Raw genomic sequence first — 60,948 nt, 5'->3', positions numbered from 1 at the left:
CAAAGAAATCCGGACATGACCAGGTAGAGGAGTTGGGGGTTTAGTTCAGTGGTAGATCGTTAAGTGTAAGGTCCTCGGTTAGGTCCCCAGCTTCGAATGGATGAGGAGGGCTGCCAGAGAAATAAGGTCAGGTAAAGGAGGCAGGAACTCTAGCGACTAGGAAAATGGAGTCTGAGCACGAACGCAGCTTGCTCATCTTGTTTCCTTGGCTGGAAGATGGCATCCTGGGCACCACGTGGACAAAGGGGCATTTTCTCCATTTCGGGGCAGTGTCAAAGTCTCCAGGGCTAGACTGCTGTTTCTCCAAGTGAAAGACGCCGACAGCCCAGGCGGTTCAGAGAGTCTACGGCTCGGCGGGCGCAGACGCGCGGGGCGGAGTTAGCGCCTGGCCCCGGCTTGCCCTCCGCCTGGCCCGGAGGCCCCGCCCCCTAGCCCGGGAAGCCGCGCCGCCCTCGGCGCCCGGGCCTAGGCGTGTCTCCGCGGGCGCACGGCATGCTGGGAAGGTGCCCGGGCGGCGGCCATTTTGTCTTCTCGGCTCCTCTTTGGAAGAGGCTTTTCGGCTTGAGAGTGGGCCGAGGGGTTTGGCGACCGAGCGGCTGGTGTTTTTCGTTGGTGGGTGCTAGGGCTGGTGGGAGCAGCCGCCCCAAGGAAGCACCATGATTTCGGCCGCGCAGTTGTTGGATGAGTTAATGGGCCGGGACCGAAACCTCGCCCCGGATGAGAAGCGCAGCAACGTGCGGTGGGACCACGAGAGCGTAAGTCCCGTGGGCCTTGGGCCTGTGCCCAAGCGCCTGGGGGAGGGGAGGGAGGAGAGGGCGCGGGCCGGGCCGGGGTGGGTCTCGGCGCGATTTGGGGTCCCGGTCGGACCGACTGAAGCACCTGACGGCTGAGGGAGGCGGGAGGGTGGCCCAGGAGGGAGGGTTCCGCGCGAGCCCCGGGGATAGGGTGAATTGTTGTTCTGTGGAGGAAGTCCGGGGTTGCGCTTGGCGGGGCCAAAAGAAGCACCTTGGTGAGGCCCGGAAACGCGGGAAAAAGAGCTCCGGGTTTTTACCGTATGAAAAGGAAAGGGCCAATCCGTCCGTTATTTGGGTGCAGCCATCGTATTTAGCCTGATTTCTGACCAGTGTTCTTGGGGGACAAATACGGCAATGCCTCCTTTAGAAGTGGTTCCATTTCGACACTTCCTTGGGAGAGTAGACATTTGATACAGGTAATAACTTGGTACAGTTTATCGTAAACTGTTTGTGTTTACTAATACTGTTAGATGGCAGTTGTGTTTTAAGTCCTTCAGGTAGGCGCTTGTCAAGGTTTTTGCTTTCACATAAACTCATTGGGTCCTTTTACCTACTTAGAAGGGTTGAATATAACTCCAGGTTCGCAGGTGAGAACTGGACAAGCTCACTTGAGGTCTTCTGGTAGTCCGCAAAGCTAAGTAATTTTTGTAGCCCTGTTCAGGTTGCACGGTTCTGTGCAGCTGGTTCCTTGCAAATATTGTACTTCAAGTATTTTTATCTAGTTTTGTATATGGAACACACTGTTGGAGATCTTTTTGTTGTTGTTGTTTACTTATTTATCAGGGTTTCTGGAACCCACTCTGTAGCCCAGGCTGGCCTCGAACTCACAGAGTTCTGCCTGGCAATGCTTCCCAAGTGCTGGGATTAAAGGCGTGCGCCACCACCGCCCGGCCACTGTTGGAGATCTTAATCGGGGAATAGACGGACTTGATTTCACTTTGCCGTTACAGTCAAACAGCAGTTAAAATCACTTGCTAATAAAAATATGAGGAAATGGTTCAACAAAGGCTTTGTTGAGACAGTGTTTTACTTTGTAGGTCAGGTTGTTCTCGAACTTGAAATCCTTGCTTGGCTTCCAGAGTGCTGGGATCACAGGCATCTCCTCGCTTGGCTAACAGATGGGCTTTTCAGGATAGTAAATTATGCATTGTTTTAAACACAGGGGTTGAGTAAAGTAGAAATTTCTCGTTGGCAGTTCAGAAAAATAAGGAGGGGTATATGATTTACGTTAAGAAAGTGTTTGGCTAAGTTGTATGGAGGTGGTACCTGACTCCAGAGTAGTATAAAAGTGTTCTGAGGGTGTAATTTTATGTTATTGGTTATTATTCATAGTGATTCATGTATTTGTGATTGATTTCAACATGTGAATCTTGTGTGGGGTTTTAAATGTCTGTTGTCGCCTTCATTTGTCACAGCATTAGTCTAGACTTTTGGTTATATCCTGACCCTCCTTGCCTTTTTTGGCCTCTGTCACAGTGAATTTTCTTTCTCTCTGGGTCCCCTAACCCCATTTAACTCTTCTACCTAAGCTTTTTTTGTTTTGTTTTCGAGACAGTTTTTCTGTGTAGGCCTGGCTGTTATGGAACTTGACTCTTGTAGACCTGGAAAAGATCCGCCTGCCTCTGCCTCCCGAGTGCTGGGATTAAAGATGTGTGTCACCACTGCCCAGCTCAGTCTAAGCTTTGAAAGGTTAGGAAAAATTAGCTGGGTTTGGTAGCACACACCTTTTATCCCAGCACTGGGGAGGCAGAGGCAAGTGGATCTTGGTGTATTCAAGGCCAGCCAGAGACTCAGCAGCAACCAAGGTAAGAATTATGGTTTTCCCTGATACACACAGGACACTTGTAGTTTGGATTAAAGTGAAAGTGATTTCATTCCTTGCATCTCTTGTTTTTTTGTTTGTTTGTTTTGGTTTTTTTCGAGACAGGGTTTCTCTGTGTAGCTTTGCGTCTTTCCTGGAACTCACTTGGTAGACCAGGCTGGCCTCGAACTCACAGAGATCTGCCATCTCTTGGTTTTGAACAGGTTGTGAAGCCTGGCATATGGTGTATGTGGATAAGTTTATGACTTTGCAGAGGCGAAAGTAACAATGGAGGCTGGAGTGTTGTCATCTCAGCCATAGATGACATAGTGCTTTCTTTTCCGTTTTAATGCTTTTTTATTGATAAACATTTAGTGATTGTCATCAAAATACCTCATGCCTTTAATGATGTGGTTGCATTGTATTCTAATTTCAAAGATTTTATTTATAAGTGTCACTTATTGACACTTCAGACTCATGTCTGCAGAATTAAGGAGGTGGTCATTACCAGGAACAAAGCTTGTGGTCAGACTGTCTTTGTTTTCCTTCCTCCCTCCTCCCCCTCCCTCTCATTTTTTCAAGTAGGGTTTCTCTAGCCCTGGCTATCCTGGAACTCACTTTGTAGACTCACAGAGATCCGCCTGCCTTTGCTTCCAAATTCTGGGATTAATGGTGTGCACCACCACTGCCTGGCTCTGGCCTTTCTAAATAGTGCAGATACTATAGGGTATAGTAAACATGAGGAAGGACTCTCTTGGTGCTACTTCCATGTCAGTCAGGTGCTGTGCTTTTGGTTGCTAATAAAAACTCTAAAGGGATGTACAAGCCCAGCATCTAAATGTATAGGATTCACCATCACATTACCATGGCCTAACATAGCAACGTAGTTTTGCATTTTTATTCCATTTGGAAATTTTAAAAGTATTTTATTTATTATGTATACAATGTTCTGCCTGCATGTGTGCCTGCAGGCCAGAAGAGGGCACCAGATCTCATTATAGATGGTTGTGAGCCACCATGTGGTTTCTGGGAATTGAACTCAGAACCTTTGGAAAATCAGCCAGTGCTCTTAACCGCTGAACCATCTCTCCAGCCCCTTAGAAACTTTTTATTGCATTTAGAAATTTATTTGGTGGGTGTGGGTAGATGGGGAGTTTGGACATAGGTCCTCAGGCTTTGTAGCACAGGTATCTTTACCTGAGAGAGAGCCATCTCTCTGGCTTGTATTTGAAGATTTTTTTTTTCTTTGCCATATTTGGATTAGATGGAGAAAAGCCACATAATTGGGCAGGCCATTTTATTTTTACTTCTTTGAAATAAGGATGAGAAAAAAGGAGACAAATGGAAATCAAGCCTGATTGAGTGCATGCCTGTAAATTAGCACTCTGGCTGCTAAGGCAAGACTAAACAGTTCCAGGCTAGCCTAGGCTAACCCAGCCTCAAACAAAGAAAAAAAAGGAGATTAAACATCTATAGATATTTAGCAGTCAAAACGGAAACTTGCATGGTTGTATTAATTTTGTGTGTTTAATCTCGGCACTCTTAAATTCCAGACCAGTCTTGTATATATAGTAAGGTCCAGGCTAGCCAGAGCTACATAGTGAGACCCTGCCTTTTTTAATCTTTTTTTTTTTTTTTTTTTTTTTTTTTTAGTTGAGCATGGAACCCAGGGCCTTGCACTTGCTAGGCAAGCCCTCTACCACTGAGCTAAATCCCCAACCCGAATGTTTAATCTTTTTGTTTTGTTTTGTTTGCTTTTTTTAAATGTTTACTTTTTTATTATGTTTTGCATGTATGTATGTGTGTGCCTCATAACTCCTGGAACTAGAATTAAAGACAATTGTGATTTGTCTCATGGGATGCTGAGGAAAGCATTGGATTGTAACTGCCTAGGGTGAATACCTTTCAGTTAGGATCCGAGTGGAAGATTTCAGTGTTTTCAGAGAAGCCATTAGAAGCTGTATTACAGAAGATTGAAGGGAATTACAAAGTCTAATTTGGAGCTTTTAGTATTTTATTTTTTTTAATGTGGGAGGAATTTTGTAGTTCAAATTGAAGTTTTACATTCAGAACCTCCTTCCAAAAGTGAATTTAACTGTGGATGATGTAACTTGACTTACAATGTCTGCAATGAGTTGAATGCAGTTTTTTTATTTGCTGGGACTAGGGTCTTCATATTTTTCCAGACTGACCTTGAGTGATCCTACTGAGACTACAGTTGTTTTTGTCACTTACCTTAATTGGAGCATAACCAATAATTTATGAAGAGTATTGAACTAAATGTACATTTCTAAAATTTTTGAGATGTTAGCAAATACTGTCATGACAATATCAAACAACTTAAAAAAAAAAAAAAAAAAAAAGATTGAATGTATATAATTTGCCATGCTGTGTGCAGGTGCAGGTGGAGGCCAGAAGAGGGCTTTGAATTTGTAGCAGCTCTAATTACCTGCCATTGTAACTGCCTGACATGGGTACTGGAAACCAAACTTGGGTCTTTTGGAAGAGCAAGAAGTACTCTTAACTCCTGAACCATTTCTTCAGCCCCAAACTTATTACTTAAAATTTCTGTTCATGTTCTTGCTTGTGAAAAAATTTCTCCTAATGCCTGAGGTGGGGAAAAGGTTCAAAATTTGGGAGGGAAAATTAAAGGTATAAAATTAGTAGTCACGGGTTCAGCGCATCTCAGATGGATCAGCAACTAAGACACCTGCTGCCAAGTCTAACAGCCTGAGTTCAGTCATTAGGACCCACTTTTGGAAGAGAACCAATTCTCACAAGTTGCTTTGAGATGCATGCTATAATAGCATATGCATGTCTACATGTCTACAAAAATAAACAAGCGAACTCTTAAAATTAGTCCATGATACCTACTATTCGATATTAAATGCCTGCAGGCACCTTAACAGGTTGGAGAATGGTCTAAACCTCTTCTGGGCAGCTCTGCTGGTTTTTGCTTTTTTTCTGGGTGCTCGCCTCTTTGTTGCTTGTCTTGTCTGAGAATCTGAAGCTCAGTTCTGGTAGTCCGAAGGGCACTGTGAACTTTCGTTGTCGGTTTGTGTGTGTGTGTGTGTGGAGGGTGTCTGGTAGTGAATCTGGTGGGTTTCAGGGACTTCCTGAAGCTATTTTGAGTTGTTTACCTCTGCTTAAAGAGCTTCTCTGCTGGATGGAATGTTTCAAATACCCTGCCCCCATACAGAATTGTTTTGAGACAGTTCTATAATATCAGTCTTAAGGATATCTTGTATCTCTAAAAATCCAAAGATATAAGGAAGAAGACCCCTGAACAGTGGGTCTGGATTAGGCACAAACCACACACAAACATCTCTTTTCACAAAGAGATTTTTATTAAGCAGGGAAGAAAAGTTAAAGTGGCCGCTTTCTGACTCCAGCAGAAAACAGCAGCAGATGACCTTGCAGGGGTGATTTGGTTTTTTGAGACAGGGTTTCTCAGTCGCTTTGGAGGCTGTCCTGGAACTCATTTGTAGACCAGGCTGGCCTTGAACTCACAGAGATCCACCTGCCTCTGCCTCCCGAGTGTTGGGATTACAGGCATGTGCCATCACTGCTCGGCATAGGGATGATTTTTTAAGATGAGGAAAAGGGGGGCTGGAGAGATGGCTTAGCGGTTAAGAGCACTGGCTGCTCTTCCTGAGGTCCTGAGTTCAATTCCTAGCAACCACATGGTGGCTCACAGCCTTCTGTAATGAGATCTGGTGCCCTCTTCTGGAATGCAGGCAGAACATTGTATACATAATAAATATTTAAAAAAAAAAAAAAGATGAGGAAAAGGGGCGGTCTGTGTTAGAATGGGCTAGGATGCATTAGTAAAAGAGATGTGGAATGAGGGAAAGGGGGAAAGAGTATTTGTCCCAAAGGGACAAAGAAAGGGCAGTCTGGATAGAGAGGAGACAGACATGGGACATAGGCAAAATGGTTTATAAAGGTAAGATGAGAAACCCCATGTTAGGGTGAGGTGCTTAATTTAATTGGGCATGTTAATTAGGTGTGAACCAAAGGGGGCTTTTGATTGCTGCACTTTACTACTTCAATAGCTGGATCTTGGTAGTCCGCCTCAAGAGGAGGAAGTGGCCAAATAGGGAATAGACCTTGGTGGCTAGCTTTTGGAATGTAATCTGTTTTTAGCAAGGCAGAGGGAGTGGGAAAAAAGGGCAAGACCACAGTTTGAGTGGGCTAGTGTCTCTTCATATAATAAATTGAATAAAACTGAAAACATATTTCCTTACTATTGCTTGATTTCTATCTTGTGATAAAATACCACAGCAGAAGCAATTAAGGAAAGAGGGGTTTATTTTGACTTACAGTTGCAGAAGGGGATACAATCTTCCATGGTAGAAAGAGCATGAGGCTGGCCAGCCACTTCTTACCGGCCATACAGGAGAAGAGAAAGAATAGGAAATGGACCCAGCCTGCCTCCAGCAGCATACTTCCTAAAGTTTTCATACACTCCCTAGACAGTGCCAACAGCAGGAGAGCAAGTGTTTACACACATGAGCCATGAGGGATATTTCACATTCAAGCCTCAACAGTTGACTTCAGAAAAGTATGTGTACACACACACACACACACACACACACACACACCTCAGATTTGATTTTCACCAAAGGAGATGGCTACTTAGGTTCCTTTCAATGAGATGCTCTTAAGAGAAATAGCAGAATTGTGTAGGCAGAACACTCAGCCCTGAGAACCATCAGTGTAGTGACAAATAGGAATTGGTAAATGTACTTTAACGACACAATATGAATACTACAATGAAAACCAGAGGGTGCAAGAGCCTGTGGTATCCAATCCAGACTCAGGAACGGTTTCTCATACAAAGTGGCCTTTAAATACTGGCAGCTAAAGGATTGGTAAGCCTTTCTTTGGTAACTTGGGAGGGGAATGAGTAGGGAGACGGTGAGAATGAAGTTTGGACTTCGCTATATTGGGAAGTGAGTGAAGATGTTCACTGCCTAGCTGCTGTGGGGATTGATTGGAGTTTTATCATTGAAAATATGTAACAATAAGAAGTGTGTGAGCAATGACTGCAAAGAGTATGTAATACAAGGAGAGACGCAAAGACTAATGATTGGAAGTGTGATCACAGTATAGCTGGAGCAAAACCATAGCTCTCAGACCGACTCTTTACACCTTCTGTTTAAAACTGTCTTTGAACATTTCTTAGGCTTTTTTTCTTTCTCTTCCATTTTATAAACTAGATGTTGAATTCCTTTAGCTAAAAAAAAAATTAACTAGGCATGGTGTCACAGCCCCCAGATCCCAGCTGAGGCAGGAGGAACTCATTCTAGTCCCCTGGGCTGTTGGATGAGACTGTTCTTAGAACAAAACCCATTTGGTTTTATGCTGCATGTAGCCAGAATTAAAATAATAATGATGAACAAGAAACTACAGTAAAATTTCCCTATGTTCCTGGATTTTAAATTAATACATGTATGACAGTTGAAGTCTTTTTTTTTTTAAAGATTTATTTATTATGTACACAGAAGAGGGCGCCAGATCTCATTACAGATGGTTGCCACCATGTGGTTGCTGGGAATTGAACTCAGGACCTCTGGAAGAGCAGTCGGTGCTCTTAACCTCTGAGCCATCTCTCCAGCCCCGATAGTTGAAGTCTTAATATATAAAGTAATCAGGGTTTTCTATTAAGGTGTTTTTTGTTTTTTGGATTGTTTTGTTGTGGGAGAAGGTTGAGGTAAAGAGCTCACTACTGTGCTGTTTAGGTTTATCCCAGACTCAAAATCTACCTAAGCTAAGTAGCTGGGATTATTGTTCCTGGCTGTAGTGCAGACTTTAATTAGCATCCTTGTTCTCAAATATCAGATTGACCATTGCCAACAGGAGTTGTCCACATAACAGCAATATCTACATGATCAAAGATAAATGTTGAGCCTGCTGGTGGTGGTGCACATTTTTAATTCCAGCAGAGGCAGGCAGATCTCTGAGTTTGAGGCCAGACTGGTCTACAGAGTGAGTTCCAGGACAGCCAGGACTACACAGAGAAACCCTGTCTCAAACAAACAAACAAACAAACAAACAAAAAAGGTAATGTTGAATTAATTTAGTTCCTATGTAATTTGCTTATAAAATGGGACTTGGTGTGTATTGTTTCCTGGCCTTTTCTAATAATTTAGACAATATCAGCATATATGGACCTGCTTTAATTATGTTCACGATTTGATTCCTGTTTGGTATGTAAATTACATCTTTTGCCTTTCTAGCCATGCTGGAGGGAGAGGGAGAAAGGGGTATGTGTGGGGGTGGGATATAGGTGAGATTGATTATATAAACTACTGGTAGGTACCTCAAAAAATAGTGTGACTAAGTGAAAAAAAAAATCTGCTGGGCGGTGGTAGCACTCACTGTTCACTCCAGCACTCCCGAGGCAGAGGTAGGTGGAATGGTTGAGAACAGCCAAGGCCACAGAGAGACCCTCTTTTGAAAATAAATAAACAAACAAACAACAAGCAAAAGGAAAATCTACATTTTAGATCTGGCAAATAGTGCCAAATTGTTTCTCAATCCTGTAGTATTGTTTAGAGCGTTACTTTTTCATCACTTTTTTATTTTTTGGACAATTTGATTTGAAGGTGGTGGAAATTTACCATTTTAAAGTTTTCTGACTAATATTAAATGACAAAAGACTAATATCTTACATTTATAGCAATTAGCACAATTATATATCCTAAAGAAAGATAACCAGGTATGTAGCTGCGCACCACAGTGCCTCTCTTACCCCAGTGCTGGGCAGCCAGAGACAGGTTGGATCCCTGGGGCCTCCTGACCAGCCAGACCAGTCAGTCAGTCAGTCAGTCAGTCAGCAAAGAACACTGTCCCCAAAACTAAGGTGGAGAGCATTCTTTACACAAATACATGTGCTGAGCAGTGATGGAGGAAGGCACCCCATGGCCATGGCGGTTTTATCATGCATTTGCACACACACAAATTGTATGTGTATTTAGCACACAATAAAAGGTATTATGTGGATTAATATATATTATTGGCACATATATATATATATATATATATATATATATATATATATAAAATATTGGCATCAATAACTTCATTTGAAATACCCAAATATGTACTATTAGTTATTCCATGTTCTAAGTTTGGTTTTAAAATCTACAATTCCTGGGGAAAATCAGAATTAGCCTAGAAGTATAGCTCAATGATTAGAACTTGGCAGCTACATGGCAGGCTCTGGGTTTTATCCCAGCATAGGGGAGAACAGGAGGGACGAGTCTTAAGTAAGGAGAGCATGCAGAATAGAGTAACATAGTTTTGGTGTACTGTTAAATGGTGTGTAAAGTGTTTATCTTTTGGTTTGGTTTGGTGTCGTTTGATTTTTTTTTAATTTATGATTAAAGAAATTATATTTTTTGTGTATGTGTGTAGGTTGGTGGACAACTAGTGGAAGTTGGCTCTCGTTCCACTGTATGAGTTATGGGAATCAAACTTAGGTCTTCAGTCTTGGTGACAAGCACCTTTACTTGCTGAGCCATCCTGTTAGCCCTGGATTGATCTTTTGGGACAGGCTTTTCTCTGCAGTAGCCCTGGCCTCAAACTCCCAGTGACCTGCCTTAGCCTCCCAGGTGCTTGATTACCGACACAAGCTACCATGACTGGCTGTTTTTTCATTTTGCAAGGCGAGATCACTATCTGCCTCTGGTCTTGAACTCGGAGCTTCTGCCTTGGTTTCCTAGTACTGTGATTACAGAAATGTGCTACTATATCCAGCCGAGAGATTCAGAAATAATTTGAAGAAATATTAAATATCTAAAGCATGGGAACTGGAGAGATGGCTTATCACTCAAGAACACCTGTTGCTCTTGCAGAGGCATTGGGTTCTGTTCCCAGTAACCACCTGGTGGCTCACAACAATCTGTAATTCCAGTTCTAAGGGATCTGATTTCCACTTCTGACCTGTGAGTGCCAGGTGTGTATATGGTGTACATATACACATCAGACAAATACTCATCCATAAAAACAAATATTAAAAATAAATTTCTGAAGTCTAAAGCACATAGTCTTAGTTAAAAATAGACAACCTATGAGAATAATGTTGGGCTGGAGAGATGGCTTAGTGGTTAAGAGTACTGACTGCTCTTCCAAAGGTCCTGAGTTCAATACCCAGTAACCACATGGTGGCTCACAACCATCTGTAATGAGATCTGGTGCCCTCTTCTGGCCTGCAGCCATATATGCAGGCAGGACATTGTATACATAATAAATTCATCTTTTAAAAAAATAATAACGTTTAGGTTTAGAAGCTAGATGTTGTGGCTCATGCCTATAATTAGTACTTAGGGTACTAAGACAGGAGGATTGCTATAAGTTAAATCTTTGTTTTTTACTCTTTTGGCGGCCTGCCACCCAGCTCCCCAAAAAATGATAAACACAGAGACTTACTCTTACTTATAAATGCCTGACCTTAGCTTGGCTTGTTTCTTGACAGCTTTTCTTAACTTTAAATTATCCCATTTATCTTTTGCCTCTGGACTTTTACCTTTCTCTATTTTTGTATGCCTTTCTTTCTTACTCTGTTGCTGGTTGTGTAGCTGAGTGTCTGGCCTTTGATGTCCTCCTCCTCTGGCTACTTCTCCTTTCTTCTTCCCAGATTTCTCCTATATATTCTCTCTGCCTGACAGCTCCTCTATCCTTTCTCCTGTCTCACCATTGGCCGTTCAGCTCTTTATTAGACCATCAGGTGTTTTAGACAAAGCACAGTAACACAGCTTCAAAGAGTTATTTAACAAGTGCAACATAAACAAAAATACCACACCTTAAAATAACATTCTACAACAGTTCAAAGCCACATGTACTATATAATGAGTTCCAGGCTGCCCTGGGTTACAAAAAGAAGTTGTCTGAAAAAAAGAAGGTGGTTTAAGTTGCAGAGAATGATCTTAAAAGTCAAGTGTTTCTAATGAGATGGTACAGAGCAAGGCAGGAGGTTAAGACTAACACTCTCAGACCCACACAAGTACACACACAAAGACATTAAGTTATATCAGGTTAATGTTATAAACCCAATCTGTTGTTTAGACTTGATACACGAATATTAAATTTTCACTATATGTGTATCTATGGTCAGGGTGTGGGGTCAGAGTCACTTCTCTTCTTCCAACACGTGGGGCCCGGGGATGAGCTCAGGTTGTCAGCCTCAGCGCTAGCTGATTTTGCAAGATGGCCCACCTCCCCGTCCTCTTTAAATTTATTATTATAATTTTGTGTGTGTGAGTGCAGTGTGTGTGTAGGGAAGTACGCCATGTGGAGGCCGGAGGACAACTTTGTAGAGTCCATTCTCTCTCCTTCCTCCTTTACATGGGTTCCAAGATATTGCCAGACTTGCCAGGCAGGTGTCTTGACTGAATGAGCCATCTCATCCCATTGGCCACTTTTTTGTTGTTGTTGTTGCTAGTGGATGTGGATTTGGATGTGGTTTTGGTTATAAGCAGGGTATTTCTGTTGCTTTTTGTTTGTGTTTTCTTGAGATAGCATGACACTATGTAGCCTTGGTTGGCTTGGAACTCTGTGTAGACCAGACTACAGAGATCTGCCTGCCTTTGCCTCCTAAGTTCTGGGACTAAAGACATATACTACTATAACATCAAGCCTTTGCCAATCTCCTCTTCAATATTGTTTCTTGAGACTTGCTTTTGCTATGTTGCCCATGCTGGCCTCACTTGTCACTTTCTTCAGATAGCTAGGATTACAACTATGTACTTAACCTTACCTGGCTTGGACCTTGTATGATTCATCCATCAGGTGGTTTGTTCTATTGTGTTCCCATCCTCATTATTAGAGCTTGAACCCGGGGCCTTGTACTCACCACTGAGCTGTATCTTTGGCCTTTCTTTACTTTTTTTGGAGGCAGATTCTCATTAAGTCACCCAGCTGACCTTGAACTCAACTTTGTAAGCTAGGCAGGCTTTGAACTTGAGCTCCTCCTGCCTCAATTTTCTGAGTATCTAGGATTAAAAGCTAGTGCCACCAGGCTTGGCCAGATAGGTTTGACTTCAATTTTTATGAGCAGAACTATGAATCCATACTGCTTTGATAAAGAAAAACCTTACATATTTAGCATCAAATCCTAATTGTCTAGAAAGAATAATTTCTCAAAATTTTTTACTCAGTTTATTTTGTGCTAGCTATAGACCTCAGTCCTGTTGAATGTCAGGCATGCACCCTAAAGGGAGCTACATTCCTACCTTCTCATTGTAGTTTAAATTTAATCTTTTATAGGTTATAGTTATGCATTGATAATCAAAGTTAACAGTGAAATTTTGTATGAGAGGTGATATTTTGGAATTTTGATTGATGTGCTTTGGTTTACCAAAAATGGAATCTGGAGGAGTTAAAAAAAAGGGGGACAGGGCTTGGTGTGGTGGAACAAACTTGATACCAGCACATAGGAGGCTGAAGCAGAATTGTTTTGAGTTCAAGGCGAATTAGGGTTAAATAATGAGACACTGTCTCAATTAAAAATACATCAACAGGAGAGAATTACGTTCATTTCATGTTCATAATGTTTTCCTCTTAGGGATCTACCAAGAGTCACTCAGTGAAAGTATTGGTGTGTATGAAATGTGTAATAATACATTTTATGGACAGTTAGAGGAACTTTAGCAAAACCATAAAACTAATTTACTTTAAATGAGTGTTAAGTACTTAAGAAAGACACCTAAGTACCACAAGAAGAGAAAAATAAGTTAGGCTGGGAAAGAAAAAGTTAGAATGAGATTATTACACTTTATATTCAGGTATATTACTGAAATATCCCAATGTACCTCATATCAATGACAAAAAGGGATTTACAAGAATGGGAATTACAAGTTGTTGTTGTTTTTTTTTTTTTTTTTTTTGATTTGTTTATTTATTATGTATACAGAAGAGGGTGCCAGATCTCATTACAGATGGTTGTAAGCTACCATGTGGGTGCTGGGAATTGAACTCAGGACCTCTGGAAGAGCAGTCAGTGCTCTTAACCTCTAAGCCAACTCTCCAGCCCACAAGCTTTTTTTTTTTAAGATTATATTTTTAATTATGTGAGTGGGAGGCCTGTGTGGGTATGTGCATAAACACGGGATTGTGTGCACATGAATGCATGCCAGAAGAGAGCTAGAGTTATGGGTAGTTGAGAGGCTCTCAACTTGGTTTCTGGAAATTGGTCTCAGGTCCTCTACAAGAGCAGTACCTCCTCTCAAGTGCTGAGCAATCTCTCTAGCCTCTGTTAGGGGTTATTTTGTTGTTGTTTTTAGATGATAAAAATTTCTTGGCAGATGTGGTAGTACACAGTTTTAATCCCAGTACTAGGGGGGCAGAGGCAAGTAGATTTCTGGGTTCAAGGCTAGCCTGGTCTACAGAACAAGTTCCAGGACAGCCTGGGCTATATAGAGAAACCCTGTCATGGGACACCACTTCCCTCATTTTGTTTTTCTTTATTTTGAGATTCACCTGCCTCTGCCTCCTAAGTACCATGCTCAGCTTACAGCCAGTTCTTAAAACACAAGATGGTGTTTACTGGGAAACATCATATTTGAAAAGACATAATTAGTATATTTTTAGAAAATAACTGATAATTCTATAAGTTGTGTTCATTTTTATTATTTAAGAATATAAGCCTGGCAGTGGTAGTGCAGACCAGCACTTGGGAGGCAGATGCAGAAGCTGGCGGATCTCTTGATTGAGTTCGAGGACAGCCAGAGCTATAACACAGAGAAACCCTGTCTTGAAAAACTAGAAGGAGAAGAAAATAAACTTCAGGGTTAAGCAGATGAAGTTGTACTGGTCAGAAGATGAATACATCAAGACATAACTATTATTTGGCTCCTTTTCTAATGGAAGTTTTAGAACTAAGCGGCTTTTGAAAGTTACTTTTTTTTTCTCTTAATAGGTTTGTAAATATTATCTCTGTGGTTTTTGTCCTGCGGAATTGTTTACAAATACTCGTTCTGATCTTGGTAAGTTATTTTTCTGTTTACCTTCTTATCACACTTAGAATTAACTTTCTTCACCAGGCATGATAACACAGGCCTATAATCTCAGCAGGAGACAAAGGGATCTTGAGTTGAAGGCCAGCCCAGGTTATGTAGTTAAAGCCTTCCTTGTATCCAAGCAGAACTCAAAACTTTCTTTGTAATGCTGGAGATTTTTTTTCTCTTGAAAATTTATTGCTAAGTAATTTCTTACTTGGTTTAATTATGAACATGTTGATAAATGTTAGTTTGATTAAACATACTGGCATAATTAAAAGTTTATACCTACACTTGTAAAACACTAAAGTCAAAATTCTTCACATACACACTCACTCTACTCTAGCGCAGACTAGCCTGAAACGTACTTATGTGGCCCAAGCTGGCCTGAAGCATAGAACAGTCCTGTCTTCTGAATGCTAGGATCACAGGTAGAAGTGGCCATGCCTGGGCAAAGTGGAAACTATTCTAAAGGTGTGGAATAGGCAGTGACATCAGGTGTCAGCACAATTTTGGAAGATCAATCTCAACAGAGCAGAGACACCTTGTTTAAAGTCTGCAGAGGGGACTGAGAAAACAAGCATTGGATCCTAGAATCTTGGCTAGTGCTGTATTTGGGGCAATTAGGATTCTATAAAAGTCAGGGCTGAGTCATAATACTAAAAATGTAGAAGATTTCCAGTTGAGATTTTTTTTCAGCCGTGACACTGTTAACATTTTGAAGCAGTATATTTGAAGGTGTTGGTAGCATTCCAAGTCCGTACCTGGTATTTCCAGTAGCATATGCCACTGTGACAACCAAAACTGTCACCAGACGTTGACAAATAGCTCCCAGTAAAGAGCCACTAATTTAGGTATTCTTACACATTTCTTGATGCTAACTTTTCTACCACAGTGCCCCAGGAAGATAAGGGTTATATATATATATATATATATTTTTTTTTTTTTTTTTGAGAAATTGACCAAAGAGACCTGAAACATAAACTACAAACATAATTGGCTGAGTTGTGAGTTCTCTGACATGACTGATATCAGTGTTTGCCTTGGGATATATTACGGCTGGAAGAGTCTGGATCTTGACATTTTAAGCACAGCAAAGGGCAATTCTGAGCAAAAATGAGATTGTAAAAAAGTTTTAAGTAAGTGTTTAATAGTGATGTTCTCTTAGAGGCATCTGGAAAGGTATAGCTAGATATTTCCTCCGGGTACAGGGAGCAGGTGAACATCTCAGAGAAATGATCTGTTGTCTGCATCCTGACCCTCTGAGAATCTCACTTAAACAAATTAGTTCTTGATTTCCCTTTGGTAAAGGCCCTTGCCCACAAATCTTGCCCATTTGTTCTAATTTCCAGTCAGAATTTGGAAGTGTCCTTTATAGTTGCCGGGGATAAAGAGATGGTTCAGTGTTTTAAAGCACTTGCTCAGTTCCTAGCATCCTCATGGTAGCTCACAACCATATGCAACTCTAGTTCTAGAGGCTCCAGTGTCCTCTTGTGACCAGGCATGTCAATGGTGTATGTGTATGACATACTGGCATAACTGTCTTTAAAAAATAAGTTGCCTGTCAGGGAACACTAACCAGGCAGACATTTGAAGAATACCTTCAACTTAGGTTAACAAAATGGTCAAGGGATGAGGGATAATGGTATAAAAAAAAAAATGATGGGGAATACAGGAAAAAAAGGTTTGAAATTGGTTAGAAATCTTACCTAACTTTAATATCTTCAGAAGAATGATATGTGCATATTAGAAGGAATAGATTGCGGGCTGGAGAGATGGCTCAGAGGTTAAGAGCACCGACTGCTCTTCCAGAGGTCCTGAGTTCAATTCCCAGCAACCACATGGTGGCTCACAATCACCTGTAATGAGATCTGGTGCCCTCTTCTGTATACATAATACATAAACAACAAAAAAAGAATAGATTGCAATTAAGCTAAACTTCTTAAAAATAAAGCTTTTAGAAGTTAAAACTAGAGAAATGCAAAATAAAAGCATTTACATATTAAGCAAGTGCTCTATTACTGATCTATAGCCTCAGTTGTCACTCCCCTGCCCCCAAATAGTAGCATAGCTTTGTTCTGAACAGAGTGATACTACTTATTAGAGAAGGATGCACTGTCCAGCTTGACTGCAGGTCACATGAGGCCTTCTACCTTTTTAAAAAGAAAAGGGGGAAAAACCTGGTGTAGGGATCTACTTTTATTACCCTATTACTTAGGAAGCTGAGACAGGAAGGTCCTAAGTTCTAGATCTAGACCAGCCTAGGCTAATGAGGAAGATGCTGTTTCAAGAGAGGGGAAAAAAACCTTTTTATAGCTAATGACAGGTTATTAATGCCACAAATAATTTATACATGCTCTTCTCTCTCTCTCTTCCAGGTCCATGTGAAAAAATTCATGATGAAAATCTAAGAAAACAGTGAGTTTACTTTTTTTTTTTTGGTCATTCTCCCCTCTATAAAGACTACACCAGTTATTTAGAGACAAGTGTTGAAGAAATAATTGGAATTAATATAAAATAAGGATGCATGGAAATGTAGTCGCTGACTGGGCACGATGAGGTTTAATAGCTTCAATAATGGTATTAGTTGCCATATGCCCAACTTTTAAATTTTATTATTATTTGAGACACTGTCTTACTATGTAGCCTAGCTGGCCTCGAAATCACATATATTCGTCTGTCTCTAGTACTGTAATTAGAGACTATACCATCATGGTAAGCTATTTTAATTTTTAAATCACATTTTATTTCTTTGATTTGTGTATCGTACATGTGTGGGTGCACTAGGCTGTAGTACATTTGTGGAGCTAAGAGGACTGTTCCGTCCTGTGGGTCCCTGGGATCAAAATTAGGTTGTCAGACTTAGCAGTAGATTACCTGCTGAACCATTTCACTGGTTTATAGATAAGATTTGTCCTGGGTTTGGGATCATGGATAGATCCAATGTAGTAGTAGAGCTGGTGCTTAAACCTGTGTTTAAAGCTTGTGTTTTTACCTGGACTTGGTAGTATAGGCCTATAAAACCTGTTAAAAGGCCAGTCTGGGCAACTTAAGGGGCCCTTTCTCAAAAAACAAAGGGTAAGTAAGGGATTCTGGCTCAGTGATACTTTGGTAATATGTGTAAGGCCCTGGGTTCAATGCATAATAAAAGCAAATAAACAGCAAACTGATTCTTTCGTTTTGTGTGCATTGGTACCTTGCCACGGGTGTCGGTTCCCCTGAAACTGGAGCTACAGACAGCTGTGATCAGCCACGTGGGTGCTGGGCATTGAACCCAGGTCCTCTGGGAGAACAGTCAGTGCTCTAGCTGCTGAACCATCTCTCCAGCCCTGCAAACTAATTCTTAACCAACAGTGTAATGCCTTTTCCTTTGATAGGAAACGATAAAGCTGGACATTTACTTCATATAATGCTTTGTTCATTCTTCAGTCTAAATGCAACTGTCCTAGAGATGGGGTGATAGAGAACATATAACTTGTATTGGTTAAAAGTTATTTATTTTCATTTTATCAGGTATGAGAAGAGTTCTCGTTTTATGAAAGTTGGCTATGAGAGAGATTTTTTGCGATACTTACAGAGTTTGCTTGCCGAGGTAGAGCGTAGAATTAGACGAGGTCATGCTCGTCTGGCATTATCTCAAAATCAGCAGTCCTCTGGGGTAAGTATAAAATGAACTTTGTAAAGAGCCTTTGTTCTCTGGAGATCCAGGCATCTCATATTTTTTAAAACTTGTATTCCATTGATTACTTTGTCTTTTAAAATGACATGACATTTTTTTTTCTGTTGACGTTTAGGAAAGCATTTTCCCCTCTTGTTCTTTGTTTGTTGGTTGTTTTGGCGGTGCTGCTGCGGCTGGAGCTCAAACCTCAGACTTTGCGCATGCTATCAAGTGCTCCACCACTAAACTACATAGTAGCTCTCTAGCCACTTCCTTAATCCTAGGAAAACTCGGAAAAGTGGTCATCTTGGAACTAGCCCTGACCCAGTGACTCATTCCACCTCTGAGAAAATGGGATGAGCCGGTTATCTAGGGGAATTGCTTTTCCAAGGAGGGAATGACTAGAAGAAAAGAGTGTTCTAAAAGTGACCTTTGTAGAAGGCAAACAAGGGACTAGCCAGCAGAATCCAAAGTGAGGGTGGGGAGTAAACATAAAGACAAAGAAGGAAGGGGTTATTTCTTCATCCAGAGCCACCACAAAGTTAGGGTGCAGCGTGTGCACAGATCTGAAGTACCCTTAAAGGCTCACTCTTGTTATAGAATGGAAAATGGTCTGAAGGATGTACGGTGGAAGCAGCAAGTCATCTGGAGGCTTGTGTAATATTATGGTGGGTTGGGTGAGGATGCTTGAAAAAACTTAACAGTTTGCAGGGGAAAGGATTTGGGTGAGCAGGGAAAGGATAGACCATTCATTCGATCTGCATAGTTCTTGATTTGAGCAACCAGGTGACTAACAGAATTTATGTAGACAGGAACTGGAGGAAATTCTGTCCTTATTCTATCTTAGAAATGTCAATCAAATTTGAAATGCCTTTAAATTTACCAGGTGGAGACATCAAGTAGGAGGCGAGAAGTGACATGAGCTTGCAGTAGCAAGTCAGGCTATCTAGGCATGAATCCAAAACCTCCAACTGTATTTCAGCCCAGGACTAACCTTAGCCTCATACCTTGGTTTTGTCTCTGTTAAGTGGAGGTAATAAAGGAGCTATTGTACAAGTCAAATTTTGGGACCAGTGGTAACACATATGGTTAAGTGCCAGCAGATATTAGCTATTTTAGCCTGGAGCTCATGGAGGTGCTCAGAAATAGATATACAGGGCCTTGATCCTCAGTCCCTTCTCCTTTCTCTTTTTCTGCCATTGAAACTACTGAGATACCTTGTAGTTCTTAGACAATGTTTATTAGTAAATGTAATGTTGGCTTTGCTCACAGTCTTCTTTTTTGAGCCCTAGGTGGCCTCTAACTCAGAAATTCTCCTGCTTCAACTTCCTAAGTACTGGGATGGCAGGCATGCACCACCATGCTCATTTGAGGATTTTTTGAAGGTTTTTTTTTTTTCTTCAGATGTCAGTAACTATGTATGTAATAATTGGCTAAAGATCAAATATAGTTGGACTAGTATTTATTAGCAAAACACTTTTTTTTTTTAAGGGGAAGACTGGAGCTGGATCTTTTTTTTAAAATTTATTTATTTATTATGTATACAGTGCACACATATCCCTGTAGGCCAGAAGAGAGCACCAGATCTCATTACAGATGGTTGTGAGCCACCATGTGGTTGCTGGGAATTGAACTCAGGACCTTTGGAAGAGCAAGCAGTGCTCTTAACCTCTGAGCCATCTCTCCGTCTCCTAGCTAAACATTTTTTTTTTTTTTTTTTTTTTTTTTTTTTGCCAAGACGGTCTCCTGTGGTCAAGACTGACCTTAAATTAGGGTAGCTGAGAATGACCTAGAAATTTTTGTTTTAATTTTTTGAGACAGGGCTTCTCTGTGTACCCTGGAACTCATTCTGTAGATCAGGCTGGCCTCAAACTCATGCATACTGCTGGCTCTGACTTGAAGTCTTGATCCTCCTTGCCTCCATTTTCCAAGAGATTATAGGCATGTGTTGTGATGCTCAACCTCCTCCTTCCCTTTAATAAATAGAAATACTGATGGGCATGGTGGCATCAAAGGCCTTTTTAAAAAATTTATTTATTGATTTATTTATTGGTTTTTCGAGACAGGGTTTCTCAGTGTAGCTTTATGCCTTTCCTGGAACTCACTTGATAGCCCAGGCTGGTCTCGAACTCACAGAGATCCACCTGGCTCTGCCTCCGAAGTGCTGGGATTAAAGGCGTGAGCCACCACCGCCCAGCTATCAAAAGCCTCTTGAGTTCAAGGCCACTGGAGCTACATAGAAGCCCCCTGATTTTTCCTTTCTTTTTTAAAGGGAGAGGGGAAGAAATATGCTATCTCTATTCATGAGAACTTGAATGTTTTATTACTTTAGGGGGTTTAGCTGGGATTAAACCCAAGACCTAGTGCATACTGCCACTAGCTCCATCCCTGGACCTAAGAGTTAGAAATATTTTCTTTGGTATTTTACTTATCAATGCCAGTATTAACACACATTACTGTTTTTAATAGGCTGCTGGTCCAACAGGCAAAAATGAAGAAAAAATTCAGGTTCTGACAGACAAAATTGATGTGCTTCTACAGCAGGTAAGACTTGTTGGCAGAAGTGTGAGAAAGTAATTGGAGCCATGTCAAATGTTTTTAACCCCAGCATGTAGAAATTGGTGGGGATAGTATCGTGATCTTGACCTGTCTTTTAAAAAAAAAACAAAAAAAACAAAAAAACACATGACTGATAAGGTTAGAAAATAAACATGAAAAGGTTTTGTTTTTTTTTTAATTTGGTTTTTCAAGACAGGGTTTCTCTATAGCTTTGGAGCCTGTCCTGGACTAGCTCTATAGACCAGGCTGGCCTCGAATTCACAGAGATCCACTTGCCTCTGCTTCCTGAGTGCTGGGATTACAGGTGTGCGCCATCACCACCGCCAGGCGAAAAGATTTTTGATTGATTATATGGGAAATACAAACTGAAATCTCACAGGGAGATATTTAACAGTATTTGAATTGCCCCAATTAAAAAGAATAACTGTAATAAAGTACTTGAGTGTTGTGAAGGATTTGGACTCATTAGAATTATCAGACATTGATAGTGGGTGTGTAAAATGATTCACATACAGGTATTCCAGAAGAGTTTAATCTGCTCTGTGTGTGTTTAGTTTGCTTCTTAAAAGGTTAAAAATGTACTGTGAGCCATTCCTTTACTCAAGAGAAATTAAAACATGTCTATACAACTTGTATATTACTGTTCACATTTTTACTTAAAATCACTCCACCTCACCCCAGTAAAATCAATACTTGTACTAGTTCAAATGTTCAACAAGTGTGTGAGAAAGCCAGCTGTGGTCATAATCTCAGGACTGAGGCAGGAGGAATGCCTTGAGTTCAAGGCCAGTTTTTGGCTATATGGTGAGTAGCAGGCCAGCCACAGCTACAGAGATAGCCTACTGTCTTAAGAAAACCAAGATTAAATTGTGATTATAGCCATATAGTGAAGTAATATTCTGAAGTCTAAAGAGACTTATTATTTGCAATAATATGAATAAACATTTAACTGTTTCGCTCTGTCTGTCTTAGATTGAAGAGTTAGGATCTGAAGGAAAAGTAGAAGAAGCCCAGGGGATGATGAAATTGGTTGAACAGTTAAAAGAAGAGAGAGAATTGCTAAGATCTACAACCTCGGTGAGTTTAACTTTCTATGTTCTCAAGCCTGTTAGTAATTAGGAATTACTTGGAGTCTGTTCATGTTGGAGAACCTTTGAGTACTTTTTCTACTGTCCTAAATTCAGTCTTTTTTGTTGTTGTTGTTGTTTTGAGACAGGGTTTCTCTGTGTAGCTTTGCACCTTTCCTGGAACTCACTTGGTAGCCCAGGCTGGCCTTGAACTCACAGAGATCCTCCTGGCTCTGCCTCCCAAGTGCTGGGATTAAAGGCGTGCGCCACCACCGCCCGACACTAAATTCAGTCTTGATCAAGCATTTTCTTAAAAGGCCATGTGTGTTGGGTTGGTTGGTCACAAGGTTAGGTTCTGCCTTACATCAGGAGTCTGTCCTCAGACCACATGAAGATATAACAAAAACCCTCAAAATTAGCCTGCTTTGGTGTGTTTGTTCCTTTTGTCCTTCCCTACCCCCCCCCCCCCCCCCCCCCCACGCATAAGCACACACAGTGCTGAGGATCAAACCTAGGGTATAGTGCTTGTCGGACAAATGCTCTGCCTCTGAGCTATTTCCCCAGCTAGTGATTTCACTCCAGTAGCAAGCAAGAAATGAAATGTTCAACAGCAGGCACTGGCCAAGTGTCTTCTTACTCAGTACAGACCGTCTATCTGGAGATGGCATTAGATTCCACAAGTTGGGAGCTCAGTCCTGAAGCTTGTGTGTGTGCTCTGTCCATTTGTCCCTCCCTTCCCCGCTTCTTTCCCCTTTCCATTCCCTCTTCCCCTCTTATGCATGTGCGTTCACACATACACACACAGCCCCAGGCACATGTATGTCAGATGTCACTCAGATGCCCCAGGTTTTGCCTGTGCTTCTGACTAACGTTAAAAATTCAGAGCTTTCACAAACCCTCACCTCGGGTTCAATTAATTTGCTCCCGTACCTCACAGATCTCTGAAACACCTTTACCAGCTTATTATAAAGGATATTACAAAGGATGCAGATGAAGAAGAGATGCATAGGTATGGGAGAAGGGTTGCGAAGCTTCCATCTCCTCTTCAGGTTCACCACCTTCTAGGAACCTCCATGTGTTCAGGTATCTGGAAGTTCCCAGGCCCTTTTCTGGGTCATATTGTAGACTTGATTCTGTAAGCAGTATGGAAACATGGACAACTGGGTAGAAACGTGATTAGACAAAAGAATGTGATACAATGCAATAGACCAAGTGGGGGACCCAGCAGCCTGCCTGCAGATCTTTTTTTTTTTTTTACTTTATTTTGTATGCATTGATGTGAAGGTGTCAAATCCCCTGAAACTGGAATTACAGACAGTTGTTAGCCATGTGGATGCTGGGAATTGAACCTGGGTCCTCTGGAAGAGCAGCCAGTGCTCTAAACCACTGAGGCCATCTCTCCAGCCCCCAGATCTTTTTGTGACCTCCCTGCAACATCCCTTCCCCTGACTGTTGTGCAGAATCCCTTTAAACTAGGGGTCTGGTGATCAGGCAAGTAGGTCTTGATGGTCTACTTGAAGTCTCAAAAGTGAGAGAAGGTTGGCATTTCTGTGGCTTGCTTTAGGGGAGGAGTTATGAGCTAAGGAACATGGATAGAAAGTACAAAAGTATATGTTTACATTTACTTTATTTAGTGTGTTTATGTGGTTCTGTCACAGCACGCGTGTTAAGATCAAAGGACACATTATAGGCATTGGTTCTCTCCTCCTGCCATGTGGACTTCGTGTTAGCCAGCTTAGTGGCAAGAACCCCTCCTGCTGAGCCAGTCTCCCAGTAAAACTGTTAAAACAGTTCTTCAGTCACTCTCTTGCTAAGCCTTGCCTTAAATTGTAAACGCTCATTTGAGCCTGAATTACATTTTCATTTTTGTTAAATCACCACTCAGTACTTCTATTTACCTTAGTTTAAAATTTGAGCTGAGGATCAAACCCAGGGCCTTGCGCTTGCTAGGCAGGCACTCTACCACTGAGCTACATCCCCAACCCCAGTTTAATTTCTTAATTTCTGAGTTACTGAATCTGTGTGAAAGGAATTTAGATTAAAGTAGCTTTCTGAAAGTTTGAGGTTTTCAGTGTGATGCGGGTGTTCAGCAGTGAAGTCAGGTGAACAAGCAGTTCCTGTTCTTTTTGTTAGAAGAGGCAAGTTGGTTGCTCTTTGCCAGCCTTCCCTCTCTAGAACTTCAGCTTGTTGTATTCAACTTCTGGCTGGAGAGATGGAGAATAGATGCTAAATTCATTTAGGAATTTATTCTGTCTTCCTCAGATACTCTCATGGCAACTGACTTCTCATTTCAGACTATTGAAAGTTTTGCTGCCCAAGAAAAACAGATGGAAGTTTGTGAAGTGTGTGGAGCCTTTTTGATAGTAGGAGATGCCCAGTCCCGGGTAGATGACCATTTGATGGGCAAACAACACATGGGCTATGCCAAAATTAAAGCCACCGTGGAAGAGTTAAAAGTAAGTTTCTTGTAAATATAATCTGTTATTTGTTTGTTTGTTTATTTTTGGTTTTTCGAGACAGGTTTCTCTGTGTAACAGTCCTGGCTGTCCTGGAACTCACTTTGTAGATCAGTCTGTCCCCGAACTCACAGAGATCCACCTGCCTCTGCCTCCCAAGTGCTGGGATTAAAGGAGTGCACCACCACTGACTGGTTTTATGATCTGTAATCTCTAACAATAACTATCACTGGAAAATCTGCATTTTGTTTATTATAGCTAAGAATTGGTCAGACAACGATGGAAACCTTGAGTGGCGTTTTGTTGCTATCTGTATTTCTTTAGAGCAGTTGAGCATGCTAGTTTAATGTGCCCACAGCTCGGGGCTGATCCCTTCTTTCCTTTATGTTCAAGTCAGAAATTGAGACTTTACCTAAACAATTAGTAAAATAATGATATTTTATGTATACATATGGTGCTGAAATTTCTACATTTCCCTGAGGGTATGGGATTCCATAAACAACATAGTCTACCAATTGTTCAGAATGTCTTCCTATAATGCTTCAGAACAGCTAAAGTTGTATAGACTCTGTCTTGAGCTGGGGAGGTGGCGCATTGATAGATCACTTGCCTAGGACTCTTGGCCTTCTGGCTGGTGCCAGCACTACAACAAACAGCTCCAACTTGGTTTCCTTAGGAAAAGTTAAGAAAAAGAACAGAAGAACCTGATCGGGATGAACGTCTCAAAAAAGAGAAGCAAGAAAGAGAGGAAAGAGAAAAAGAGCGGGAGAGAGAAAGGGAAGAACGGGAAAGGAAAAGACGAAGAGAAGAGGAAGAAAGAGAGAAAGAACGAGCTCGTGATAGAGAAAGGAGAAAGAGAAGTCGTTCACGAAGTAGACACTCAAGCCGAACTTCTGACCGGAGATGCAGCAGGTCCCGGGACCATAAAAGATCACGGAGTAGAGACAGAAGGCGAAGCAGGTTTGTAAACCCTCTGACTGTCTGGCTCATGGTGAAGCCAAACTACACAGTCATGAGCAAAAATATTAAGTGGCCTTTCATCATGGTGGGGCTCCCAGATAATGTCATAAATTGAAACTGTTTTCAGTTAAAATGCATTAAGTTGCTACTGAATCCATAGTGACACAGTACCCTGCAGAGTGGGTTGCTTGTCCGTTTTGGTTAATGTGGCTGATGGAGAACTGTGAGTGATTGCTGACACCCAGGATTAGGATGTGTGTCTAGCATGTGTTGCTATGCTGGCTTGGGTGATGATTAAAATCCTAAATTTGACCGCGCCGTGGTGGCGCACGCCATTAATCCCAGCACTCAGGAGGTAGAGCCAGGCGGATCTCTGAGTTTGAGGCCAGCCTGGGCTACCAAGTGGGTCCCACGAAAGGCGCAAAGCTACACAGAGAAACCCTGTCTTGAAAGAAAAAAAAAAAAAATTCCTAAATTTGAAATAGAATGACTGACTGGTGAATTCACGTTACTTTTATGTTGGACTGTGAATAGAAGACTGTATCCTCATGTGCTAAGTAGATTTATGAGTGTTGAAAAGTGACTTTCCATCTTCTTGGTTAGTTTTTTTCTGTTACGGGGTTTGAGATGATCTTTCCAGAGACTATACCAGATGATATATCTCCGGGTTTTGTTTTGTTTTGTTTCATTTCAAAACAGGGTCTCTATGTAGCCATGACTGGCCTGGAGTTCACTGTGTAGACCAGGCTGGTCTCAAACTCACTGGGGTCCAACTACCTCTGCCTCTAGAATGCTGGGTTTGGTTTTGTTTGAGACACGGTTTCTCTGTGTAGTTTTGGTGCCTGTCCTCTGGATCTCACTCTGTAGACCAGGCTGGCCTCAAACTCAGAGATGTGCATGCCTCTGCCTCCCAAGTGCTGGGATTAAAGGTGTGCTTCACCGCTGCCCAGCTTGAGAATGCTGGAATTTAATAGAAAGATTTTCAGTGATTGTCATCCTTGAGATTTCTAATGTAAAATGTTCTATTACATTTGTTTGTGTGATTTTTCAAAATAGAGTTTCTCAGTGTATCCCTAGCTGTCTTGGAACTTAACTCTGTAGATCAGGATAGCCATTTATTTTGTTTCTTAAGGGAAAGTTTTACTTTAATCTTTTTAATTATTGAATAGTAGTATATGCTTCTCTGAGGAGCCCTTTTAGTAATGTCAGCTGAAGTTGTTTGCTTTCTCTTTAAATTATTAAGAAGTCGAGATCGAAGAAGAAGCAGAAGCCATGACAGATCAGAAAGAAAACATAGGTCTCGAAGTCGGGATCGAAGAAGGTCAAAAAGTCGAGATCGAAAATCGTATAAACACAGGAGCAAAAGTCGGGACAGAGAACAAGATAGAAAGTCCAAGGAGAAAGGTTGGTTTATTATGGGAGGTGCCATCTATAGCCCAGATCTCCATTTTACCGTGTGCCAGAACAGTCAGTTTGATTTCAAGCTGTATTTCCTTCCTTTCCTGCCCTGATTTGTGAATGGAACTCACCTGAGGTTTTGAGATCATATCAAAGCCTCATTATTCAGCTGGTAACCTGAAGGTTCCTCCTATAGATTCTTCTGAGTTTGTGTCACCTTCGAGAATGCTTATGCTGTAGAGTTTTTAACCATACTTATTTGGCTACATTTTTTTAAAAACGGCAGTCTTCCATAATACCTCACAAAATAGATGTGCACTGTTCATTGGTCCTACCTATGTGCAGCATTCACCTAACTTAGGACCTTACCATGTCTTAATTGTTTTATGTAGCGTCTATCTTGCTATCCCCTCGGCTTTCTTTTGGTGTTCTGTAGCTCCAGGTAGCTGGTTTATATTAGTGATATTAAAGGACTGTAAATTTTGTCTTTGGCCTGTTTTCACAAAAATAATTCTCTTTTAGTCTTTACTTCAAGATTATGTTTTTAATCATCAAAATAAGTTTTAAAACTTATTTTTGTTTTTGGATTATTTTAGCATCTTTGATTTTTGTATTAGTTGGGCTGTTTAGCTCTGTGTGGTTTTAAGGATGAGAGAAAGGGCATGTTTCTGATTTCCTCAGTCCTGGTCCCATCCTGTCCTGTTCTGCATGTTTGTTCTGTGGTGCTTTTTTTGTTTTGTTTTTTGAGACAGGGTTTCTCTGTGTAGCTTTGTGCCTTTCCTGGAACTCACTTGGTAGACCAGGCTGGCCGCGAACTCACAGAGATCCGCCTGGCCCTGCCTTCGGAGTGCTGGGATTAAAGGTGTGCGCCACCACCGCCCAGCGTTCTGTGGTACTTTAAGTGACACTGGTGATGTATGTGGCTCTCATGTTTTCTTTTGATAGCTATTTTGTTAGACTTAGGAGTTTTTCGTAGATTGAGTTAGACTCAGTGTATAGCAGTATACAAGGACTGCTTTCTCTCTCTTTTTTTTTTTTTTGGCCTTTGGTCATTTGCGGTAAGGGGCACATGTGCACCTCTCAGCTTTAGCGTTTACCGTTTTTAATTCAGAAATGGCTTCTGGGATTCAAAAGGCATTTAGGGTAAAGGGTTACTGTTTTGTTTGAGAGGGTCTCCTCTTGCCCTCTCTTAGCAAGGCTTTGGCATATTCTCAGAGTGAGATAGCAGTTTTAAGAGTCACCTAGTGTCAAGCGTCATCTTGTGACTCTTGCATCAGATCAGATTAATCACCTATGTTTTGTGAGGCTTTCAACCCTATAGTTCTGCTGTTGCATTGTTGCTCTTGTCCAGTCATGCCACTTAAATAGACACATTTGTGCAATTTCTAGGGAAAGCAAAAATATGTCCTGAATTATTGACCTGTGAATTTAGTAAAACTCTTTTAAGTTTTCTGTTGAGACTTGGGAAAAGAAGGAAGACTGGATACTGAGAAAACTACCAGGCCTATCTTGGTTGGGCATGCTGTCAATAGAGTTTAACTTTCAAAGTGGTGAGTCCATTGACTTTGGAAAGTTCTAGACACTTCTGAGTACAAATAATAGTATTCTGGCCTCTGGGGTCAGGTGTCTGCAATAGCAAGCATTTGATAATGGCAGGTGTGTAAGGCTGTGCACTGCCTCATGCACTGTAATCATAACAGAAGCAGTTTAACTTGACAAATGAGAAGTCATTTCCCTCACATAGCTACCTAGGTGCTCTCTTTGTTCAGAGAGTTTCCATTTAATCCGTAACTCTAAAATGCACCACACATTATGGGTATCCCTAGGACTATTAAGATCTGCCATATTTATATAGGCCAGAAGATAAGATTTTTGGACTACTAGTCCTCTACGGGGCAACAAGACGACTCTTCCTTCTTGAAGCTTCCTGTGCACCGGAGAAGCCCATAAGGCACAAAGGGAGGACTTTCCCTCAAGGTCAGTTAGAGCACAGTTCCCACAAGTGGACAGAAGGACATGAAGCAGGTCTCAGGGTTAACTGCAGACATCGCTCTGCTTGTTTCACAGATAGATGTTGGACCGAATCACACTCCTTTACATAAAAGGGCGAGTTTCTAACACTGTGTTTGCATTTCCGTCCTTGGTGCTGCGTCTGTAATGGCGGTCCATGTAGAGTTCCTCTCTTTAGACATCTTCCCATCATGATCTACTAGACTAGTTATTCCTAGTTTTAAGGGGGAAAACAGCTTTTATGGAAGGTGTCTAATTTAACATTTTCTGTAGAGTCTGATTCTTAGGGGAGTACTTAGAACTGGAAGGCAGCTTGTGCTACCTCACCTTAGCCTGGGGCTCACCTTTCCAACACAACAGTAGGGGAAGTCGCAAACTACTTTTTTGTAACTGAATTGGTTTTAATTTTTCCTTAAGGGGAAAAAAAAAAAAACTTAGTTATCTTTACATCTAGTGAAAACAGAAGTCTGGAATCTTGGATTTTTAAGATCCCATTTTCTTATTGGGTAATGCCCCTCTTGGATATTTAAATAATCATATATTTTTTAAAATAAAACATATCGTTGAATAAACATGTCAATTCAGTGTTAATTTTTTTCTGATTACCATTTTGCCCTTGCAGCTTAATTAACTTCATGCTAACAGCTTTGTGAACTGTCTTTTATGCCTTCCCTGTTGCCTTTGTGTATTCTTTATCTAGAATGAAGTGTCCTGAAGTTTTCGGTTCTGAGGTGAACTTAGCAGCTGTTCACAAGTTTGAGAAAATTTGCTGTTTTACCTTGTTCCCTTTCAGTCCTCTTCTCGGCCTTTCCTGTAAACCACAAACAACATCCTGGTGATTCCGAAAACTTTCTTACAGGCTGTGGGAAATGGATCTGTTCTTCTCTGTTGTTTCCCTTTTTAAAGAGTAATGCATTTGTTGTATTTTACTCTAAACTCCATGGTCAATGTCTTCTTTTATGGCAGAAAAGAGGGGATCTGATGATAAAAAAAGTAGTGTGAAGTCCAGTAGTCGAGAAAAACAGAGCGAAGACCCAAACGCTGATTCGAAGGAAAGTGAGACTAAGAATGAGGTCAATGGGACCAGTGAAGACATTAAATCTGAAGGTGACACTCAGTCCAATTAAAACTGATCTGATAAGACCTCAGATCAGACAGAGGTAAGTGTAGTGTTTCTCTCTTTGATTAGGGCTTTTTGTTACTGTTTGACAGTGCAGCGTAAGTATGCACAGATGAAGATGGATCTAAGCCGAGTAAGAAGACTTACAAAAGCCTCTTCTGAAGGAAAAGACAGTGTAGTCCTGCAAAACATTTTGAGGTACATTGTTTTGTCTCAGCTATTTTGTAGCAGACTCGTGCCCCCATTAGTGTGCCTCTTTGGAAATTATTGTCCACGTATGTAATATAGTCGCCATTGAAAGTTAATTATCCTTTTTTTTTTAGGGATTTTGCTGTCATTTCTTTTTTTTTTTTTTTTTTTTAAATAAAAAGGTTGAACTGTTTTTGTTTTTGTTTTTTTCTTTTTGGTATTAAGTCCATCTTGTGTTGGTACATTGGCAGAGACATATGCTGTAAAAATTTAACTATTTCTGAGGCACATGTTGGACTACTTTGTTTTAATTAAACTGCTAGTATTTCTTTGTCAAGGATGTTTCTAGTTTTTTGCTTTATTGCCTTGCATTCTAATGCAGTTTGTTCTGTAACTCGAGAGCCAGTAGCATTGGATTGATGGAAGTGTAGGGTTTATGAATTATTGCAGCTGACTACCATACCTCACACAGCGTTGGTGTTGTGAGCGGCCCATGAAAAGCCAAATTAGAAATCAAGGATTCAGTCAAACTAAGCAGGTACTCATGCCAGGTACTCCTTTCTCTACCCACATCCGTGTTTGAATGCTATTGCCTGTGACCTTTACGCTTAACTGTTGTGTATCCTTTTGTTCTTTACAAGAAGCACAGAGGGGTTTTTTTGTGTATTGCGTGAAATCTTACAAATCATATGTTAACAGAATGGAATTTTTTTTCAACTGTGTGTAGGGATGCAGTGGTGCCCAGAATTAGATATCTTTAAAGAATTTTAAATACAATAAACACCTCATATTATCCGCCTTGTTACATTCAGTGCAATTCTCAAGTCTTTAAGAGGTATGTGTTTAACATTTCCTACTGTGTAGGAGAATTTGCAGTCAGCCATAGTATAGCGGAGTAGTCACTGGCTGAGACATTGAAAGCAACAGCATCTAGCAAGGACAGACTTTGGATCAGTGACATGAAGATCTGATTGATTATCAGATGAGGTTGGGTTCGTAAAGAACTGTTTAAAAGCTAGGTTTTATAGGTGTTCTTAAAACCTCTAACTATAATCTTCGGGCTAGTGGCGTGGGATGAAATAATCCTAATGAAAGGAAGTACCAATTAGTTGATCTGTTGGTGGCATTCCTGTTTTAGAAAAGCAGCGTAGTTATGTCTGTGTGAACCATTCACACATAGGCAGCATACATGGGCACATGGCTCTAAGAACCACATTGATGCCTTGATGTAAAAACAATACAGACATTTCAAATACACACGTGTCATGATTAGCAGTTAGCGACCGGGCCAACACTTAGTAATAAAATTTTACCTTTTATATGCTGTCTAATTATCAATTTTCCCCACATTTTGCATTGTAGGACTACTGTTGAAGATTTTTTGAAGAATACTGAAAACGGCATAAAGTGAAGATCGACATTAAAATGAGGTGAAAGAAAGCTCTAGTGGCATAGAAAAGTATAAAGCTCAGTTAGTTATTTGTTTTTTTTATTATTATTATTATTAAAAATTAATTCAGGACTGTTGTGACCTACCAGATTTCAGAAAATGTGTTATTAGCACATATGCCACTTTGAAAACTTAGGTCCTGTATCATATTTTTTTCTTTAAGACTTTTTAAGAAATATTACCTAAACATGTGGCTTGCTCAGTGTTTAATTGCAAGTTTTCAGTCTGGGACTTTGAAAACAGGCTTAAACGTTAGTATTCGTGTGAAGCAGACTGAGTGGGATTCCATTTTTACACTTCTGCTATAATACTTAGCCTTTGGATTTAGAAGTGACAATAAAGTATCTCTGACTTTCTGTTACAGAGTTGATTGTCTGTGTCATTGAAAGGTTTAGTACTGCTCTTTTTCTAATAAAGCTGTTGACTCCAGTCTAGTCCCTTGTTTTCAAATACGAGGCACACTATTCCTGCAAGTGTCAGGGAACAGTTTTTCTAACTCGTCCTGTTGAAGGGTAATTTTTATAGAATTTCCCATTTGATGTTTTAATGGTGCTTCAATTTTGGGTGGTTATGAATAAATCTGGATTTGCTTTTAATAGCAAAGGTGTACAGTGAACTAGAATATATTTTTACACCATGAGAGGTTTCTTTAGCAGCGAAAGGTTCTGAATAACCTTACAAACTGTCTTCCTCTGTCAAACTATGAAACAATGTAGGCAAACATTCAGAAACTTCAGCTAGGTTTTTCCCTTTAAATCCTATACCAAAAATTTCTTTTAACCCAGTCTTACCATTTATAAATGTATATATTTCTGTGTAGTATATATAACAAGGATATTTGAAAAACAAAGCAGGTGATAATTTCACATGGAAGTAGCAGCCTGTTTATACTAGCTCCATCGACTGTATAAAGTCTTATCCCCAAGTACATATGTTTATATATATCATAGCAGTGCCTGTGACCTACAGCTTTTCAATACTAACATCAGTTTATAGGTAAAGAAAGAGCAGAAGGCTCATCTGGGAAATGGCGTCATGTTGACCAGTGTTAGAGCATGGAGACTGGGTCTTGGCCTTTCCTCACTGTTGTACTACTGTGCTCCTCCTAGTGTGTATTATGGGTCATTACAGAATTGATTAAGTAAAATTAACTCTACCAAACTTGGACAAATCATGAAGCCATCACTTCTAGAGACACTATATGAGAAATGTTCATGAGGACAGAGCCCTCTTGGCTTCCCCAGCTGATCTAGAGATATAACAGTTGGTGGGGAGGCTGTTTCTGAATTTGTGGGAGGTTACGGCAGGTGTAATGAAGGCAGTTGTCAACAACAGTCTGGCAGATGGAAAGTCACCAGACTCTAAGCTCTGCTTTGTGTAGCATGTAGTTTGATGACATTGTTGTATTAAGAACACAATGTAAGAAATCTGCTCAACACTGACTGCTCTTCCAGAGGTCCTGAGTTCAATTCCCAGCAACCACATGGTGGCTCACAACCATCTGTAATGAGATCTGGCGCCCTCTTCTGGCCTGCAGGCATACGTGCTGTATACATAATAAATAAATAAATCAAAAAAAAAAAAAAAGAAATCTGCTCAAGTACTTAAATGCCAGATTGCTTTCTCCTGCCTCATCTAGACTAACAGTAAATTGAAATGAGTACAGCAATGGGCTCCTGTGAATACTTAGATCTATTGATGCAGATCTAAGATTGGAGAAGACTCGATCATTGGTGTCTGGTGTAGAAACTAGGAATTAACTTACTAGAAGAAACAGTTCTGTTGTGTAGACCAAATAGCTGTCTCTGTCATTTGGTGTGTGTGAGAGAGTATTGTGAATGTGTCATGTCTTTTTTGGAGAGCTAATTTTAATCCAATTACTGTGTAATTTTGAAATCAGAGCAAGCAGTTGTTAATCTTTTAAAAGTGCTTTTTATTTTGGAATTTTTTACCTCATGAAAGTATAAGAGTATAATCAATCTCCTTTAAGTCTCGTAGCTATAGCTAGTTCCTGTATGTGTGCATGTGTCTTTGTGTGGGGGGTAGGGTGGGGTGCACAAGTGTGTGTGCGTGTGTGCGCGTGCATGTCTACTTCTGTGTATTCTTAAGCGAGTCTCAGTTATGCTGTTAACTTGTCTCTGAAGGAGGAGGTTCCCCAAATAGCTCATTGTAAAATCTGATGAGCTTTTCCTCTGTAGTTCTCAGACTGATAGCCCTTTACCTTGTAAATCTCCAGAGGGCAGAGGACGAGCGTCTCCTAGAGTGTAGACAGACTAGACGGACGGCCTCTGCAGCAGATCCCAGCTACCACTGTTGTACCTATGTAATCATGAGCTGTTAAGTTGTTGATGCTGTTCAGCTGAGACAGTTTCTTCTAGAGCTTTTCATGCCTTGAATGCAGCTGGTGTCACAGGAGGACCAAAGGTCATTCCAGAGTCTAAGAACATACATGGCTCATATAACCTTTAAGCTGAGCCATCTAATTGAAGACTTTAGGGATGTATAAACTGAACATTTTGTAGTGAAGTTTTTTGAGTTAACATCTGTTACTTTTTTAAAGATGCATAGATGCATTGTAGATGAGTGTTATGAGTATGCCTAACTTGTTATGTGCACGAAACCGTCTATGGGTGACACTTCATTCAGGGTTGAGTTTTAAGCTTGTGTTTTCGACTGGTTTTTATTTGCTTGTGAAAGGACCCAGGATGACTATGCATTTTAACTTGTTTGATAACTGCAATTGTAATGCTTATTCTTGGTTTAAAAGCTACAGTCGAAGTGTTCAGTAATCTGTGTCTTCCTTTGCTCCTGCCTGTCTGCTCCCCTTAAGAGTTCCCAATGTTGCCTATTTTAAGCACTTGGGTGGGGCAAGAAGTAGGAGATGGGGAATACACAATATATATATCTTTTTATATATGATGGTGTCCATCATATGTTCTGAATTTGCCATTTTCAGTTACTATATTTGGAAACATTTATTTGAGATGTAGGATACAGCACTTTGAAGTTAATCATGTTGCTTTTAAAGAGTGTTTTAAGTTAGTTAAAACAGGGTAAATGGCATTTTCATTGTGTCAGAATTATGGATTTTCTATTAAATGCATTTCCAGAGTTTCATAGTTGATCTATTTCTTCCCCTTAGCCATACCAAGTAGATCAGTTGTCTATCAACAGGTTGTTTAGGAGCAACTTTGCAAACAGTGTGGCACAGCTAAGTGCTATATTCAGCCCTAGGTACATACTCTTGAAAAACTCTTAAATGTTGCCAGGAGATGGATGAACAAATGTTTTAATGTCATCTTGTGTAATGAAGAAAAGAAAACCCAAACCAACAAAACCCTGGGAAGATCCCATCAGCACTTGTGTTGGATAACTAGTGTGACACATCCCCACCACGGAATTCACAGGCGTGAACATGAACTTTGACTCCACATGTGACCATGGATGACGCAAGATGTAATAATATCCCCAAAAAGCAAGCCACAGGAGGATCTATTCATTATGGTTCACTTCGGTAAAGGTCAAACCAGGCTGTTAAAAGTACATTGAGAAATGAAAGAAATGTCAAGCAGTTGACATACAGATCAGTTAGTGGCTCCTTTGAGAATGACCTTGGAGGGCAAAAGGGTTGTCTCAAGCTGGGTGGGCTCTTTTCTTTTTGAATTGTATGTTTGTGTGCTTTTGTGTATTTGCTCTTTCTTAATAAAAATTTTTTAAGTGGGAAAGGTTTTGGTGTAGGTAGTGACTAATAAACAACTAAATTAACCTTAATGCATGGCAGATTTGAAAAGGCACACTTTCTCCTTTCATTCTTTAAATGGTCTCACTGTGTAGCCCAAGGTAGCTTGGAAATTGGAAATCTTTTTCCCAACTGCTTAGGTTATAAGTACACCAACGTACTTACACTACTCACAAGGCATGCACACAATGTGTGATATCTTTTCTTTCATCTAGATGGCATCTAGGGAATGACTGCTTCTATCCTAAGGAGCTGTCCAAGGAAGGGTTAAGTACCAGGAAGTATTAGCAAAAATGTTGACTCTGTAGATCAGGCTGGCCTCAAACTCATAGAGATCTGTCCACCTCTGCTTCCAGAGTGTTAGGATTAGAAAAGGTGTGCACCACCATTGCCTGGCATGCTGAAGATCTTAGTAATGGGGTGGGTCAGTGAAGAGAACAGGAGCAGCGCCCCCTGTCCCCCGCCCCTTGCCTCTTGCTGTCTCTGTGTGAGCTGCACCTAGACTACTACCACAAGCACAGCACAAAAGGAGGTGCATTACTCACCAGTCTCTGTCACTGTAAACAAACGGGTGTGCGTCAGGGAGTCCAGAGTGTTGAAGTTATTGTAGCCCATACATGTTCTGGGGCTGCTTAGTCTTAGTCTGCTGCATGGTTCATACCACTTAAAACTGTGGGAGGTTATTAGTGGGGTTCTTTGCTGTTGTTTTTGGGGGAGGGAGACAGGGTTTCTCTGTGTAGTTTTGGTGCCTGTTCTGAATCTCACTGTAGACCAGGCTGGCCTGGCCCCGAACTCCTGGCTCTGCCTCACTGTACTGGGATTAAAGGTGTGCACCACTGCTGCCCCTTTCCTGTTGTTTTTATACTCAAGATACAAAGTAAAACTTAATTGTACTTCCTCTTGAAACTCTCAAGTTTTGTTTTAGGACTTAAAAGGGCCTTGAATCTGTAATTCCAGCACATGAGAGGTTCAGGGTCATCCCTCAGCCACACTGGAAGTCTAAAGCCCCCTGGGCTACTAGAGCCCCTTGTGTGTGCCCCCCATTTTGTTTGTAGTGGAGTGTGCTTATTAACTTAGAGCAGAATTTGCTCTGTAGCCTTGTGGTTGAATTACTGTTCACACTGTAGCCACTGGAGAACACCTCCATAGGTTCTGCCCTTAGGATAGACCCTCCTGACAAATTTGACATGTTTCAATTAAAATTTATTCTAAACAAATTATTATTTAAACAGGTCTCGGTGTTCTGCTCATGGTGATTTCCAGCTGTTAACCAATATCACGCCCCTGTTAACTTTTCCTTATTACTGAAAGTGAAACACAGGAGCTGTCTGTCACCTGAGGCTCCTTCCTGTCCAGTCAGTCGGTCGTTACTGGGTCCTGGAGCTGGAACACTTCCAAATTAGAGTTCTGGTAGCATGCACATCACCTTGTAAGCCCTATTCATTCCTTCAGTAGCTGGGTGGTGCCCACTCTGCCTTTCCCTTCCCTCAAATCTCAGCTGCTGGGAAGTCAGTGATGAGGAAACTGCTCTCTGAGCTGGGAATACAAATGGAATGTGTGGGTCTGTGAGGAGCCTTGGTGTTTTATTTAAACTCATTTCATAAAGATCAGAGGTGATTTGATATTTGAGGAGAAATGGCTATGTAAAGAGGAATGGGTAAGTGAATGTGGGCAAGTTACAGCCATCTAAGACATGCCAGAAGTGGACTTCAGAAGACTAGCTGGGGATATGACAACCACCAACCTTTTAGTTAAGCTAGTGAAGCCACCACCCACTACAGTGGTGTGAGCTGTCTTCACAAGTTGTCTCAGCCAGGAGAAGTTAGTTGTTTACTCAGACCCTAAGTCATTCCATTTGATAGGTAAGTGGGGCTGGGCATATATGCAGCTCAGTAATAGAGTGTCAGTATTGGGGTACATGGCACCTCAAAATCAGCTTGGCCTCTCATGGGTACTGTAGCTGTGTTTGTCAAACAATTCCTGCTCAGAGAGGTCGGAAATGAGGAAAGTTTCCAGAGCTCAAATGTGTTAGCTGATTGTCACACAGGTCCAGGCTCGTTGATCCTTCTCTCATGGAGCTAGTAAGTCATTTTTGCAGCTTCACTGTTGTAGCAGGGTCTCCCAGTAAAAGGTGACGCAGTGCGCTGAGTCCATTCAGAGTTTCCAGCCTTCACCAAGAGTTCTAGCTCCTGAAAGTTTTGGAGTCTTTGAATGTCTCTGTCCTGAAAGTTGAGGAGAGACTTAAGTGATTCTGGAGTACTATGTGAAGTCACCAGATAAGTGACATGGGCCATTTCAGGGCCTTTGTCCTCATGAGGAATTGTTAGCAGTTGGTTTATTTTTAAAATTTTAGTTTTTGAGACAGGGGCTCTCCATGTAGTCTAGCTGGCTTAGAACGCAGATTCATCTGCCTCTGCTCCAAATGCTGGGATTATCAAGGTGTGTGCTCTTAAGCCCAGTTCAAACTTATTTTTCCTATAAAAGCTGTCTGGAAACTACGATTACCTTGTGACTTAGTGGTAGTTTACAAAGAATACATCAATAAGATAGCAACAAAAATTGTCAGGCTTTTTTGGGGGGGGGGGTCCTGGAATTCATAATGTAGCCCAGGCTGGCCTTACAGAGGTCCGCCTGCCTCTGCCTCCCAAGTGCTAGGGATTAAAGGCATGCATCATCACATCCAGCTGGGGAAAAAAAAGATTCTTAAGGAATGAAATTTGGTGATAAAACTTGAGATCTGCATTTTCAGCCTGTAAAAAAAATTCAAAGAAACATCATTTCTGGGGATTGCAAAGGTGGACCTTCCCTAAGCAGTAAGGGCGGACCACGTTCCAGTTTGAGGACAATGCTGTCTATTATCAGCCAGTCAGTGTTGCAGAGATTGGCAGAGCTAAATATAAAAGTCTTAAATTGGGGTGTCGCTTGTCACTCAGGTGTTTAAGTGTCTGAACTAGATTTGTGGAACCAGTAGAAGTGTGACTGGGGGTGGCCAAGCTACCGTGTGGCTCTCCTATAGGCAGCATTGAACTTGGTGCTTGGTACATGAAAACTAAACAATTGGCTTTGTGTGACATCATTTACCCATAGAATTATGTACTTGGTGGTGTGTGGCGTACCTTTCTAAGCAGTGTGTTCGGCAGCTTCCTCAACTTGTCCACTTGTTCTGGGTGGACCCCCAGTTCACAGCAGCTCACTCGTAGTAGGTTCTGATAACTCAGCTCTTGTCTGTGCAGTTCAATTTCAATGAAGTCATTTTCCTTGGAGTTGTGAATTCTTACTTTAAGCACCAGCTCTGATCACCCATAAATTCAAACATAGGTTTTTAGATAAATACCCATTTTAAAGATTGTTCGGGGTTGGGGATTTACCTCAGTGGTAGAGCGCTTGCTTAGCAAGCACAAGGCCCTGGGTTCGGTCCTTAACTCCCGAAAGAAAAAGGGGGAGGGGAGGAAGGAAGAAAGATTGTTCACATGATCAGTCACAACAGCAAAGATGACCCTAAAAACCTTGGAGCTTTTCGAGCTGGGACTTTAGTGTGTTGGGCGGACCTGAGTTGTGTGCCTCTGTCAGATCTACTGCAGACAGAAAGCTTGAATTTTGAAAAAAGATTTAAGTGTTTGCTTGAATACCATGTGTGTGCAGGTGCCTGAGGCCGAAGCATGCTGGCTCTGAGGCTGGATACAGGCAGCTGTGAGCTAGCAGATGAGAACCTAACTGGGTTCCTGGAAGAGCAGCATGCAGCTTACTGTGCCATCTCCAGCCCCTGTTTATCCTTGGAAGCAGGTCCAAGGATACAGCCCAGACAGACCTTAAAGTCCTGCTTCAGCCTTACAAGTGCTAGAATTGCAGGCATGCATACCACACTTAGCTACTTCCTTTCTTGTGGTTGGGGAATCTGGAGCATTAAGTACATGTAGGGTAAGCAGTCTACCCTGAGCTTATATTTTCAGCCCGTAGGAAGAGATTTAAAATATGCACTGTAGGGCTGGAGAGATGCCTCGGTGGTTAAGAGCACTGGCTGCTGCTCCAGAGGACCTGGGTTCTATTCTTAGCACCCACATGCAGCTGACAACTATCTGACTCCAGTCCCAGGTGATCCAGTGCCCTCTTCTGGTTGCTGAGGGCACCAGGTACACACATGGTGCAGATACACATGTAGAAAGAGCACCCGTACATATAAAAGTAAAATATGCAGTGGGTATGTGAATGCATTGGCAATGTGTAGCAATCGTGGTACTTAGTTGGCCATTTGAGAAATTACTAGGAAATATGTGCCAATCATGGTATGATTATTATGGCATCCCTTAAGAGCTAGGATGAGTCTTGTCAACTTACTATCTAAAGGACAATATGAACTAGAACCCCACTGGGTTGACCACATGGTGAGCACAGCTCTACAACATGGACCTTACCTGCACCCATGGTGTCAGCTTTGCCGTCACATGCGTCAGTTGGCAAGTGTGGATTCATGTCTTGACTTTGACCTGGCAGAATATTGGGAAAGAGATGGACTGAGAAGCAGCAGTAGCCAGCATTTGCCTCCACTTCCTGCTTCCCACAGCCCTTTCATGGGCAGGCCAGGGAAGGATAGTAGTTAATTTTAATCTTAATAATAAAGTTTATTTTATTTCCAGGTGGGGCATGCCACAGTGCGTGTGTGAAAGGTCAAAGCGAACCTTTAAGTGGGCTCTGAGGGTTGGACTCAGTCTTAGTCTTGTGTGGCAAGTAGCCATCCCATAGGCCCTAGTTTTGATCTTGAGTGATTTTTCTTAATTACTAGCCAAATCATGAAAGGAAGCCAATTCTGTATTTTAAAGTGGTGCCTAACCTGGGAAAGAAATATTTATAATCTATGCCCTTAACTTTTTGCTGGTATTTTTAGTATGCAATGTTTTGTGTTTCTTGCTCTCTAGCAAAGCTGTATAATAGAAAGGAAAGACGTGCTAGAAATCTTGCTTAGAGGCAGGCAGATCGCTGAGTTTGGGGATGGCCAGGGCTACACAGAGAGACCCTGTCTCAAAAAACCACCACCAACAACAAAAACACTTGAAAGAACTGGGGGTGGGGTGGGGTGGGGTGGTGCAGTGCACATCTTTAATCCCAGCACTTAAGAGTTAGAGGCATGTGGATCTCTGAGTTTGAGGGCCAGTCTGGTCTACAGAGAGTTCCAGAACAGTCAGTGTTACACAAGGAAACCCTGTTTTAAAAATCCTTGAAAGGCTGAAGAAATTGCTCGGTGGTACAGCACTTCCCTGTCATGCCTGAGTCCCTAGGTTCAGTCCCCACCACAGAGCAACAATGAAACTCTGAAGACATGAGTAAATCTTGCAGTGATGCCCAGGTGAGGTAAAGGCAGAGCACAGTAGTTAACAGTGAGGAAGTGGAAATGAGTAATTTCAGGCCAACAGCTATAGAACACTAAATCTGAAGCCTTGGGTCTTTCCAAACGCAAACTCCAAACTTGTACAGCAGTGTCAAATACTCCCAGCAAAGAAACTGCCCTGCCCAGCACAGCCTCCTCACACAGCAGTAATGTCCCTTTCTTCAGCACACAGGTTTTGTCTGTCCTTCCAACCTCAGCCATGGAGGTGACTCAGCCCTGTGTCCCTGAGGCTGAGGCTTCTGTCTGAAAGCAGCATCGCAGACACCAGTTTGTAAGTGGACTGTGCTAACTCATCCAGGAACTTTCCCAAGTCTAATTGGAAGGGGACAAATTCAGGCCTGAGTTCATCCTTTGACACAAGTTCTGACACTTTGGACAAGGTAGGGAACCTCTCAGCCTATTTTCTAATCAGGAAAAAGGCTAAGAAGCCCTACCTTGTGGGGTGGGGAGAAGAAAAAGATGCTCAGAAGGCTCTCTTAATCAGATAGTGCTAGCTGCAGCTTGCATTTGTATAGCTGGTGCAGGGACAGAACCCTTTCACTTCTCTGCTCATGACTGGCCCACTGCCTACAGCACTAGCCACCGCCTTCTGAATCCTGCCTCTGCCACTATTCCCCTGAGGACTGTTGGGAACAGGATCCGCTCACCTGCCAGCTTCTTGATGTCCTGTTCAGGCTCCTCCATGACAGATGAGTGGTTCCTCTCAAGCTAGGTGTAAGCTCCCAACCAAAGAAGTGTTCCCTAGCGTCTCAACATAAGAATGGGGAGTGAGGTAGTGTGTTCGTCTGTCACCGGCCTTGTAAAATGGGCACCGTCATGTTTATTGCTAAGTACACAGACTTAGGTGTGCCATGTGACTTGTATAGCAGGCTGCAAGTAAGTGCAGGAGAGGCTGAAGTTCAGGCTTCACCCTCACTCCTAGGCTGTGACTCCTGGATACAACGCAGAGGAATAATGGGTAGGTGGCAATGGAGTCCTTAGCTCTGGCCTGAGTACCAGGGACCAGCCAGCACCCTAGAACTAGAGTCAAGCTTCCCTTGGAAAAGATTTGTGGATCTATATCAGGGGTAAGAAATGTCAAACCCTTGGTTCCTGGGAGTGAATATCCCCTCTCTTCCAGCCTGTCCCTCAGTTGCTATGCATGGCTGGAAAGAAGCCATATCTGGGCAGGCTGTCTTGTGAATGTGATCCCTTGATTGCAAGCATCCAAATGCAAGAGGTGGGCTGGGCCAGGAGACTTGGTGAAGGGTGGGTGCGGCTGGGCAAAGTCCCCAGTGAGGCTGCTGTACCAAGTTCTCAAAAGCAAGCTTTGAAGCAGGAGGAGGGTGGACTGAGACCATATGTATGGGTTAACATCCCTGTAACAGAAGATAGCAAATGGACAGTCCATCCAGTGAGTTGAGTGGTCTTCAGCCTCCAAACACCAGAGGATCCTAGAGATCACATGCTATGCATACCTACTGCAGGAAACCAGCTGCCTGGCCAGCCACCCTACCAGGAGACCGAGTTAGGTGGTTTTCAGGGGTGCCAATAGGCACTGGGATGGTTAAAGTCCTCTGATTGTAATACACAGCTATGGTTGAAAATCATTGATTTAGCCAAATTGCTTAAGGAGCAAATGAGGGAAATTTTGGTCCAAGGAAACGAAATGCTTACTGACAGTCATGTGGCCAGCTAGGCACAGGCTGGCAATAGACTTGGGTGGCATGGCTGCCTCCCCACCATGCTGATGATGTCTTCCTGTGAGGAATGGAGGAAGGTAGGAGTGTCGGACAGGAGGAGGTAGGTCTGCCTAGCCTGACCTGAGCATGGATATGGAAATGTACTTTGGCCTGCTGGGCTACCAGGGTGTGGTGAGCCATAAACAGGCATCCTGAATCGCCCCACCTGTTGGGACAGGCTCAGGGACAGGAGCTGCAGCTGGTACGCTGAGGGAAGCCTCTGTCACATTCCCATCACATGCTGCTGTGTCAGCTCATTCGCTCAGTGGGGATGTGTGCACTCAGTCACCCAGCAGCACCCATTTCTTTCCTGTCACATCCCCACCTGCCTTGATTTGAAATCTGCCTTGACTGTACTGTTCCCCTGTGTCTTATTTGCCCATTGGTGTCTTGTGTAACTCGTGATAAGACATCACCGGTTTAATTATAGAGGGTTGTACTGTATTTTCCACAGCCAGAAGAGCTAAACGCCCTTCATAGTTTATTTTCCAACATTTTTTTCCTAACCATGGTTACAGGGTTTTTTGTTTTGTTTTGTTCCTTATACATTTTTCTTTTAAAAGTGTACTAAGGACAGGTAAGACGGATCAGTAGGTAAAAGAGCCACCAAGTCTGACAACCTGAGTTGAATTTCCTGAACCCAACTGAGGATGAAAGAGCACCAACTCCATATGCAAGCGTTACCACTGAGCTACACTTCCAGCCAGGAGACAGTTCTTTACGGGTCTTCACGTGCATTTTGACAGAGCGCAGATAGTGGTTGCCTTTTTCCCATACTGGTCTTTCTTTTTCTTTTCTTCCGGAGACAGGGTTTCTCTGTGTAGCTTTGTGCCTTTTCTGGAACTCGCTTTGGAGATCAGGCTGGCCTCAAACTCACAGAGATCCACCTGCTTCTGCCTCCCAAGTGCTGGGATTAAAGGCAAGTGCCACCACCGCCTGGCCTTTTTCTTTTTCTTTTTCCCAAGACAGGATTTCTCTCTGTTGCCTTGGCTGTCCTGGAATTTGCTCTCTTGACCAGGCTGGCCTCAAACTCAGAGATCTGCCTGCTTCTCCTCTGTCTCCTGAGTGCTGGGATCAAAGGTGTGCGCCACCACTGCCTGGCTCCACACAGGTTTTTCAAGGATGTTTGTGCCAATCAGCCTTGGAAGGCAGACAATGTCTTTTGGGGAAGCAAAGATCAGACAGCATGTGTACTTGTGCACCCATACCCACATATATGCAGGCACCCCACACACACACACAAACTCGGAGATGGGGCAGCAAGGTGGCTTTGCAGTATAGGTGCTTGCTGTGAAAACCTGCAACCTGAGCTCCATCCCTGGAAGCCACATAAATGTGCAAGGAAAGGAATGACTTGTGTAAGTTGTCCTCTGACTTCTATGCACACACTGGTACACACATGCCTCCACACATCATGCTCATAGGAATGATAATAAAAACTTTACAAGATTGTTTTCTTGGGCTGGGGATTTAGCTCAGTGGTAGAGCGCTTGCCTAGCAAGCACAAGGCAGTGGGTTTGATCCTCAGCTCAAAAAAAAAAAAAAAGATTGTTTTCTTGTACCCTGGGTTCTGCCTCTGGAAGCTGTTTATTATTATTCCTATCTTTAATATTTACTTAGAGACAGTCTAATGTATCCCAGGCTGGCCTCCAGCTCCCTGTGTACTTGAGAATGACCTTGAACCTATGACCCTCTGCCCCCCCCCCCCAAGTGCTGGGATCACAAGAGTGCACCACCATCCCTGAGTCATGTGGTGGTGGGGAGTGAACCCAGGGCTTTGTGCATGCCAGACAAGCACTCTACCAGCCTCACTATGCCTCCAGCCCTGATGTTGTTTTAGCTGTTGTACGTAGTATTTTGGGGGAAAGGGTTTTTGTTGTTATTGTTGTTTGGTGGGGGCGGGTTTTGAGACCGGATTTCTGTAGTTTTGGTGCCTGTCCTGGATCTCGCTCTGTAGCCCAGGCTGAACTTGAACTCACAGAGATCCACCTGCCTCTGCCTCCTGAGTGCTGGGATTAAAGGTGTGTGCCACCACCACCCGGCAGGGGGAGGGGGGAAGAATTTTAATGCCAGGAAGGATGTATGGAGTCAACTAGTTTGGTAAGCAGCCTCATAGCACCTTCTGCATCCCCCTGTGGTGTAGAAAAGATCCCTACAAGGTTCAGTGGTGTGGAACAACTGAGTCCCAAAAGCCTCTTGGATGAATCTGAGGTCAACACAATTTCTGATCTGATAAATAATACAGGGAAAAAACTCCAGAAAACACGAATTTGTGGGTTTGGAGATGAAGTCTCCCTGTAGAAAGCCATCGTTCCAGCTGGGGTGCTGTTGGGAGGTCATTGGGTCTTGGGTATGCTAAATATGGGGTTAGGCCCAGTTGGAGGAAGTGGACCACGGAGGTGAGGGGCAGGTCTCTCCTGGGCCGCTCCTCTCATCTAGGCTCCCTGGCCGCCATGAGGTGAACAGCTTTGCTTTGCCAAGGCCCCTCCACTTGATGTTTTGCCTCAACACAGTCCCACAGTGGTGCTACCACAGGAACTCAATGTGGCCTCTGAAACCAGAAGCCCAAAGACATCTCTCCTCACTTGTTTGTCTCAGGTATTTTGTCACATGACAACAACTAAAAGAAAAAACAAAACCCTGATGTCTTGTTCATAGGAAATAAAGACTGAACCAGCTAAACAGTGCCCGAGTCCTTGTCGGCCTTCACAGAAACAACAGACTCAGTACAGAAAGACCAATACAGGCTTGTCAGATTCCCTCCAACGAGGGCACAATCAGCCCCAAGAGAGAATTATAGGTTATTTTATGGGCTTTTGTTCTTGAGGGTGTTTTTACTTGCATTTAAAAAGTCTCCCCCCCCCCCCCCCCCCCCGTCCCCTGGGACTGAAGAGGTGATTTATTGGTTAAGAACACTTGCTTCACAATCATGGGGACCAGAGTTTAAACCCTGGCATCCATATGACAAGACAGGCATTCTGTATGCTTGTGACCCCACTCTGAGGAGGGCAGAGACAGGTAAGAGACAGGTTTATTAATGAGGCTTGCTGGCATCCCATCTAGCTGACAGAAAAGTGAGTGCTGTGGAATAATCCTGTACACTGAGAATGTGTTGCCCTAATTGTTAACAAAAAGCTGATTTGGCTGACAGCTAGGCAGGGTTTTCAGAGCAGAGCGAATGCTGGAAAGAATGGTGGAGTCTGAGGAGTCTCGAGCCAGATGCAGAAGAAGCAACATGGAAAGTTCATAGAAGAGGTAAATGACCACAGGGTAACACATAAAGAAATGGGTTGATTTGAATTATATGAGCTAGCTAAAAATGAGCCTAAGCTATTGGCCGAGCATTTATAATTAATATTATTAATCTGTGGTTATTTGAGGTTTGGCTAGTGGGACAGAAAAGTTTGTCTACAAGTGAGACCCAGGTTCAGGGAGAGATCCTGCCTCAGAGGAGTAAGCAGAGACTGGGAAGGACAAGAGGACACTTCAACATCCTCTTGTCTCCATGCATGTCTATGTGTGAGTGTGTGCATGTGATTGTAGGTATCCACAGAGGCATCACATCCCTTGGAGCTAGAGCAACAAACAGGTGGTTGTGAGCCACTCTATGTGGGTTCTGGAGATTGAACTTAGGTCTTAGGTCCTCTGCAAGAGCAAAATTCTTATCAGGGTATGGTGGCACACCCATTTAATACCAACAGAGGCAGAGGCAGGCAAATTTATGAGTTTGAGGCCAGCCTGGTCTACATAGTTCCAGGACAGCCAGAGCTGTCTCCCCTCCCTACCCCACCCCCCAAAAAACTTTGTAAGGTGATTTATACACCATAAACTTTGCTCGATGTATCTTGCAGTATCAGGGACCAAACTTGGAGCCACATGCCTGTTGCGCTAGCATTCTACCACTGAAGTAGCCCTCCAGCCTAAGTATTCAGGCTCCCCCGCCCCCCCCCCCCCCCCCCCCCCCCCCACCCCGATGCACAGGGTTTGCAACATTCACTGAGATCTTGTTTCAGAATTGTTTCTTCACTCTGAAGTAATAGCCTGTGTTTATTCTCTATTACCTGTTACATGTCATTTCCTTTGCTCATCCTAATAACTTGTCACCTACTTTCGGTACCTATGGATTTGTCTATTCTGGACATTTCATGTCTCTGAAGTTACATGTAACTTTTCCTGTGTCTGACTCCTTTCACTTAGCATAGTGTTTTCAAGACTCCTTCATGCTGGATCAGTATTTTATCGCCATAAATGGATGGAGATTTGTGTTAGTCCCATTTCGAGCTATGATGGCCAATGCTGCCACAGTCTTGCACAAGCCTTTGGTGCCAGATGTTCTGTGTTTCATGGGATAACCAAAAGAAAGAGGGTCATTTCAAGGTGCAGTTCAGGCCCTGTCATAGCAGGGAGGAACCCTCCCTATGATCTGAGCCCCAAACAGCCGTGCACAGGAGTATTGACTGATTGTCACACAAAAGTTGTTTTGGGGTTAAAAGAAGTTCCTTATAACAAAGCCCTGATCTAATCTGTATGTTTTCTGAAGGAAAACATCACACCCCTGTAATTTTAGTCCTTATTGTTTACTGTTTGCAGTACCCAATAATGCAAGACACTCCAGGTGTGCCAGGACTGTCTAGTGACTAAAGTCATGCAAAGGTTGTGAAGCTCCTTCAGAAAACTAGCTCCATAGATGATGGAAAACAATCACTGTTTTCTCTAGTGATTTCCTCAAGACCTAAGTACTTCTATATAACAGCTCTTCATTCTGATGTTTACCCTAGATACAATGATTCTTCCAGATTTCTACTACATTTTGGTTATTTTGTTTTTGTTTTTGTTTTTTAAGACAAGTTCTCACTATGTAGCTCTGGTTGTCCTGGAACTCAGATCCTTCTGCCTCTGCATCCTTAGTGCTGGGATCAAAGGTGTGTACACCATGACCAACAGTTTTGGATAGACTTGTATCTTTGTTCCTCTTGAAGATATAGATATATAGGAACTGCATTCTGGGTTGGAACCACCCCTGTGTTTAATGTTTACAGGAGCTGCCAAACTGTTTCCAAAGTAACTGCCACTCCAATGTCACTGACATTTTGAGAGGATCCAAGCTCTCCACTTCCTCTCCAAGATTTCATTCCTATTGTTTTCATTTAGTCAGAAATCTTATTTCCAAGATTGTCAAAGATTATTACAAAGAATCTCTCTGAAAATATCCCAAATTAAACCAGAAGCTCATCATCCAAGTGAGACATTTGTGCCATAAAGGCTTTTAGGCTATGATACTTTAATGCTACTTAGTTTTTCTTAATTTTTAAAATATCGGGGGGGGGGGGGGGGGGGGTTCTAGGATCCAACTTAGGTCATAAGGCTTGGTGGCAGAGAGCCTTTATCCATGGAGCCATCTTCCAGCTCCATGTCACTTGTTTTAAACTATTCACTCTACTATGTATGTGGGTTACATCTCAAACTTTGGTTTTGAGACAGTGCTTCACTATGGAGCTTTGGTTGTCCTGGAACTTGCTATGTAGACCAGGCTGGCCTTGAAGTCATAGAGATCCTTCCTGCCTCTGTCTCCCTAGTGCAGGGGTCAAAAGCATGCACCACCATGCCTGGCTTGCATATTCTTATTTTAGTGTAGTAGTAGCTTTTCTTATTGCATGCGTGGGCAGGCGCGCGCACACACACACACACACACACACCTACACACCTGGCAAAAGCATCTTATTTTGGCTTGTGAGTTGAGGGAACAGTCCATCATGGTGGAGAAGGCCTGGCATGGAGGCGGGGCAGCTGCTCACTGTGTCTGCAGTCTGGAAGCAGAGAGAGATGAATGAATGCCTGTCCTCATTTATCCACTCTGGGAACTCCACCCACACTTAGGTTGGTCTTCACACCTTAGTTAGCCCAATCTAGAAACTTCCTCACAGGCATGCTCAGAAATGTGTTCTCTAGCTGATTCTGGATCCTGTTAAACTGATAGTATTAACCATTGCACTTCAGTTGTAAATTCATGGAAAAAGCTGAGTGGTGGTGGCTCAGGCCGTTAATCCCAGCACTAGGGAGGCAGAGCCAGGCGGATCTCTGTGAGTTCGAGGCCAGCCTGATCTGCAGAGCTAGTTCTAAGACAGCTAAGGCTACACAAAGAAACCCTGTCTTGAAAAGCAAACAAGCAAACAAACAAAAAACCCAACAACAACAAAAAACAAAGCTTAGCAACAAAACCAAACAAAAACCAAAACACCCCCCCACACACACATACACACACGTACACACACAACACCCCCTCCCCACACACACACATAGGATGAAAATCCTGGGAGCAGCAAATTACAAATACTCAATTTTTAAAAAAGATTTATTCATTTGTTACCTATACACAGTGTTCTGCTTGCTTGCATGTACCTGAACACCAGAAGGGGGCACCAAATCTCATACAGATGGTTTCGAGCCACCATGTGGGTGCTGAGAATTGAACTCAGGACCTCTGGAAGAGCAGCCAGTCTCTTAACCTCTGAGCCATTCCAGCCCCACAAATACTCAATTTTTAAATAAAAATTTTTTCTTTCCTAAAATGTAATTATCTAGTAAACAAAAGGTACATAGAGGCAGGAGGATTAGAAGTTAAGGTCATCCTTGGTTACACAGTTTGGGCTACATGAGAGTCTGCCTTAAAAAAGAGAGGGGTTGGAGAGATGGCTCAGTGGTAAAGAACACTTCTGCTCTTCCAGAGGACCCGGGTTCTGTTCCCAGCACCTGCATGGTGGCTCACAAAGCCTGTTCCAAGGGATCTGACACCCTCTTTTGGCTTGCAAGGGCTCCTGCATGCTTTCACCTGGAGCATACAGACAAGCAAGCACACACATCTACACATAAACACAGAAGAAAGAAACAAGGGTGTTTAAAGGCTTTTCTCAATGAATGTCTCCACATGGTCCTCAGAGGGAAGCCAGGGACCTCTCCCCTTGAGAGGCTGCTTCCGGCCAGAGAAAGTGCAGACACCATGAGTATCCTTGCATTCTGCATGCCATAGTTTGAAACTGCAGTCTCCAGAGAGACCTTAGTCCTCCACTGGCCTCCAATTTGAGTGGCTGTGCATTTACTGTCTTTTAATTCTAGCCTCCAAATGAGTGTGAAGGAGTATCTCATTTTAGTGGTCAAATTCAGGACACCAGGCTTGTGCGGCAATTATCTTTATCATTTTTTGCTTTTTTTAAATCTTTTTTTCCATGTGGCTAGTGAACGCTTGGTGAAAGTCTATTTCTTTTGTCTCCATCTTCCCAGAATAACCCTCCCCAGGCCTGGATCCCCAGGAATAATCACTGCTGTTGCAAGTTGCTCCACACAACTTGCCCCTCTCCTCAACTCCTCTGAGCCCCGCTAACTCCTCCCTCCCTCCAACTCCCACATGGGCCATGGGCTGCCATTCCTCTCACATCCACGAGGGGTCGCACCATACCTTCCTGAGCTCTCCCCAGGAACCTGCCTGCGTCTTGGTTAATCCCTTCCCTCGGAACCTCCCATCTCTCCCAAGACCACCTTCGGGTTTAAAGCTCCAGAACTGTATTCCCGGCTATCCCAGAAACCCATCTTTGTAGCCACCATGCGTGATTTGAACCGACCTGTGGGAAGCATGCATTCTGACATCTTCATTCAATACTCCTGTACTGTTCTTTCCTCATCAACAAAATAATAATAATAATAATAATAATAATAATAATTAATAATAATAATAATAATAATAATAATAATAAATTCCCGTTGCGCTGAGCGCTATCCGAGTGAGTGGGGAGCGGGATCTCATTCTGACCACGGTGCTCAGCATATCCCAGGTGGGTGCCCAGGATATCCCAGGTGCTCGGCATTTCCCAATATACAGCAAGTGCCTAACAAAAAGTCACTCCCCAAGACTTCAAAGTCTCCCTGTAACTCTCCCTATAGCCTCGTGCTCTCTTTACCTTCGTTTTCTTAGGCACAAGGGGCAGCAAGTTTCCCTGGATGGGATCCCTATAGTGGATGCAGACTTCACAACCAAGTCAGACATGTGAGCTTTTTTCCCCCCCTTGTCCATAGGAATTTCAACCTCCATCTCCGTTTCCTATGTTGCATGGTATGAAAGCATTTTTCTGAAAAATTCAGGGTTGCCTTGGTGTAATCTAAAAGTTTTTGCCCTCCTCCTTCTCCTTGGGACCCTAGCTAATGAGGAGATGGCTCCTGATTTCCAACGTTTATTTTTCTTGGTGGACATCTACTCAGCCAAAGGTCCTTCTGAGTCTCAGCTTCACCCTTAGCTTCTCTTGACCCAGGAACCTTTCCTCAGCCCTCCCCCAGCAGGAAATGGGGGCGTGGGCTATCTCAGGCCCTCTCTTTACAGACAAACCATATGGGCCACCACATCCAGTTTATGTGGAGATACTTGTAGCGTATTCTGGGATGTTGGTATCTCTTTCTCCTGAGCTCTGTGGCACCCAGATGCTGAGGCTGGGAGAATGACGTCCATGGTTAGGGTTTTGCTGATGGAATGCTCTCCACTCCAATGCTCAGCAGTCAAGACACCCTTGCTCAGCCTGCCACACCTTCTGCCCTGTGTTCTAGGTACTCGGGTACAGGCTGACTCATACCCTCCAGCACCCCTAGACTTATTTGTGCTCCTGGTAACATGTAGGGTGGAGCCAAGGGTGTTGGATGATGTTTCCCAGGGGTTGGTGTTCAGCCCTGAGGGGTGAGGAGCAGACAACTAAGAGCTACTGGTTGCACACCACAGAAAACCAGTCTTGTTAATTCTGCCCAAGAAGAATTTTCTGGAAGGGTGACTGAGCAGTCCACAGAATCACAAAGTGAACTAGAGGACCAGTCTCCTAAATTGTCCAGGAACCCAGAAGACAGAGGTAGAGCCACAGGGAAGGACTCTGGAGGACTATGCTGCTGCCCCCAGGGTCAGATTACCCCTGGATGCTGGATGCTGGGGACACATGATGAACAGTATCTCTAATGGCCAGGGCTTCTCAGGGCGCCCAGGTTCAATGCCCATGTACTTTGTAGGGACGTTGTAGGGGATCTTTGGCCTGTCAGGCTCCTACAGGGGCTCACATTTGGATTAACCCCAACTCCACCATGGTGTTTAGCTGCTAAGCAACCAAAACCAACAAACACCAACCTCTCTAATTTCCCTTAATTTGCAGTCACCAAGAGGCATTCTCCAACTTGCCTCCTGTAGGTAGCTGGCTACCCAGAACACTGCTTGAAGAACCCACCAGGATCAGAGAAATTTGAGTCCAGACAATTTGAGTGCTTCTAGAGAATTCTTATGCCAGGTTTCTCCCCTTGGCTAAGGTTATTGAACTCTGTTTATGGTGTTTTTTTTTAATGTATGAGTGCTCTGTCTATGTGAGTGCCTTGCATGTCAGAAGAGGGCATCAGATCTCATTACAGATGGTTGTGAGCCACCATGTGGTTGCTGGGAATTGAACTCAGGACCTCTGGAAGTGTAGCCAGTGCTCTTAACTTCTGAGCCATCTCTCCAGCCTATGGGTCATTGAACTCTGTGCAAGGCATGGATTGAATCTTTATGTGGATGATTGTGTTGGGTCTTACATCTATCTGTGTTGTTTGCATTTCATTCACTTATTTATGTGTGTGTGTGTGTGTGTGTGTGTGTGTGTGTGTGTGTGTGTGTGCGCGCACAAGCACAGATGCTCACACACACTGGACAGCTTGCCCTGTTGCCCTCTGTCTTACCCCCTTGATGCAGGGTCTCTGGGGATCCATCTGTTCCTGCCCATCAGCATTGGGGTTACAGCCCCACAGCCATGCCCAGCTTTCACACAGGTGCTGGGGACCCAGACTCAGGCCCTGGTGCTTGCTCAGCAAGTGGTCTCATTTCCCTGGGCCGTCTCTCCGGCCCCTGAGAACCACCTTTTAAGTCTAACAGGAACGACAAGGACTAGACAGGTAAAGGGCAAACAGAAGATATGACAGGAATGTGTCTGAGGAGAGCAAGGGGGTGTGTGAGAGAGGGATGAGAAAGGGGAGCTGTGGGGGGGAGGGACTTGGAGTGACTCAGAACCCCGGGTTACTTCCACCGCCTCAGTCCACCTTAGGAGCTCCATGCTAGTCAGTGCCACTTTCTGCCCCCTTCACTGGCCTCCCCATTTCCTCAGCCCCTGTGTTAGTGTCTCCTTGGAGCTCAAGGCCATAGCTGAAGCCTCCTGATGGTCCCCTCAGTCCTCTCACACAGCCTGGCTCCCGGGCCTTCTAGATCTGCGCTCCCTTAGAGGCAGCGTGGCTCTGGCTCCCTAGGCTACAGCCATGCTGGTCCTTGGCTCCTCCACCTACTGGTAAGCCTGTGCACTGGCATTCTCCCCATGAATGTGCTGCTGCGTCCCAGCTGCAGGCATGCCCAGGCATGTTCTCATGGTGAGGCAGAAGGCCAGGGCTGATAAGTGTAGTGGGCAGCCATTCCAGCTTTGATCTGGGCGTTCCAACCCCCACTGAGGCTTCAGTAACGGTCACGCCTACAAGGCAGGGCAGAGAGAAGACCCTGACGACCCGAGTTCTGGATTCGGGGACTCTCTTGGTTCCTGGACCCTGGACACTGGAGGTAGACGGAGCAGAGGTTTCCAGAGAACACCGCCGGACTGCGCCATACCTTTGCCAGACCCTGTTACCTATCCCTTCACTTGTAAGTACCCCACAAAATAAACCTCCCTTTTAACTACGTGGAGTGGCCTTAATAATTTCACCAATAGATAAGCCTCTACTTATCTCCCTGAACTCTGTGAACATCTCCCCGGCCAGAGGAAACTCATGGCAGAGGCCAGAGTCCATATGGGAGACTGCAGAAGTTGGTGGGGATTGGAAGACTGAGACAGGGGGATTGGAGAACTGTGGCCTTGTGATTGGAGAACTTGTGGCCTACTGTGATGAGCCATGGGCCTATGCTCCAAGTCCCTCCCTCTTGCTCAAATAGACCTGCATCAGCAAACACCTCTGTCTGGTGGATGCCCTTCCGGTTTCCCCTAGATAGCTTGTGCGGCCTTGTGCCAGGCCCCGTTCTAGGCTCTGGGGTATGCGAGCATCCTGTAGGATCCGTGCATCAAGCACTTACGTTTAGAGATATAAATGACACCCGACAGACAGGAAAACCAGTGCTGAGAAGGGCCACAAACAGTGCAGGTGATGTTCCTTCTTCCATGAGGTAGACCAGAAAGGGCTCGACTGGGCTCTTTGAACTGAGATCTCAGGAAGCATGAGAGTGAGCCAAACACACAGGTGGGAAAGAAAGTTCCAGGTCAGGGCAGTGGAAGGTGCCAAGGTCCTGGGGCAGCGATAGGTGCTGGAACAGCAGGTGGTTAGAACGGAACGAATAAGAGATGAGCAGAGCTGTGTGTGTGTGCTGTCTGCTGGACACAGTGCTGTCTGCTGGACACAGTGCTGTCTGCTGGACACAGTGCTGTCTGCTGGACACAGTGCTGTCTGCTGGACACAGTACTGTCTGCTGGACACAGTACTGTCTGCTGGACACAGTACTGTCTCCTGGACACTCAGTACTGTCTGCTGGACACTCAGTACTGTCTGCTGGACACAGTACTGTCTCCTGGACACTCAGTACTGTCTGCTGGACACTCAGTACTGTCTGCTGGACACAGTACTGTCTGCTGGACACAGTACTGTCTGCTGGACACTCAGTACTGTCTGCTGGACACTCAGTACTGTCTGCTGGACACAGTGCTGTCTGCTGGACACAGTGCTGTCTGCTGGACACAGTACTGTCTGCTGGACACAGTACTGTCTGCTGGACTCAGTACTGTCTGCTGGACTTAGTACTGTCTGCTGGACACAGTACTGTCTACTGGACACAGTACTGTCTGCTGGACACTCGGTACTGTCTGCTAGACACTCGGTACTGTCTGCTGGACACTCAGTACTGTCTGCTGGACACTCAGTACTGTCTGCTGGACACAGTACTGTCTGCTGGACACTCAGTACTGTCTGCTGGACACTCAGTACTGTCTGCTGGACACAGTACTGTCTGCTGGACACTCAGTACTGTCTGCTGGACACTCAGTACTGTCTACTGGACACAGTACTGTCTGCTGGACACTCGGTACTGTCTGCTGGACACTCGGTACTGTCTGCTGGACACAGTACTGTCTGCTGGACACAGTACTGTCTGCTGGACACAGTACTGTCTGCTGGACACTCAGTACTGTCTGCTGGACACAGTACTGTCTGCTGGACACAGTACTGTCTGCTGGACACAGTACTGTCTGCTGGACACTCAATACTGCCTGTTGGACACAGTACTGTCTGCTGGACACTCAGTACTGTCTGCTGGACACTCAGTACTGTCTGCTGGACACAGTACTATCTGCTGGACACAGTACTATCTGCTGGACACTCAGTACTGTCTGCTGGACACTCAGTACTGTCTGCTGGACACAGTACTATCTGCTGGACACAGTACTATCTGCTGGACACTCAGTACTGTCTGCTGGACACTCAGTACTGTCTGCTGGACACAGTACTGTCTGCTGGACACTCAGTACTGTCTGCTGGACACAGTACTGTCTGCTGGACACTCGGTACTGTCTGCTGGACACTCAGTACTGTCTGCTGGACACAGTACTGTCTGCTGGACTCAGTACTGTCACCTGGACACTCAGTACTGTCTGCTGGACACTCGGTACTGTCTGCTGGACACAGTACTGTCTGCTGGACACTCGGTACTGTCTGCTGGACACTCAGTACTGTCTGCTGGACACTCAGTACTGTCTGCTGGACACTCAGTACTGTCTGCTGGACACAGTACTGTCTGCTGGACACTCGGTACTGTCTGCTGGACACTCAGTACTGTCTGCTGGACACTCAGTGCTGTCTGCTGGACACTCAGTGCTGTCTGCTGGACACTCGGTACTGTCTGCTGGACACAGTACTGTCTGCTGGACACTCAATACTGCCTGCTGGACACAGTACTGTCTGCTGGACACTCAGTACTGTCTGCTGGACACAGTACTGTCTGCTGGACACTCAGTACTGTCTGCTGGACACTCGGTACTGTCTGCTGGACACAGTACTGTCTGCTGGACACTCGGTACTGTCTGCTGGACACAGTACTGTCTGCTGGACACTCGGTACTGTCTGCTGGACACAGTACTGTCTGCTGGACACTCAGTACTGTCTGCTGGACACTCAGTACTGTCTGCTGGACACTCAGTACTGTCTGCTGGACACTCGGTACTGTCTGCTGGACACAGTACTGTCTGTTGGACACTCAGTACTGTCTGCTGGACACTCAGTACTGTCTACTGGACACAGTACTGTCTGCTGGACACAGTACTGTCTGCTGGACACTCAGTACTGTCTGTTGGACACAGTGTAGCTTCATTTCTTCACATAGTGCCTCCTCATTTTCTGGAAACACAGTATCCTTGCCTTTCTACCTTCTAATTTGTTTCCTGGCTTTTCGGCCAGAAGACAAGCAATTGGTAAGCGGATCCATGTAAGATAGATTACCTCAAGGCCCGGCACGCACGGTACTGTGTGCCAATCATCCCACTACAGGAAGCAGAGACAGAGGATTGAGAGTTCAAGACCAGCCTGGACTGTGTAATAAGACAATATCGTGTCTCAAAACAAACGAACAGGAACAGAAATACATCTTATAGAAGGTGGGTGAGTGCCTAGGGGAAACAAGATTGGGCAGGAGGGTCTCGCAGACTCTTCTCAACCTAATTTGTTTTCACACAGTGGCCGCCTCACCCTTAGGAAGGGAGAGAGAGAATGGACCATAGTGACTCTTGGGGGGTCTTTGGGAAAGGTTTTTGTCTTGGGAACACAGTCCTGAGGCAAGCTGCCCTTGTGAAAATGGCCTGGTTACCAAGACCTAGGGGTTAGGAATCTCCGTGAAACAGAACAGGTGTGTGTGCATGTGGGGTGGACCATGGGCCCCTCGGAGGGGCCTCCTCCATTCCCTCAGAGCACAGCCGCTCAGCGCACTGCAGGACTCTGAGTGTGTGCAAAGGGGCTGCCGGCTTGCGCTGTCTGAGGACCTCTGCTATGTGAAGAATTTTCTTTGTGCTTTCTGCTGCTTTATCCTGCAAGGAATGGGGAGTGGAATCATGGGTCTCTGAAGGCTCATAAACCAAAGTCCCCACCTCGGTCCTGCCATGGCACAGATGGGTGACCTCAAGTAATGTGTTTCCGTCCCTTCAGAACAGCAGAGCTCACACAGCACAGCGACCTCATTAGACTGGGTTTTGAAGAGGCAGATCCAGGAGGGATGGGGGTCACTGGGACAAGAGAGGAGGCTAACACAAGAATCTGAGCTGGACTGAGTCAGGGTGCAGGGCGGAGGGAGAAAGATTTGGGAGATGTAAGTAACTCAAGGAGCATGTGTTGAGAAATCGGTGACGGCTGTGGCCATTTCTGGGGTTTCTGGATTGGGCGTTTGACAGAACGGGCTGTTCCCTGAGGCAGAGAAGGACGATCAGGTTTGTAGGCTGGAGTCAAGTTATACCTCAGAGCCTGCAGGGTGAGAGGTCACACCCATTGCTAGAAATGTAGATGTGGAGTTTGAGGAACACATTGCATCTGAAGATGCTGAACCAAAGGTCACTGGAGCTGGGTGAGGTTTGCAAGCAGAGGACACTGCAGTGGTCGAAACCCTGTTACAAGGAAGAGCGCAAAGTGGCGGTGAGTGTCCTGGGGATACACGGAGCACAGAGACAGAGGGCTGAGTCGATGGAATGCAAAGAGCGTGCAAATGTTCCTTCTAGGTCTGGCCCATGGAACTCTACCTCCAGCCCAGCAATCCTTCTCTCCGGGGCTTGGCAGATTTCCTCTGTAAAGGACCAAGAAGTTGAGTCCTGAGTTTTTGTGAGCCACACAATCATCACAACCCTAATACAGTCTGAGAACAGCCATAAGCAGTAAATGAATGAAAACCAGACATGGTGGTGAAGGCCTATAATGGCAGCACTCAAGGGACAGAGGCAGGAGAAGTTCCAGGTAATCCTTGGCTGCATAGCACGTTTCTCTCTATATCTATCTATCTATCTATCTATCTATCTATCTATCTATCTATCTATCTAATCTATCTATCTTTTACACTCTATAGCTCATGCTGGGCTAGTACTCTCTCTGTAGCCCAAGGAGGCCTTGAACTTGTGACCATTCTGACTTAGCTTCCTGAGAGATGGGAAGCATGCATAATTGTGCCTGACTTCTTTCTTTCTTTTTTTTGTTTTTGTTTTTGTTTTTTTGTGTTTTTTTTTTTTTTTTCGAGACATGGTTTCTCAGTGTAGCTTTGCGCCTTTCCTGGAACTCACTCTGTAGACCAGGCTATCTGCCTGCCTCTGCCTCCCAAGTGCTGGGACTAAAGGCATGCGCCACTGCCCGGCCTTTTTTTTTTTTTTTTTTTTTCCCAGTGACAGGGTCTCATATGCTTATATTGGCTTGAACTATGATGCTGGGGCTGTGCTACTGTGTCTGGCCATCATGTCCAGCTTTATGTTCTCTTTACCGTCAGTCACCTGGATTCTCATGTCCAGATCTCATGTCCAGGCCAGGTATTGACAATGGCAAACTCTCAGTAAATCTGGATCATCACCACAGTGGTTGAAGCAATAAAGCCCAGATCTCTCAGCTTTTCTTATCCACCCCTTTAAAAAAATGACATTTTTGCCAGGTGCTGGTGGTGCATGCCTTTAATCCCAGCACTTGGGAGGCAGAGCCAGGCAGATCTCTGTGAGTTCAAGGCCAGCCTGGGCTACAGAGTGAGTTCCAGGACAGGAACCAAAACTTCAGAGAAACCTGTCTTGAAAAAAGAAAAAAAAAAAAAAGACATTTTACTTGTATTGATTTTGTGTACCAGGTTGTGGGAGGGGTGCCTGTGGAGGCCAGAGAACAGTTTCCAGGAATCAGTTTCCTCTTTTCACCATGTGGGTTCTGGGGGTGGAACTCAGGCCATCAGGCTTGGCAGCATGTCCCTTTAATTTTCTGGATCTCCTTTTTCTCTTTCTTTCTTTCTTTCTTTCTTTCTTTCTTTCTTTCTTTCTTTCTTTCTTTCCGTCCGTCTTTCTTTCTTTCTCTCTCCCTTCCTTCCTTTCTTTTTTTTAAAAAAGATTTATTTATTTATTATGTACAGAAGAGGGCGCCAGATCGCAATACAGATGGTTGTGAGCCACCATGTGGTTGCTGGGAATTGAACTCAGGACCTCTGGAAGAGCAGTCAGTGTTCTTAACCTCTGAGCCATCTCTCCAGCCCTTTCTTTCTTTCTTTCTTTCTTTCTTTCTTTCTTTCTTTCTTTCTTTCTTTCTTTCTTCCTTCCTTCCTTCCTTCCTTCCTTCCTTCCTTTCTTCCTTTCTTCCTTCCTTTCCCCCCCCTCTCTCTTTCTTTCTTTCTCTTTTTCCAAGACAGGGTTTCTCTGTATAGTTTTGGATCTCACTCTGTAGCCCAGGCTGGCCTCACAGAGATCCACCTGGCTCTGCCTCCCGAGTGCTGGGATTAAAGGCATGTGCCACCAGCGCCTGGCTGTGGATCTCCTTTTTTCAAAGTGAGAAATACACTCACATTGTGTCTGGTAACTGAAGCATGGGGACTTCTCTTTTATATAAGTCTATGTCACCTTAACTCAGAATTGATGTTAACATGGTTGTGTGGGTTCTTTGAGAGCAACGGATCCTTTCTTGCTCTTGATGCCTTAACTGGGAGTGCTGTGGGCAGACACTGTGGTGGATTCTATAGGAGTGACCCCCATAGGCTCAACTATTTGAATGTTTGGACAGTAGGGAGTGGTGCTACTTGAGAGAGATTAGGAGGTGTGGCCTTGTTAGAGTGGGCGTGGTCTTGTTGAAGGAAGTGTGTCACTGGCATTGGTTTTTGAGTTTCAAATGCTCAAACAAGGCCCAGTGTCTCTCTTCCTGCTGCTTGGGGATCCAGATATAGAACCCTCAGCTACTTCTCCGGCACCATGTCTACCTTGCATGCCGCCATGCTTCCTGCCATGATGACAAAGGACTAAACCTCTGAACTGGAAGCCAGCCTCAATGAAATGTTTTCCTTTATAAGAGTTGCCATGGCCATCGTGCCTCCTCATAGAATGCTAAGACAGGCATGCATAACCACAAAGTCTCCCTGAGCCAGTAGCTTTGGAGTTCACTGTCTCATGCCCAAGAAGGAAAAGGAAACACCAGCAAGGAATGATTAGAGCAAATTGGCACTTAAGAAAAGGGCTTCAAGGAGTAACTGCCCTGTGCTGCCCTGCTCAGCGGCCTTTTCTGGCACTTACATCAGGAACTGGATAGAGACTGAGATCATCTTTATTAGGCTTGGTCAGTTTGGAGCACATCACAGGCTGAGCCAGTGAGGTGTCCACATGCCTTATACCTACTGCCTGGGTCCAGCTGGAGAATTGCTCATCCACCTAAGGGAGGGGTTACTGCAGGATTTGTCAAGGTCTTAGAAAAATAAGACAGGTTCAGGCAAGAACTCATTGGTTTGCAAGGAAAATAGAAATGAATGAGAGACTTCGTGGAAAACCTAGGGTCTGGGTTAGGAAAAGCAACTCTTTCTAGATGCCAACCACAAGGAAATCATACTGTGAAAGTTTCAGAGGTGGGAGTGTGGTTCAGTGGTAGATCCTCATTGACTCTGAGTTCAGTCCCTTGCCTGAATAAAAATAAAAATAAATGAACAAGGGGCTGAAGATGTGGCTTACTGGTCAAAAGCACTTGCTATTCATCCAGAGAACTGGACCTCTGCCTCCAACACCCAGGTCCCAGGTCAGGTAATTCAGAACTGTTATCATTCCAGCTCTGAGGGATCTGACTCTCTCTTCTCTCCTCTTCAAGCACCAGCACACATGTGATACACACACACATAAATTTTATATATGTGTGTGTATATATATATATATACACATAAATTATATATACATATATGTACGCACATAAATTATATATATATACATATATGTACACACACACACATAAGTATATATTTGGTTTTTTGAGACAAGGTTTCTCTGTGTAGCCTGGCTGTCCTAGAACTCTCTTTGTAGAGCAGGCTGGCCTCAAACTCACAGAGCTCTACCTGCCTCTTCCTCCAAATGCCCAGTTTAAATAAAATATTTTTTTCTTTTCTTTTTGAGACATGGTTTCTCTGTGTAGCTTTGCGTCTTTCCTGGAACTCGCTTTGGAGACCAGGCTGGCCTCGAACTCACAGAGATCAACCTGGCTCTGCATCCCAAGTGCTGGGATCAAAGGTGTGAGCCACCACTGCCCAGCTAAATAAAATATTTTTAAAAAGAATAAATAAATGGAAAAGAAAAAAGACCCTTGAGCAGCAAAAGGCATTAAGCCTCAGCTTTGCACAGGGTCAGAATAGCCAATGTCCTTCCCTGGGCCCAGGAGCTCAGTGCTGTCCCCTTCACACGGAGAAGTAATGGTCTGAGGACAGGGATCAAGGGACAGGCTGGAAAACAATGTCTAAAAATGCATTTTCTGTGCGGTTGCTGGCATCTGAAATGGACTGGAAGCAAACAGATAAGGCGCCTTTTCAGGTTTCCAGGGAACCATGCCAGCAAATAAGCCAGGAGCCAGAACTAAAAACAGAAAAATCTATTTGACCCATTGGGCCTTCAGAC

The 60,948-nt window shown here is 43.6% G+C and overlaps 2 protein-coding genes across 7 annotated transcripts; one reads left to right on the top strand and one right to left on the bottom strand.

Annotated features, from left to right (window-relative positions):
• Window positions 1-485: 485 nt before the first annotated feature.
• On the top strand, window positions 486-31,829 carry Luc7l3 (LUC7 like 3 pre-mRNA splicing factor). Of its 5 annotated transcripts, none has more exons than XR_004945638.1 (12): window positions 486-755; window positions 14,519-14,585; window positions 16,976-17,015; window positions 18,111-18,255; window positions 20,725-20,799; window positions 21,787-21,891; window positions 22,819-22,964; window positions 24,176-24,337; window positions 25,014-25,297; window positions 26,541-26,701; window positions 29,672-29,812; window positions 29,918-31,829. XR_004945638.1 is itself a non-coding variant. In XM_036195946.1 (12 exons), the coding sequence occupies exons 1-12, from the start codon at window positions 657-659 to the stop codon at window positions 31,423-31,425; spliced, it is 1,434 nt and encodes a 477-aa protein (XP_036051839.1). In that variant the 5' UTR covers window positions 486-656; the 3' UTR covers window positions 31,426-31,829. The 5 variants fall into 5 exon arrangements, 3 of the variants coding, with proteins under 3 accessions (XP_036051839.1, XP_036051838.1, XP_036051841.1); XM_036195946.1 differs by lacking the exon at window positions 22,819-22,964 and having other exon boundaries at window positions 29,918-30,023; window positions 31,377-31,829; XR_004945637.1 differs by having other exon boundaries at window positions 29,672-31,829.
• A 5,452-nt stretch (window positions 31,830-37,281) lies between these two features.
• On the bottom strand, window positions 37,282-41,270 carry Ankrd40cl (ANKRD40 C-terminal like). 2 transcript variants are annotated; one of them, XM_036195455.1, is made up of 4 exons: window positions 41,234-41,270; window positions 39,616-39,687; window positions 38,320-38,495; window positions 37,282-37,425 (listed from the first exon to the last, which is right to left on the bottom strand). In XM_036195455.1, the coding sequence occupies exons 1-4, from the start codon at window positions 41,268-41,270 to the stop codon at window positions 37,282-37,284; spliced, it is 429 nt and encodes a 142-aa protein (XP_036051348.1). The 2 variants fall into 2 exon arrangements, with proteins under 2 accessions (XP_036051348.1, XP_036051349.1); XM_036195456.1 differs by lacking the exon at window positions 39,616-39,687 and having other exon boundaries at window positions 38,320-38,480.
• Between the last annotated feature and the right edge of the window lie 19,678 nt (window positions 41,271-60,948).

The sequence above is a fragment of the Onychomys torridus genome, chromosome 8 (genome assembly GCF_903995425.1).
Source record: "Onychomys torridus chromosome 8, mOncTor1.1, whole genome shotgun sequence".
NCBI classification, from domain to species: Eukaryota; Metazoa; Chordata; class Mammalia; order Rodentia; family Cricetidae; genus Onychomys; species Onychomys torridus.
This window is presented reverse-complemented; position numbering and strand designations above follow the sequence as displayed.

Excerpts from the sequence above, each read along its gene's own strand:
- Ankrd40cl (XM_036195455.1), bottom strand. The coding sequence starts at position 41,270 with ATGGAGGAGCCTGAACAGGACATCAAGAAGCTGGCAG. Across the intron at positions 38,496-39,615 it reads AGCTGACACCATGGGTGCAG|AGCTGGTGCTTAAAGTAAGA; the intron begins GTAAGGTCCATG and ends ATGGGTGATCAG. Across the intron at positions 37,426-38,319 it reads CGAACACACTGCTTAGAAAG|GACAGAGACATTCAAAGACT; the intron begins GTACGCCACACA and ends CTCAACTTTCAG.
- Luc7l3 (XM_036195945.1), top strand. The coding sequence starts at position 657 with ATGATTTCGGCCGCGCAGTTGTTGGATGAGTTAATGGGCCGGGACCGA. Across the intron at positions 17,016-18,110 it reads GATGAAAATCTAAGAAAACA|GTATGAGAAGAGTTCTCGTT; the intron begins GTGAGTTTACTT and ends TCATTTTATCAG. Across the intron at positions 26,702-29,671 it reads TAGAAAGTCCAAGGAGAAAG|AAAAGAGGGGATCTGATGAT; the intron begins GTTGGTTTATTA and ends CTTTTATGGCAG.